The sequence below is a fragment of the Oncorhynchus masou genome, chromosome 1 (genome assembly GCF_036934945.1).
Source record: "Oncorhynchus masou masou isolate Uvic2021 chromosome 1, UVic_Omas_1.1, whole genome shotgun sequence".
NCBI lineage: Eukaryota > Metazoa > Chordata > Actinopteri > Salmoniformes > Salmonidae > Oncorhynchus > Oncorhynchus masou.
Window position 1 is genome coordinate 4,597,082 of NC_088212.1, and position 63,678 is coordinate 4,660,759.

General features: G+C 41.7%; 2 protein-coding genes across 2 annotated transcripts in view; one reads left to right on the forward strand and one right to left on the reverse strand.

Annotated features, from left to right (window-relative positions):
- LOC135509384 (chondroitin sulfate proteoglycan 4-like) overlaps positions 1–3,135 on the reverse strand; it is a 75,554-nt gene extending 72,419 nt beyond the window's left edge. Inside the window, exon 1 of the mRNA XM_064930048.1 lies at positions 2,919–3,135. Coding sequence (XP_064786120.1) covers positions 2,919–3,012 — 94 coding nt within the window. The 5' untranslated portion in view covers positions 3,013–3,135. The remainder of the gene's footprint in view (positions 1–2,918) is intronic.
- A 6,788-nt stretch (positions 3,136–9,923) lies between these two features.
- Positions 9,924–46,356, forward strand: LOC135509458 (uncharacterized). The gene is made up of 9 exons (XM_064930174.1): positions 9,924–10,256; positions 18,872–18,971; positions 24,272–24,421; positions 25,511–25,631; positions 36,587–36,799; positions 36,927–37,010; positions 37,465–37,606; positions 40,410–40,572; positions 42,918–46,356. Coding segments are annotated over exons 2-9 (1,119 nt in total). The 5' UTR covers positions 9,924–10,256; positions 18,872–18,969; the 3' UTR covers positions 43,162–46,356.
- Positions 46,357–63,678: the final 17,322 nt, after the last annotated feature.

The window sequence follows — 63,678 nt, forward strand, 5'->3', positions numbered from 1 at the left end:
CCTAGGTCATAATATGTTTTCCCTGTTAATATAATAGTCAAAAATAACCCCCCCCCCCCACCCCATGCTGTTTAATCAGATTCTTGATATGACACACCTATCGGGTGGTTGGATTATCTTGTCAAAGAACAAGATGCCTCACTCTCAGAGAAATCAGTAGTTCTGCTAGATGCTCACTAACAGGGAAGTAAACAAATTTGTACAAACATTTTATGAGAAATATGCCTTTCGTGTGTATGGAAACATTTCGGGATTATTTTATTTCAGCACATGAAACATGGTAACCATATGCTTTAAATGTTGCGTTGTGCACTATATTTTTGTGCAGTATAGTTATTTTCAATATTTTATTATTGAGCCTAAAACCAATGTTTGAGCTAAGTGCTAAGAGGGATGTCACAGAGCATCTCATCAGGAAAAGAAGCCAGTAGGCAGTCTAGCAGCCTCAAATACAAGAGTTTTAGTGGTAATTTGAGGCTAAAAGAGCCTGGTGTTTTTTTTTTTTAGTTCATATTTATGTTAATTTGTGCCTTGGCTGATCTAATGAGTATCATCATAGATTTACATGCTTTTTAGTCCAGGAGTACGCTTAAAGGAGACAACATTCAATGTTGGTTTCCTTACCTTGTAAGCAGTCTACTGTACACTCATAGAAGAACCAAAATGGGTTCTTTGGCTGTCCCCATAGGAGAACCCTTTGAAGAACCCTTTTTGCTTCCAGGTTGATCCCTTTTGGGTTCGATATAGAACCCATAAAGAACCCTTTCCCGCAGAGGGACAGCCGAAGAACCCTTTTAGAACCCTTTTTAGAACCATTTTTAGAATCTTTTTTTCTAACAGTGCATTGAAAAGTTATAACAGCAATCCCATGCTTTTGTTCACTTGGCCACTGTTTCAAACACTAACTTTTTAGCATTTTTTTGTGTGTGTGCTTTATTTCCAACTATCACTGTGTCTGGGAAACTGGCCCCTTGGAATGTTCCTTTCTGATGTTGTTTTTCTATATTATATATTTATATTTATATATATATTATATATTTATATTTTATACACAGACTCTCCATATAATATAGAGCTGGAACGATCTCTTTAGAATATGATGCCACGCTAATGAATCATCATTTGAGCCAGGCTAAAGATGTGCTAAACATCTCATTAAAAATACAAAAAATACAAATGACCATTATGCTCCAAAATGATGCCGACAATTACTGATGTTCATTCAGATTGTATTAATCATTAAACTGCAAATAAATACATCTATATATGAAGTGTCTTTCCAAAATGTTATATATCCATTTTCAGAATTTGAAAAGTTGATAAAATGAGCTTTTAATGTTTAAAGAAAGTATGAAAAAGATTGGTGTGTTTTTTCATGATCTAATAATCGTGACTTGGGATTGTTCAATGACAGACATGTATTTGTTTAAAATCTATCACTTAATGGTTTCATTTCAGAGAGATAAATAATCATGTTTTTCTGCTAAATGCTAAATATCCACCTCACTCTCAGAGAAATCAGTAGTACTGCTAGGTTTTACTTAATGTAACTAATAACTACATTTTTTCTCAAGACATTTTTTAAATTGTACATTTGTGACATCAATACTTTATAAAATATTCTAAACAGTAATATGAAATCTGTATTTAAAAAAAACATGTACATTAAACATTTGAGTAATTTAGCATATGCTCTTATCCAGAGTGATTTACAGTAAGTGCATTAATCTTAAACTAGTTTAGTGAGACAACCACATATCACAGTCAAATATACAGGGTACGAACATTCCATCCGAGTTAAATAATGGATAATATAGCATTTAGCAAAACAAAAACACATTTTAAATACAGATCTAAAATCTATGAATTAAACATCTGAGAACAGTACTATTTTACACACACACACACACACACACACACACACGCACGATGGTACTCATAAGCAATCATTTTTTATTAAAAAAAAAACAAATGTGAAAAAAACTCTTCATCTAGATTACTCCCATTCCATTTACTAAATAAATGATACAGCTGCCTAAAGAATGTTTGCTTTAACTAGAAAAAGCTTTTATGTATTAGAGTATGTGTAATCATAGGGAACTAAATCAAAGATGGCACTAATTACTTTCCATGGGCCCTTTATTCCAGTCAGACCAGGGTGTACCTCCCAAATGGCACCCTATTCCCTATGCAGTGCACTACCCATAGGGCTATAGTCAAAAGTAGTGCACTACAGTATAGGGAATATGGTGATTCACCTTTGGGATGCACTGCCCCTACTATCTATTTCTGTCTACTTCTCTGGGTTCATTTAATTTTCAGTAATGTAATTTTGGGATGTTTTCAGTTCAAGAGATTCATTCTGATGATTCTGTGTTATACAATGTGTCTTCGCTGTGCAGTACAGTATATAAAATGCGGACAATGTTTCCTTTATAAAATCATTAATTCGTGTGTAGCCATGGACAACCCCCAGGGCAGTTTTCTATTCTGAAAGTGATACCTTTGGTTTTTTACTTAAGTAATAATTGAATTGTTGAAATGCTGGATATAATCGATTTCTTCATCACGCGTATAACTTATGCTATTATATCTGCATAACTCAATATTGAGCTGTCATTGGAAGACACATAGCATCAAGTCTGGTATCGCCATTATCAAACTGTAATTATAAATCTTAATTTGAATTAGATTTTATTCGAAGTATCAAGTGAGCTCAGGACCAAAGCCCAATTGTGTTCTTTTCTCGCACTTAGCCAAAACACGGTCAAAGTTGAACGTGATAACGCTTAAACATACATTCGTGAATTACAGTGTCAAACACATATATACACACCACCTAAAACACAATGCATACAGATTGCAATCCATCTCTGATCCTCGGTGTGGGGGGGGAATCGAATTATCAGAGATCTTACCTCCCATTGCCAGGTCGCTCGTAAGCGACACCAACAACGCCGCGTAAAAACACAGCTTCTTTGTGCTTCTTATAGGGAATTTCATGTTTTCCATTCGGAAATATTATCCAAGGTTTAGTCCGGCCGTTACATATTTGCAAATTGGGTGGTCTTGTTGAGATTTCGGTCACGTATTCGACCACTTAATTTACAAGTTAACCTACCCTCCCCACTTCTTTTCAACTAAGCAGAGAGAGAGAGAGAGAGAGACCGTGCAGACACTTGGTGAATTCTGTAACTCCGCCTTGTGTGTGTGTGTGTTTGTGCCCCCTCCTTATACCACCCTGCGATATACCTTCGCAGTGGGCTACTTTGAACATGGGGGAAATATATATATTTTAGATTAGCATGAGCCCATTTACGAGGTCAAACTAATAGAGAGTAGGGTTTAACAACTCTTGATTTTGAAGGGCTTGGAGAGACTGTCCCTCATAGACCCCACCAGACGGATATTTTTGTACCAACTGTCACAGCCGTTCCATTACACAGTTTCACATAGATTAATAGGCTCGAGGCTTCATTTCCAACTATTGATCAATAGGTTCATGTTTTCCTATTTATGTTTCCATTAATATTTTTTTCTGCAACATTAGACAGAAGAAAATTAAATTAAAAAAATATGATTATGCTTTAAACTATAACCTAAAACGCACATATAAGTCGATTTAAAATCTAACCTCAATCCTTTTCGTAATTATATTGTATAGTATATTTTATTCAAAATAGGCAATGTGTCAAAAAATCAGGAGCACGTGTAAGTTTTTCTAAGTATGCTTGTCTAGGCTATAGACCAAATCAGAATGTTTGTAAGCGGCAGGTAGCCTAGTGGTTAGAGGCAGGTAGCCTAGTGGTTAGAGGCAGGTAGCCTAGTGGTTAGAGACAGGCAGCCAAGTGGTTAGAGGCAGGCAGCCAAGAGGTTAGAGGCAGGTAGCCTAGTGGTTAGAGGCAGGTAGCCTAGTGGTTAGAGGCAGGCAGCCTAGTGGTTAGAGGGGGAAGCAGGTAGCCTGGTGGTTAGAGGGGTAGGCAGGTAGCCTAGTGGTTAGAGGCAGGTAGCCTAGTGGTTAGAGTGGGAAGCAGGTAGCCTGGTCGTTTGAGGGGTAGGCAGGTAGCCTAGTGGTTGGAGGGGGAGGCAGGTAGCCTAGTGGTTAGGGGGAGAGCCAGGTAGCCTGTTGGTTAGGGGGAGAGGCAGGTAGCCTAGAGGTTAGGGGGAGAGGCAGGTAGCCTAGTGGTTAGAGGCAGGTAGCCTAGCGGTTGGAGGGGGAGGCAGGTAGCCTAGTGGTTAGAGGGAGGTAGCCTGGTGGTTAGAGGGGTAGGCAGGTAGCCTAGTGGTTAGAGGCAGGTAGCCTAGTGGTTAGAGGCAGGTAGCCTGGTGGTTAGAGGCAGGTAGCCTAGTAGTTAGAGGCAGGTAGCCTAGTGGTTAGAGGCAGGTAGCCTAGTGGTTAGAGGCAGGTAGCTTAGTGGTTAGAGGGGTAGGCAGGTAGCCTAGTGGTTAGAGGGGGAGGCAGGTAGCCTGGTGGTTAGAGGGGGAGGCAGGTAGCCTGTTGGTTAGAGGGGGAGGCCGGTAGCCTAGTGGTTGGAGGGGGAGGCAGGTAGCCTAGTGGTTAGAGGGGGAGGCAGGTAGCCTAGTGGTTAGAGGGGGAGGCAGGTAGCCTAGTGGTTAGAGGCAGGTAGCCTAGTGGTTAGGGGGAGAGCCAGGTAGCCTAGTGGTTGGAGGGGGAGGCAGGTAGCCTAGTGGTTAGGGGGAGAGGCAGGTAGCCTAGTGGTTAGGGGGAGAGGCAGGTAGCCTAGTGGTTGGAGGGGGAGGCAGGTAGCCTAGTGGTTAGAGGGGGAGGCAGGTAGCCTAGTGGTTAGAGGCAGGTAGCCTAGTGGTTAGAGGGGGAGGCAGGTAGCCTGGTCTGCGGTTGTGAAGCTGGTTGGACCGACGTTGGAGGCGGTTTATAGTTGAGAAATGAACATTACATTATCTGGCAACAGCTCTGGTGGACATTCCTGCAGTCAGCATGCCAATTGCACGCTCCCTCCAAACTTGAGACATATGTGTCATTGTGTTGTGTGACAAAACTACACATTTTAGAGTGACCTTTTATTGTCCCCCAGCACAAGGTGCACCTGTGTAATGATTATGCCGTATACTCAGATGCTTGATATGCCACACCTGTCAATTGGCAAAGGAGAAACGCTCACAAACGTGTGCACAAAATTTGAGAGAAATACGTTGTTTTTTTGTGTGCGTCTGGAACATTTCTGGGATCTTTTATTTCAGCTCATGAAATATGGGACCAACACTCTACATGCTGCGTTTATAATGTTGTACAGTATATGAATGAGGGAACAACAGGCACGGGCTTTCATATTCATTGCTCGTTGTTTATTGCGAACTAGCTAACAGGTTTGGACATGGCTCACTAAATCACACAGCCAGGTAATAGTACTGCCATCTGCTGGACAATTTCGAGATAACATAAAATAGCATTGTGACATGTAAAATGGTTAATGTTAGCAGGAAATTTGCATTTTGCCGGTTCCTTACAGTACTGTCAACGACATTATGATTACTGATTTGTAAACACAGCCATAAAGAGAAACATGGCACGGAAAACAACTTTCTCCAAACGCGGAACTAAATGTACTTGGTATAATCTAGCGGTCAAACAGGGAAATGCTCCTAGCGTTTTTCCACCATTGTTCCCCCCCGTAGGGGACTTTAGAAACACAATAATGGCTGTGTATTGTGTAGGCTTACCCTGGGGTGACGTATTGAAAACCTTGTAAATCTCTCTTAAAGACAAGGAGACTTTTATCAATATATTTTCCTGTATTTTTATGCTAATTAGCTGCTAATGTGGCTATCATAGAGAACTACAAATGTCATGATGATCTGGAAGATACTGCCAAATCGAGGCAAAGGTAAAAACAAATCTCTGGGTCACAGGGGGGTTGCTGAGGGGAGGACCGCAAACAATAAGGGCTGGAAGGGAGTGAATGGAATCAAACACAGTCAAAACATTCCATTTATTCTTTCCAACCAACTATAAAACCCATCCTCCACCAATTGAAGTTCCACCAGCCACCTGTGCTCTGGATTATCTATGTAATTGTAACGGATGTGAAATGGCTAGCTAGTTAGCGGTGGTGCGCGCTAAATAGTGTTTCAATCGGTGACGTCACACGCTCTGAGACCTTGAAGTAGTGGTTCCCCCTTTGCTCTGCTTTTGTGGAGCGATGGGTAACGATGCTTCGTGGTTGTCAGTTGTTGATGTGTGCAGAGGGTCCCTGGTTCGGGCGGGGGGATGGACTAAAGTTATACTGTTACGTAATGTTAGCTAAATGTAGTAATGAATAAAACGGCAACATTTCTTTAAATGGACAATTCTGCAAACTGTCTATTACGAGTTTTAAATTGGTACAATACCTGTTAGCAAAGGTGTCAGCTAGAGATGAGGTGCAGTCGCTTGCAGGGATTTGTAGTTTTGCATGATGTCTACACTGATGCTAATTAGCATTTTTTCGAATCTGAGTGTAAATACAACCAAATGATAAAAGTCACCTTGTGACTGGTTATCGAAATGTCACTCCAGGATAAGCCTACACAAAACACAACGTTTCTAATATTGTACAATCAAGGTGTGCAAATTTCTTACAGATTTACCCAGAATGACTTACAGCTCTAATTGCTGCCAAAGTTGTTTCTAACATGTATTGACTCAGGGGTGTGAATACTTATGAAAATCAAACATTTCTGTATTTAATTTTCAATAACCTTGCTAAAGTTTCTAAAAAACATGTTTTCACTTTGTCATTATAGTAGCTATACTAATGATCTGTAGTCCAGAGGGTAACGGCAAACAGATCAATGTCTTCCTGCAGTAGAGTAAGCATACTGCTGACTCGAGATGCTAATCAGTCCATCTCTCAAATATCTCAAAAATCCAGGTAGCCTTAGTGGTTAGATCGTTGGACCAGTAACTGAAAGGTTGCTAGATCAAATCCCCGAGCTAAGAATGTAAAAAATCTGCCGTTCTACCCCTACCTCTGCCGTTCTACCACTATTCCTCGGCCGTCATTGTAAATAAGAATTTGTTCTTAACTGGCTTGCCGAGTTAAATATACAAAATAATACAGATAGCTACAAGTCAAGTAGTAGATGTAGCGATATTGATGTTACACAGGAAGCCCTGTTATTACTTAGTTTATTAATGTGCTGGTTGACAACCTAGTGAAGTTTGCTTAAGTATATATCTTTGACTGTCGTGACAACAATACAAAGCATATTGAAACAGTACACTGCCCACTCTTCAGACACAAACATTATCAAGAACGCCTAGCTTCACCATATACGTTAGCTAGCTAGCCAGTTAAGGTAGCAAGCTAGTTAAGTTAGCTAGCTAGTTAAGTTAGTTAGCTAGTTAAGTTAGCAAGCTAGTTAAGTTAAGTTAGCAAGCTAGTTAAGTTAGCAAGCTAGTTAAGTCAGCAAGCTAGTTAAGTTAAGTTAGCAAGCTAGTTAAGTTAAGTTAGCTAGCTAGTTAAGTTAGCAAGCTAGTTAAGTTAAGTTAGCAAGCTAGTTAAGCTAGCTAGCTAGACTGTTGGTTTAGGAAAGCTAAACTCGTTTTTATGAATTTCTCATGCATTTAAATGACCAGACAAATGTCGAGCCATGCTAATGCTGCTAACTAGTTAACCATGAGTTAGTTAGCTAGATAACAGGGATTGTGTAAAATTGGCCAAGATAGTTCACAGAATTGTATATCATTTTTTTTATTTTTCACCCCCTTTTTCATGGTATCCAATTGGTAGTAGTTATAGTTTTGTCTCATCACTGCAACTCCCGTACGGACTCAGGAGAGGCGAAGATCAAGAGCCATGCGTCCTCCGAAACTCAATCCAACCAAGCCAAGCCGCATTGATTCTTGACACAAAGCACATCCAATCTGGAAGCATCAATGTGTCGGAGGAAACACTGTACTACAGTGTCAGCGTGCACTGCGCCCGGCCCGCCACAGTCACTAGTGCGCGATGAGACAAGGACATCCCTGCTGGCCAAACCCTCCCTAACCCGGACGACGCTGGGCCAATTGTGCGCTGCCCCATGGGCCTCCCGGTTGCGGGCGGCTGCGACAGAGCCTTGGCTTGAACCCAGAATCTCTAGTGCCTTAGACCACTGCGCCACTCGGGAGGCCCCAGAATTGTAAATTTAAACAAATTGACAAATTTTGCCAATTTAATAATTACTAAATGTAGCAAACATTAAATAGTTAATGCAGAGATTCTCATCATGACCCTGGTGAGCATTATGAAGCTTGAGACATTTGTAGTTCTACATGATAGCCACATTAGCAGCTGATTAGCATTTCATTTAAAAAAAAAATGTTTTGAGCAGGGAATATAAGTAAATATATTGACAAAGGTCACCTTGTCCGAGAGAAATTTACACGATTATCAAAACGTCACGCCAGGGTAAGCCTATAAGAAACACAGCCTATATGATGTGTTTCTTAAATCCCCTATGGGAAAAATGAATGGTAGAAAAACGATTGGAACCATTTCTGTATTTGACCGCTAGGTTTTATGGGTATTATGGGGCATACTGTGGTTCACACACTAGTCGGATTAGGAAACTCGCTAATTCATTGAACGAGACATGTGATTAACTACAACCATTTACCAAGTCGAAAATGTCCCAGTTTCCTAGTTCCGACTTGTACTTATTAAACGCGGCATCTACAGTGCTCGCCAGCTTGTAGTCCTAAAACCCAGAAATTACCTCTGGTTCGTTCAGCCTTATGGGGGAAATTAATGGAGAAAAAAATCAGATAATTTCAGTCAGTTAACATGACCTTTATGAATTATGAGGCCTTTATGTGATTTATGTGTTTATATGGTTTTTTTAAATTACATAAATGCTTCAAAATTCACAAAAAGTTAAATTAGCTGAACAGTATCTCAAAAGAACAAAATGTTTAAGATATCCTAAACCTGTGTTTTCTCCAGACCTTGTTTTCAGCATTTAACTCAAAAACATTAATTTCCCCATAGGCTTTGTCCTTGGAGCAATGGCAGAGTTAGTGCACTAAGCTATGATTTAGGGCCTGCTATAGGGCTGGAGGGAGACTCCTAGAACATGTCTCTTCCACCGAGCCTCGCCACACGGGTGAGTTATCGAGTAGGGTATTTTCCCTGGGGGAATCACAGGGGGCCTTGGTAAAGGCTTGAAAGTCAAACAGCTCATAATAATGCAGTTCAATGTTTGTCTCGTGTTCTTATTTCTCGTGTGTTTTTTGTTCCACGTTACTTTTTTGCATACTTGCTACTACTGACATTGAATGCTGCATTGTTAGAAAGAGTGTAACAGTATAACTTCGGACAATTCCCTCGCCGGGCGCGAACCAGGGACCCTCTGCAAACATCAACAACAGTCACCCACGAAGCATCGTTACCCATCGCTCCATAAAAGCCGCGGCCCCTTGCAGAGCAAAGGGGGAACTACTACTTCAAGGTCTCAGAGCAAGTGACGTCACCGATTGAAACACTATTCAGCGCGCACCACTGCTAACTAAGCTAGCGTTTCACATCCGTTACAAGAGCATGCAAGAAAGGCAGTTTACTGTACTTGTGCACATAACAATACAACTTGAAAGTCCAGTCCCAATGTCCATCCCCCCAAAAAACGTATATTCTGCTTGTTTTCATTGTCTGAATATCAGCTGTTCTGTAAACATATTTTATTCATATTCTTCATATTTTTTATAATTATTCAAGACCTATCCAAATATTAATAAATCGATTATGTCTTGTAGATGAGAATATTGACCTATAAATATATATATATATTTTAAAGAAAAAAACAAAACAGTGTGCAGAATGATAACTCACATAGCCAATCAAACATCAATGTACATTAACCAGTAGTCCCGCCTTCTAAGAAATAAACCAATGGAAAAGAAGAATGTGGTGTACAGTAGACCCGGTTCGATGTTCCTACTTTAGGGCAGCCTCGGATATCTCAATACCGCCATCCTGTTGTTGTAAAATCGGCATTTTTTTATGTTCGAACAAGACGTACCTTTTCCAAAACCTGGAACGACAAGATAATACTTAAGATCACGAAATAGCAAGTATAGGAATAAGACTTTAATTGCGACATATTTGGGACCATTTTTTCGGGGCCTGGATGCTTTCAGAGCTGACATTTCATCCGAAAATATTTTCTTATCTTTGAACATTTTACATACAACCACCAAACCTTTAATTCCTGCAGCAATAGGTTTACGAAGAAACATTGTAGCCTACCCCGTCTAAACGGTAAGTCGTTTCTAGAGATGCAAAACAATCCGATATAACAGGTGCTTCTGTATGTTTTACATCTCCTGTAGATCATCTTTAAAATTGTAGATAGATTGTAGCTTCCATCAAAGTAATTGTCTGCATCATTTCCAATCCTCCATATATTTTTTTTGTATATATATATATATATATATATATATATACAAAACATTACACATTCATACATACGTACACACATATACATGTAAAATACATATTTATATATATGTATATGTATGTGTCACACACATCTTTTTGAAATATATTTTCCTTTTATTATTTTCCACAAACCCTACCATCCCTAATTGGAGTAAACTAGTGAACAACAACACTTAGCTTTCTACTTCCAGCGTATACATACTGTATACATTTTACGGACACAATCTATTTTACATTAGTTATCTTTTGTTTGTTTTTACTCCCATCATTCAGCTACCCTCAACCCCCCCTCCCATCTATTTCAAATCAAATCAAACCTCGTGTCACAACACACTCCGAATACAACAGGTGTAGTTAGACCTGACTGTGAAATGCTTACTTACAAACCCTTAATCATGCTTTTCGAACTGTCCCCAAATTGTCATTGGTTCAGTTTGTTTTGATATTTTAACCTTTCGTGATTGCGTTTGTTGTAGGGGGTGAAAATAAATGTATACACAATGGCGCAGGCGCGCAGCCGGTTTGGGTTCCGTGTTAGGTTGGAGTCATTAAAACTAATTTTTCAAGCACTCCACAAATTTCTTGTTAACAAACTATAGTTTTGGCAAGTCGGTTACGACATCTACTTTGTGCATGACACAAGTAATGTTTCCAACAATTGTTTACAGACAGATTGTTTCATTTATAATTCACTGTATCACAATTCCAGTGGGTCAGAAGTTAACATACACTAAATTGACTGTGCCTTTAAACAGCTTGTAAAATTCTAGAAAAGGATGTCATGGCTTTAGAAGCCTCTGATAGGCTAATTGACATGATTTGAGTCAATTGGAGGTGTACGTGTGGATGTATTTCAAGAACCACCTTCAAACTCAGTGCCTTTTTGCTTGACATCATGGGGAATTCAAAAGAAATCAGCCAAGACCTCAGAAAATAAATTGTAGACCTCCACAAGTCTGGTTCATCCTTGGAAGCAATTTCCAAATGTCTGAAGGTACCACGTTCATCTGTACAAACAATAGTACACAAGTATAAACACAATGGGACCACGCAGCTGTCATACCGCTCAGGAAGGAGACGCATTCTGTCTCCTAGAGATGAATGTACTTTGGTGCGAAAAGTGCAATTCAATCCCAGAACAACAGCAAAGCACCTTGTGAAGATGCTGGAGGAAACAGGTACAAAAGTATCTATATCCACAGTAAAACGAGTCCTATATCGACATAACCTGAAAGGCCACTCAGCAAGGAAGAAGCCACTGCTCCAAAACCGCCATAAAAAAAGCCAGACTACGCTTTGCAACTGCACATGGTGACAAAGATTGTACTTTTTGGAGAAATATCCTCTGGTCTGATGAAACAAAAATTTAACTGTTTGGCAATAATGACCATCGTCATGTTTGGAGGAAAAAGGGAGAGGCTTGCAAGCCGATGAACATCATCCCAACCGTGAAGCACGAGGGTGGCAGCATCATGTTGTGGGGGTGCTTTGCTGCAGGAGGGACTGGTATATAAAATAGATGGCATCATGAGGGAGGAAAATTATGTGGATATATTGAAGCAACATCACAAGACATCAGTCAGGAAGTTAAAGCTTGGTCGCAAATGGGTCTTCCAAATGGACAATGACCCCAAGCAAACTTCCAAAGTTGTGGCAAAATGGCTTAAGGACAACAGTCAAAAGTCAAGGTATTGGAGTGGCCATCACAAAGCCCTGACCTCAATCCCATAGAAAATTTGTGGGCAGAACTGAAAAAGTGTGTGCGAGCAAGGAGGCCTACAAACCTGACTCAGTTACACCAGCTCTGTCAGGAGGAATGGGCCAAAATTCACCCAACTTATTGTGGAAAGCTTGTGGAAGGTTACCCGAAACATTTGACCCAAGTTAAACAATTTAAAGGCAATGCTACCAAATACTAATTGAGTGTATGTAAACTCCTGACCCACTGGGGATGTAATGAAAGAAATAAAAGCTTAAATTAAATTAAATGTCAGGATTAAATGTCAGGAATTGTGAAAAACTGAGTTTAAATGTATTTGGCTAAGGTGTACGTAAATTCTGACTTCAACTGTATATACAGGGGGAACCGGTACCGAGTTAATGTGCGGGGTTACAGGTCATTCGAGGTCATTTGTACATGTAGGTAGGAGTAAAGTGACTATGCACAGATAATAAACAGCGAGTAGCAGCAGTGTAAAAACAAAGGGGGGGGGTAGAAGCTGTTAAGCAGCCTTTTGGACCTAGATTTGGCGCTCCGGTACCGCTTGTTGTGTGGTATAAGAGAGAAAAGTGGATGATTGGAGTCTTGGTCAATTTTTTGGGCCTTCCTCTGACACCGCCTAGTATATAGGTTGTGGAAGGAAGGAAGCTTGGCCCCAGTGATATACTGGGCCGTACACACTACCCTCTGTAGCGATATTTTAGAGATTATTTCCTTTCCAAATAACCGAAAGTGAGAGGTTGTAATCTGAATAAAGGGAAAAAGGCCTTTCTTGAACATGGAATGAGACATTTTTACTAATCTGTTGGAGAACCAGTTCGGATTTAAGTATAACTTTTGTATGACTGATTACTTTAGTGAGAGGTCTAATGCTTTAATATTCAATAATTTCTGCCCTATGGATTCATATTCATTATATAAATGCGCCCCTTTAATTTTGTCTGTCTTGCCGTTCGAAATAAAATGGAATATTATTTGCTCATATCATTTAAAAAAAACAGGTCGCTAGGTGTAGGCAAAACCATAAGACAATAGGTAAACTGGGATATGACTAAAGAGTTAATCATGGTAAACTGGGATATGACTAAAGAGTTAATCAGGGTAAACTGGGATATGACTAAAGAGTTAATCAGGGTAAACTGGGATATGACTAAAGAGTTAATCAGGGTAAACTGGGATATGACTAAAGAGTTAATCAGGGTAAACTGGGATATGACTAGAGTTAATCAGGGTAAACTGGGATATGACTAAAGAGTTAATCAGGGTAAACTGGGATATGACTAAAGAGTTAATCAGGGTCAACTGGGATATGACTAAAGAGTTAATCAGGGTAAACTGGGATATGACTAAAGAGTTAATCAGGGTAAACTGGGATATGACTAGAGTTAATCAGGGTAAACTGGGATATGACTATAGAGTTAATCAGGGTAAACTGGGATATGACTAGAGTTAATCAGGGTAAACTGGGATATGACTATAGAGTTAATCAGGGTAAACTGGGATATGACTAAAGAGTTAATCAGGGTAAACTGGGATATGACTAGAGTTAATCAGGGTAAACTGGGATATGACTAAAGAGTTAATCAGGGTCAACTGGGATATGACTAAAGAGTTAATCAGGGTAAACTGGGATATGACTAAAGAGTTAATCAGGGTAAACTGGGATATAACTAAAGAGTTAATCAGGGTGATTTCTCAACAACTAGACAGGTATTTCCCTTTCCATGGAAGCAAAATCTTATCTATATTTGCTAACTTTATATAAAAATGTATTGTAGTGAAAAATCATTTGTTTATTTTTGGGATATGTATACTGAGCATGTCCACATCACCGGCAGACTATTTTATTGGTTGACCACACGGTAATGTAAAAGTTGTAGATTTTAGTAATAATAAGTAATAAATAAGTAATAAGTAAATAAATAAATAAGTCATTATTAAGTAAGAATAATCCAATAAGTAATTTGGATATAATCCAGAGGTTAGAAAAAGTGTCTAGATTATTGTCATTATTATTATTGTTATTATTGTTATTATTATTATTGTCATTATTATTACTATTATTATTGTTATTATTATCATTGTTATTATTATTATTGTTATTATTATCATTATTATTATTATTATTATTGTTATTATTGTTATTATTATTACTATCATTATTATATTATTATTGTTGTTGTTGTTATTATTATTACTGTTGTTATTATTATTATTATTATTATTATTACTATCATTATTACTATCATTATTATTTTTATTATTTTTATTACTATCATTATTATAGTAATAACAATAATAATAATAGTAATAATAATAACAATAATAATAACAATAATTATTATTACTATCATTATTGTTATTATTATTATTACTATTAGTATTGTAATTATTATTGTTATTGTTATTATTACTATTATTATTATTATTATTACTATCATTATTACTATCATTATTATTATTATCGTTATTATTATTGTTATTATTACTATTATTATTACTATCATTATTACTATCATTATTATTATTATCGTTATTATTATTGTTATTATTACTATTATATTATTATTACTATCATTATTACTATCATTATTATTATTATCGTTATTATTATTGTTATTATTACTATTATTATTACTATCATTATTGTTATTAGTATTATTACTACTATTATTATTGTAATTATTATTATCATTATTATTGTTATTATTACTATTCTTATTATTATTGCTATTATTATTATTCTTTATTTTAATTTTATTTTTTATTATTATTACTATTATTATTATTATACATTTTATTTTATTTTTTATTATTATTTTTATTACTAGTTTACAGAACATGAATCATCAATGTACAATGACACCTTTGTTTTTAAGACCTGGATTTCTAAACCCTTAATATTATTGTTGGATCTGATTTTAACAACTAACATTTCAATGGCCATAATAAATAGATATGCCGATAGTGGACAACCTTGTTTTACGCCTCTTGACAGTTTAATACTTTCGGAAAAGTAGCCGTTATTTACTATTTTACACAAAGGGTTACTATAGATAACTACAAACAATTTTATAAGAGATTCTCCAAAATTGAAATATTCCAGGCATTTATATATATATATTCTGGTCGTACTTTACAAAAGCCTTTTCAAAGTAAGGTATGAATACCAGGCCTGGTTTCCCCGATATTTCATAGTGTTCTATTGTTTCCAGTACTTGTCTTATATTATCTTCAATGTATCGTTCATGTAAAAAAAACTTGTCTGATTTGAATGAATAATATCCAACAATACCTTTTTAATTCTGTGCGCTATTTTATTTGTTATGTTATTTCAGCCTTTATTTAACCAGGTAGGCCAGTTGAGAACAAGTTCTCATTTTCAACTGCAACCTGGCCAAGATAAAGCAAAGCAGTGCGACAAAAACAACAACACAGAGTTACACATGGGATAAACAAACATACAGTCACAATAGAATAATCGATGTACAGTGTGCATGCATTTTGCTAGAATTTTTGCATCACAACACTGAAGTGTAAGGGGACTCCATTTTTTTAATGGACTGGATCTTTATATTTACCACTTGGATCCTGTTTCAGTAAAAATGAAATCAGTCCTTCTTGTTGATATCGGATAATCTACCATTTATATAGGAGTGGTTAAAACATGCTAATAATGGTCCTTTGAGTACAGCAAAAATGGTTTGGTATACTTCCACTGGTATACCATCCAGCCCTGGAGTTTGGTATACTTCCACTGGTATACCATCCAGCCCTGGAGTTTGGTATACTTCCACTGGTATGCCATCCAGCCCTGGAGTTTGGTATACCTACACCGGTATGCCATCCAGCCCTGGAGTTTGGTATACTTCCACTGGTATACCATCCAGCCCTGGAGTTTGGTATACTTCCACTGGTATACCGTCCAGCCCTGGAGTTTGTATACTACCACTGGTATACCATCCAGCCCGGGAGTTTGGTATACCTCCACCAATATGCCATCCAGCCCTGGAGTTTGGTATACTTCCAAAGGTATGCCATGCAGCCCTGGAGTTTGGTATACCTACACCGGTATGCCATCCAGCCCTGGAGTTTGGTATACTTCCACTGGTATACCATCCAGCCCTGGAGTTTGGTATACTTCCACTGGTATACCGTCCAGCCCTGGAGTTTGGTATACCTCCACTGGTATGCTATCAGGCCCTGGAGTTTGGTATACCTCCACCGGTATGCCATCCAGCCCTGGAGTTTGGTATACTTCCACTGGTATGCCATCCAGCCCTGGAGTTTGGTATACCTCCACCGGTATGCCATCCAGCCCTGGAGTTTGGTATACTTCCACTGGTATGCCATCCAGCCCTGGAGTTTGTATACTACCACTGGTATACCATCCAGCCCTGGAGTTTTCCCAGACTTAAAGGCCACAATTCCATCAAGAAGATCCTCCTCTGTAATTTAGCTTCACATGAGTCTTTCTGTTCAGATGTTCATTTGACATTATTAACAGATAAAACATCCATGCAATTACCTTCTGTTAGAAGAGATGGAGGAGACTGGAACCAAAACATGCTTAAAGTACTTTACTTCCTCTTTCTAAATATCATCCAGTGAATCATGAGTGACTTCGCAATTTGTAACAAGTTCCAGTAAATTATTTTTGGTAGCATTTCTATGTCGAAGATTAAAAAATAATTTGGTGCATTCATTGGTAGTCCTTCCATTTCATTTGATAATATGGACTCTTTTGACCTAAATTGCTTTTGGTTTAGAGTACTGAATTTTATGGCCTCTAAAAGCACATTTTAAAAGTGTCCCATTCAATAACGGGCTCTGCTGTACCTATGTTATGTTGGAAAAAGTCAGTCAATTCTTCTGTCCTAGTTAAAAACAAGTTGTCATCCAATAGGCTTTGATTAAATTGCCAATATCCTCGCCCACTTGGAAATTCTGTAGTAATGCCTCTTCGTCAACCTTCCAGTAGAAGTTGCAGCAATAGCAGTTGAGCATGGAGCTCATTTCCGTAGGCCTGCTCTCGCGTCAGTACTCAGCACCTGGTAATGCCTGGTCCAGTGTCAGTACTCAGCACCTGGTAATGCCTGCACTAGCTTCAGTACTCAGCACCTGGTAATGCCTACTCTAGCATCAGTCGTCAGCACTTTGTGATGTCTGGTCCAGCGTCAGTACTCAGCACCTGGTAATGCCTGATCCAGTGTCAGTACTCAGCACCTGGTAATGCCTGCTCTCGCTTCAGCACCTGGTAATGTCTGCTCCAGCTTCAGCACTCGGCACCTGGTAATGCCTGGTCTAGCTTCAGTACTCAGCACATGGTAATGCCTGGTCTAGCTTCAGCACCTGGTAATGCCTGCTCTAGCTTCAGCACCTGGTAATGCCTGGTCTAGCGTCAGTAGTCAGCACTTTGTGATGTCTGGTCCAGCGTCAGTACTCAGCACCTGGTAATGCCTGCTCTAGCTTCAGTACTCAGCACCTGGTAATGTCTGGTCTAGCTTCAGTACTCAGCACATGGTAATGCCTGGTCTAGCTTCAGTACTCAGCACATGGTAATGCCTGGTCTAGCTTCAGCACTCAGCACCTGGTAATGCCTGGTCTAGCTTCAGCACACAGCACCTGGTAATGCCTGGTTTAGCTTCAGCACTCAGCACCTGGTAATGCCTGCTCTAGCTTCAGCACCTGGTAATGCCTGGTCTAGCGTCAGTAGTCAGCACTTTGTGATGTCTGGTCCAGCGTCAGTACTCAGCACCTGGTAATGCCTGCTCTAGCTTCAGTACTCAGCACCTGGTAATGTCTGGTCTAGCTTCAGTACTCAGCACATGGTAATGCCTGGTCTAGCTTCAGTACTCAGCACATGGTAATGCCTGGTCTAGCTTCAGCACTCAGCACCTGGTAATGCCTGGTCTAGCTTCAGCACACAGCACCTGGTAATGCCTGGTTTAGCTTCAGCACTCAGCACCTGGTAATGCCTGCTCTATCGTCAGTACTCAGCACCTGGTAATGCCTGGTCTAGCTTCAGTACTCAGCACCTGGTAATGCCTACTCTATCGTCAGTACTCAGCACCTGGTAATGCCTGGTCTAGCTTCAGTACTCAGCACATGGTAATGCCTGGTCTAGCTTCAGTATTCAGCACCTAGTCAGCACTATGGTATTATGTTGCATTAAAATAACGTATTTAGCATAAAAACTTCATTGGCTTGAATGGATGGTTGCCATGGTTGCTAAAGTAATGTGTAGGAAGTATTACAAAAATGAACAATATATTTAAGCAACTGTCAATGCAACAACAAATACATCACAGCGTGGACCTTTTCTTTCTTTGTATTTAGTTGCTATGACAATCTGAAGATAGACAAGCTCTGGTCCAGGGCGCCTTGACCCAGATCTAGCCTACAGATAACCTATCATAGGGGAATGGAACATGGAACTTTGCACTGTCAGAACTCATTTGCATGGTAGAATGTTGGAACAGGAAACTTTCCAGTCTGCCTCAGCTGATTGGAGCAGCCAGGGGTCTTCAACTTCAGTCCTGGAGAGCTTGAGGTGCACGTTTATGTTCCACCTGGGGTACCAACACACCTGCTTCAAATAATTAACTAGTTATGATCCTAGATCTGGACCTTTTGTTGTTTTGATCAGCTACGGATGATTTAGGTCTAATGGTGTAACTAACATGTTCTGTCCACCTTCCATTTTCTCATCTAGGCACCAGTTCTAGAACCAGAACCAGTTCCAGAACCAGTTCCAGAGCCAGTTCCAGAACCAGTTCCAGAGATACATCTCTTCAATTTGGATCAGTAAACATGTGAGTAGCATACTCAGAAATAACATTGAAGAGTTTATTTCCAAACCCTATGTTTCACATTTAAAAAAACAAACATTTTATTTTGCTTATGGGTACCTTTGTGTGTGTAACATATTACTGCTCTCAGATTTTTTTATTCATAGATTTTATTTGTGTTTGAAAATGTTTTTGTTGTTGTTGTTGTTGTGCAAAACGCTATATATCCATTGTTTAGCTGGAATGAAATGTCCCTCATCTTCAGATGAATACACTGTGATATGTGGTTGTCTCAGCTAGCTATCTTCAGATGAATACACTGTGATATGTGGTTGTCTCAGCTAGCTATCTTCAGATGAATACACTGTGATATGTGGTTGTCTCAGCTAGCTATCTTCAGATGAATACACTGTGATATGTGGTTGTCTCAGCTAGCTATCTTCAGATGAATACACTGTGATATGTGGTTGTCTCAGCTAGCTATCTTCAGATGAATACACTGTGATATGTGGTTGTCTCAGCTAGCTATCTTCAGATGAATACACTGTGATATATGGTTGTCTCAGCTAGCTATCTTCAGATGAATACACTGTGATATGTGGTTGTCTCAGCTAGCTATCTTCAGATGAATACACTGTGATGTGTGGTTGTCTCAGCTAGCTATCTTCAGATGAATACACTGTGATATGTGGTTGTCTCAGCTAGCTATCTTCAGATGAATACACTGTGATATGTGGTTGTCTCAGCTAGCTATCTTCAGATGAATACACTGTGATATATGGTTGTCTCAGCTAGCTATCTTCAGATGAATACACTGTGATATGTGGTTGTCTCAGCTAGCTATCTTCAGATGAATACACTGTGATATGTGGTTGTCTCAGCTAGCTATCCTCAGATGAATACACTGTGATATGTGGTTGTCTCAGCTAGCTATCTTCAGATGAATACACTGTGATATATGGTTGTCTCAGCTAGCTATCTTCAGATGAATACACTGTGATATGTGGTTGTCTCAGCTAGCTATCTTCAGATGAATACACTGTAATATGTGGTTGTCTCAGCTAGCTATCTTCAGATGAATACACTGTGATATATGGTTGTCTCAGCTAGCTATCTTCAGATGAATACACTGTGATATATGGTTGTCTCAGCTAGCTATCTTCAGATGAATACACTGTGATATATGGTTGTCTCAGCTAGCTATCTTCAGATGAATACACTGTGATATGTGGTTGTCTCAGCTAGCTATCTTCAGATGAATACACTGTGATATGTGGTTGTCTCAGCTAGCTATCTTCAGATGAATACACTGTGATATATGGTTGTCTCAGCTAGCTATCTTCAGATGAATACACTGTGATATATGGTTGTCTCAGCTAGCTATCGTCAGATGAATACACTGTGATATGTGGTTGTCTCAGCTAGCTATCTTCAGATGAATACACTGTGATATGTGGTTGTCTCAGCTAGCTATCTTCAGATGAATACACTGTGATATATGGTTGTCTCAGCTAGCTATCTTCAGATGAATACACTGTGATATGTGGTTGTCTCAGCTAGCTATCTTCAGATGAATGCACTGTGATATATGGTTGTCTCAGCTAGCTATCTTCAGATGAATACACTGTGATATGTGGTTGTCTCCGCTAGCTATCTTCAGATGAATACACTGTGATATGTGGTTGTCTCAGCTAGCTATCTTCAGATGAATACACTGTGATATGTGGTTGTCTCAGCTAGCTATCTTCAGATGAATACACTGTGATATGTGGTTGTCTCAGCTAGCTATCTTCAGATGAATACACTGTGATATGTGGTTGTCTCAGCTAGCTATCTTCAGATGAATACACTGTGATATATGGTTGTCTCAGCTAGCTATCTTCAGATGAATACACTGTGATATGTGGTTGTCTCAGCTAGCTATCTTCAGATGAATACACTGTGATATGTGGTTGTCTCAGCTAGCTATCCTCAGATGAATACACTGTGATATGTGGTTGTCTCAGCTAGCTATCTTCAGATGAATACACTGTGATATATGGTTGTCTCAGCTAGCTATCTTCAGATGAATACACTGTGATATGTGGTTGTCTCAGCTAGCTATCTTCAGATGAATACACTGTGATATGTGGTTGTCTCAGCTAGCTATCTTCAGATGAATACACTGTAATATGTGGTTGTCTCAGCTAGCTAGCTTCAGATGAATACACTGTGATATATGGTTGTCTCAGCTAGCTATCTTCAGATGAATACACTGTGATATATGGTTGTCTCAGCTAGCTATCTTCAGATGAATACACTGTGATATATGGTTGTCTCAGCTAGCTATCTTCAGATGAATACACTGTGATATGTGGTTGTCTCAGCTAGCTATCTTCAGATGAATACACTGTGATATATGGTTGTCTCAGCTAGCTATCTTCAGATGAATACACTGTGATATGTGGTTGTCTCAGCTAGCTATCTTCAGATGAATACACTGTGATATGTGGTTGTCTCAGCTAGCTATCTTCAGATGAATACACTGTGATATGTGGTTGTCTCAGCTAGCTATCTTCAGATGAATACACTGTGATATGTGGTTGTCTCAGCTAGCTATCTTCAGATGAATACACTGTGATATGTGGTTGTCTCAGCTAGCTATCTTCAGATGAATACACTGTGATATGTGGTTGTCTCAGCTAGCTATCTTCAGATGAATACACTGTGATATGTGGTTGTCTCAGCTAGCTATCTTCAGATGAATACACTGTGATATATGGTTGTCTCAGCTAGCTATCTTCAGATGAATACACTGTGATATGTGGTTGTCTCAGCTAGCTATCTTCAGATGAATACACTGTGATATGTGGTTGTCTCAGCTAGCTATCTTCAGATGAATACACTGTGATATGTGGTTGTCTCAGCTAGCTATCTTCAGATGAATACACTGTGATATGTGGTTGTCTCAGCTAGCTATCTTCAGATGAATACACTGTGATATATGGTTGTCTCAGCTAGCTATCTTCAGATGAATACACTGTGATATGTGGTTGTCTCAGCTAGCTATCTTCAGATGAATACACTGTGATATGTGGTTGTCTCAGCTAGCTATCCTCAGATGAATACACTGTGATATGTGGTTGTCTCAGCTAGCTATCTTCAGATGAATACACTGTGATATATGGTTGTCTCAGCTAGCTATCTTCAGATGAATACACTGTGATATGTGGTTGTCTCAGCTAGCTATCTTCAGATGAATACACTGTAATATGTGGTTGTCTCAGCTAGCTATCTTCAGATGAATACACTGTGATATATGGTTGTCTCAGCTAGCTATCTTCAGATGAATACACTGTGATATATGGTTGTCTCAGCTAGCTATCTTCAGATGAATACACTGTGATATGTGGTTGTCTCAGCTAGCTATCTTCAGATGAATACACTGTGATATGTGGTTGTCTCAGCTAGCTATCTTCAGATGAATACACTGTGATATATGGTTGTCTCAGCTAGCTATCTTCAGATGAATGCACTGTGATATATGGTTGTCTCAGCTATCTATCGTCAGATGAATACACTGTGATATGTGGTTGTCTCAGCTAGCTATCTTCAGATGAATACACTGTGATATGTGGTTGTCTCAGCTAGCTATCTTCAGATGAATACACTGTGATATATGGTTGTCTCAGCTAGCTATCTTCAGATGAATACACTGTGATATGTGGTTGTCTCAGCTAGCTATCTTCAGATGAATGCACTGTGATATATGGTTGTCTCAGCTAGCTATCTTCAGATGAATACACTGTGATATGTGGTTGTCTCCGCTAGCTATCTTCAGATGAATACACTGTGATATGTGGTTGTCTCAGCTAGCTATCTTCAGATGAATACACTGTGATATGTGGTTGTCTCAGCTAGCTATCTTCAGATGAATACACTGTGATATGTGGTTGTCTCAGCTAGCTATCTTCAGATGAATACACTGTGATATGTGGTTGTCTCAGCTAGCTATCTTCAGATGAATACACTGTGATATATGGTTGTCTCAGCTAGCTATCTTAAGATGAATACACTGTGATATGTGGTTGTCTCAGCTAGCTATCTTAAGATGAAGGTACTGTGATATGTGGTTGTCTCAGCTAGCTATCTTAAGATGAACGCACTGTGATATGTGGTTGTCTCAGCTAGCTATCTTAAGATGAACGCACTGTGATATGTGGTTGTCTCAGCTAGCTATCTTAAGATGAACGCACTGTGATATGTGGTTGTCTCAGCTAGCTATCTTAAGATGAACGCACTGTGATATGTGGTTGTCTCAGCTAGCTATCTTAAGATGAAGGCACTAACTGTAAGTCACTCTGGATAAGAGCATCTGCTAAATGACTGAACATGTACATGCTATTTATTTATTTTTATTTAACTAAGCAAGTCAGTTAAGAACAAATTCTTATTCATTATGTGTTACATTTGACTGTGTAAAAACCTAGCTGTACTACTGATTTCTCTGAGAGTGGGGCAGATATATATTATTACTGTGTAAAACCTAGCAGTACTACTGATTTCTCTGAGAGTGAGGTGGATATTTAGCAGAAAAACATTATTATTTATCTCTCTGAAATGAAACCATCAAGTGATATATTTTAACAACCTCATACCATGATTATTAGATAATGAAAAAACACCAATCTCTCCCATAAGTTCTTTAAACATTTAAAGCTCATTTATCAACACTTCTTAATAAAATGGATATATAGCGTTTTGTAAAGAAACTCTTCGTTTGCATGCTTGAATACAAGTGTCCTACTATTTTACTATTTTTCAGCAGATTGCAAATTCTTCCATAATATGAAAATCATACAAAGCATTTAATTTGCATATCTACAATACCAGTGCTATGTAACTATTCTCAACTGTGACCTGCTGATTTCGCTCGCTCTCTCTCTCTCTCTCTCTCTCTCTCTCTCTCTCTCTCTCTCTCTCTCTCTCTCTCCCTCTCTCTCGCTCTCTCTGTCTCTTTCTCTCTCTCCCTCTCTCTCACTCTCACTTTCCCTCTCTCTCTCTCTGTCTCTCTCTTTCTCTCTCTTTCTCTCGCTCTCGTTCTCTCTCTTTCTCTCGCTCTCGTTCTCTCTCTTTCTCTCGCTCTCTCTCTCTCGCTCCCTCTCTCGCTCCCTCTCCTGCATTCTCTCTTTCTCTCTCTCGTTCTCTCTCTCACTCTCTCTCTCGTTCTCTCTCACTCTCTCATTCTCTCTCTCTCTCTTTGTCTCTCATTCTCTCTCGCTCTATCGTTCTTGCTCTCTCTCTCTCTCTTTCTCTCTCTCTCGCTCTCTCTCTCTTTCCTCTAGGATTGGACTGAAGTACAATGTGTCTCTACCCATGGCTGCAGGGGCCCTGTTAGTGGGCATCCCCTACTCCATCTCTCTCGTGGCCCAGTGGATGTATGGCTGGCCGAACAAGCCTGGCTATAAAAAGTACATTGAGGCGCTGAAGCCAAGGTAACACAACGTTCCATCTCTAATCTTGTCTAGGCTAATATATTGGGTGCTTTCCAAATGCCACCCTATTTTCTATATAGTGCACTACTCTCCCAAATGGCAACCTATTCCCTACAGGCCCTGGTCTACAGTAGCGCACCCTATTCCCTACAGGCCCTGGTCTAAAGTAGCACAACCTATTCCCTACAGGCCCTGGTCTAAAGTAGTGCACCCTATTCCCTACAGGCCCTGGTCTAAAGTAGTGCACCCTATTCCCTACAGGCCCTGGTCTAAAGTAGCGCACCCTATTCCCTATAGGCCCTGGTCTAAAGTAGCACACCCTATTCCCTACAGGCCCTGGTCTAAAGTAGTGCACCCTATTCTCTACAGGCCCTGGTCTAAAGTAGTGCACCCTATTCCCTACAGGCCCTGGTCTAAAGTTGTGCACCCTATTCCCTACAGGCCCTGGTCTAAAGTAGTGCACCCTATTCCCTACGGGCCCTGGTCTAAAGTAGTGCACCCTATTCTCTTTGGGCCCTAGTCTAAAGTAGTGCACTATGTAGGGAATAGGGTGCCATTTGGTCAGATTTGTTCTGAGGTTCTGATATTTATAGTCTCCATGAGTCTGGAAAGCGGGACTAATATTTATTCTAGGTTCTGAGAGGAACTCTTCTCATAAAACATTTTGTCTGTCTGTCTGTCTGTCTGTCTGTCTGTCTGTCTGTCTGTCTGTCTGTCTGTCTGTCTGTCTGTCTGTCTGTGTGTGTGTGTGTGTGTGTGTGTGTGTGTGTGTGTGTGTGTGTGTGTGTGTGTGTGTGTGTGTGTGTGCGTGCGTGCGTGCGTGCGTGCGTGCGTCTGTGTGTGTGTGTGTGTGTGTGTGTGTGTGTGTGTGTCTGTGTCTGTGTCTGTGTGTGTGTGTGTGTGTGTGTGTGTGTGTGTGCGTGCGTGCGTGCGTGCGTGCGTGCGTGCGTGCGTGCGTGCGTCTGTGTGTGTGTGTGTGTGTGTGTGTCTGTGTGTGTGTGTGTGTGTGTGTGTGTGTGTGTGTGTGTGTGTGTGTGTGTGTGTGTGTGTGTGTGTGTGTGTGTGTGTGTGTGTGTGTGTTCTCCCCAGGAGGATATACTGTCTGACTAGAGCTGTGCTGGAGATGCTGAAATACTTCCAGTACGGAAAACTCTACTTTCAGTGGAAGTCCTGGTACAAGAATGTAGAAAACCACAAGCATTATGAAAAGGTAATGTAGAAAAAGCACAAGCATTATGAAAAGGTAATGTAGAAAAAACCACAAGCATTATGAAAAGGTAATGTAGAAAACCACAAGCATTATGAAAAGGTAATGTAGCAAACCACAAGCATTATGAAAAGGTAATGTAGAAAAAACACAAGCATTATGAAAAGGTAATGTAGAAAAACCACAAGCATTATGAAAAGGTAATGTAGAAAACCACAATCATTATGAAAATGTCATGTAGAAAACTAGCATTATGAAAAGGTAATGTAGAAAACAACAATCATTATGAAAAGGCAATGTAGAAAACCACAAGCATTATGAAAAGGTAATGTAGAAAACCACAAGCATTATGAAAAGGTCATGTAGAAAACCACAAGCATTATGAAAAGGTAATGTAGCAAACCACAAGCATTATGAAAAGGTAATGTAGAAAACCACAAGCATTATGAAAAGGTAATGTAGAAAAACCACAAGCATTATGAAAAGGTCATGTAGAAAACCACAAGCATTATGAAAAGGTAATGTAGAAAACCACAAGCATTATGAAAAGGTAATGTAGAAAAACCACAAGCATTATGAAAAGGTCATGTAGAAAACCACAAGCATTATGAAAAGGTCATGTAGAAAACCACAAGCATTATGAAAAGGTCATGTAGAAAACCACAAGCATTATGAAAAGGTAATGTAGAAAAACCACAAGCATTATGAAAAGGTCATGTAGAAAACCACAAGCATTATGAAAAGGTCATGTAGAAAACCACAAGCATTATGAAAAGGTCATGTAGAAAACCACAAACATTATAAAAAGGTCATGTAGAAAACCACAAGCATTATGAAAAGGTAATGTAGAAAAAACCACAAGCATTATGAAAAGGTCATGTAAATCAAATCAAATCAAATTTTATTTGTCACATACACATGGTTAGCAGATGTTAATGCGAGTGTAGCGAAATGCTTGTGCTTCTAGTTCCGACAATGCAGTAATAACCAACAAGTAATCTAACTAACAATTCCTAATCTACTGTCTTATACACAGTGTAAGGGGATAAAGAATATGTACATAAGGATATATGAATGAGTGATGGTACAGAGCAGCATAGGCAAGATACCGTAGATGGTATCGAGTACAGTATATACATGTGAGATGAGTATGTAAACAAAGTGGCATAGTTAAAGTGGCTAGTGATATATGTATTACATAGGGATGCAGTCGATGATATAGAGTACAGTATATAGGTATGCATATGAGATGAATAATGTAGGGTAAGTAACATTATATAAGGTAGCATTGTTTAAAGTGGCTAGTGATATATTTACAACATTTCCCATCAATTCCCATTATTAAAGTGGCTGGAGTTGAGTCAGTGTCAGTGTGTAGGCAGCAGCCACTCAATGTTAGTGGTGGCTGTTTAACAGTCTGATGGCCTTGAGATAGAAGCTGTTTTTCAGTCTCTCGGTCCCCGCTTTGATGCACCTGTACTTACCTCGCCTTCTGGATGATAGCGGGGTGAACAGGCAGTGGCTCGGGTGGTAGATGTCCTTGATGATCTTTATGGCCTTCCTGTAACATCGGGTGGTGTAGGTGTCCTGGAGGGCAGGTAGTTTGCCCCCGATGATGCGTTGTGCAGACCTCACTACCCTCTGGAGAGCCTTACGGTTGAGGGCGGAGCAGTTGCCGTACCAGGCGGTGATACAGCCCGCCAGGATGCTCTCGATTGTGCCTCTGTAGAAGTTTGTGAGTGCTTTTGGTGACAAGCCGAATTTCTTCAGCCTCCTGAGGTTGAAGAGGCGCTGCTGCGCCTTCTTCACGATGCTGTCTGTGTGAGTGGACCAATTCAGTTTGTCTGTGATGTGTATGCCGAGGAACTTAAACCTTGCTACCCTCTCCACTACTGTTCCATCGATGTGGATAGGGGGGTGTTCCCTCTGCTGTTTCCTGAAGTCCACAATCATCTCCTTAGTTTTGTTGACGTTGAGTGTGAGGTTATTTTCCTGACACCACACTCCGAGGGCCCTCACCTCCTCCCTGTAGGCCGTCTCGTCGTTGTTGGTAATCAAGCCTACCACTGTTGTGTCGTCCGCAAACTTGATGATTGAGTTGGAGGCGTGCGTGGCCACGCAGTCGTGGGTGAACAGGGAGTACAGGAGAGGGCTCAGAAAACCACAAGCATTATGAAAAGGTAATGTAGAAAACCACAAGCATTATGAAAAGGTAATGTAGAAAACCACAAGCATTATGAAAAGGTAATGTAGAAAACCACAATCATTATGAAAAGGTAATGTATAAACCACAAGCATTGGGTTTATACATTGGGTCTCCGTGACCGGGAGACCCTTGAGGCGGTGCACAATTGGCCCAGCGTCGTCCGGGTTAGGGGAGGGTTTGGCACAGCGTTGTCCGGGTTAGGGGAGGGTTTGGCCCAGCATCGTCCGGGTTAGCGGAGGGTTTGGCCCAGCGTCGTCCGGGTTAGCGGAGGGTTTGGCCCAGCGTCGTCCGGGTTAGCGGAGGGTTTGGCCCAGCGTCATCCAGGTTAGCGGAGGGTTTGGCCCAGCGTCGTCCGGGTTAGCGGAGGGTTTGGCCCAGCGTCATCCGGGTTAGCGGAGGGTTTGTCCAGTCGTGTTTCCTTGTGGCGGGACGGGCACCAGCTGGACGGTGTTTCACACATTGGTGCGGCTGGCTTCCGGGTTAAGCGAGCATTGTGTCGAGAAGCAGTACGGCTTGGCAGGGTCATGTTTCGGAGGACGCATGGCTCTCGACCTTTGCCTCTCCCGAGTCCGTAGGGGAGTTGCAGCGATAGGACAAGACTGTACATACTAATTGGATGCCACAAAATTGGGGAGAAAAAGGGGTAAAAGTTCAAATAAAAGATTCACTGGTATCATAAACTCAGCAAAAAAAGAAACGTCCTCTCACTGTCAAATGCGTTTATTTTCAGCAAACTTAACATGTGTAAATATTTGTATGAACATAACAAGATTCAACAACTGAGACATAAACTGAACAAGTTCCACAGACATGTGACTAACAGAAATTGAATAATATGACCCTGAACAAAGGGGGGGGTTCAAAATCAAAAGTAACAGTCAGTATCTGGTGTGGCCACCAGCTGCATTAAGTACTGCAGTGCATCTCCTCCTCATGGACTGCACCAGATTTGCCAGGTCTTGTTGGGAGATGTTACCCCACTCTTCCACCAAGGCACCTGCAAGTTCCGAGACATTTCTGGGGGGAATGGCCCTAGCGTGCTTAATGTGATTGAGATCTGGGCTCTTCGTTGGCCATGGCAGAACACTGACATTCCTGTCTTGCAGGAAATCACGCACAGAATGAGCAGTATGGCTGGTGGCATTGTCATGTCAGGATGAGCCTGCAGGAAGGGTACCACATGACGGAGGAGGATGTCTTCCCTGTAACGCACAGCGTTGAGATTGAGTTCAGACCTCGGTGTAACGCTCATTCCTTCGACGATAAACGTGAATCTGACCATCATCCCTGGTGAGATAAAACCGCAACTCATCAGTGAAGAGCACTTTTTGCCAGTTCTGTCTGGTCCACCGATGGTCGGTTTGTGCCCATAGGTGACGTTGTTGTCGGTGATGTCTGGTGAGGATCTGCCTTACAACAGGCCTACAAGCCCTCAGTCCAGCCTCTCTCAGCCTATTGCGGACAGTCTTAGCACTGATGGAGGGATTGTGCGTTCCTGGTGTAACTCGGGCAGTTGTTGTTGCTGTACCTGTCCCGCAGGTGTGATGTTTGGATGTACCGATCCTGTGCAGGTGTTGTTACACGTGATCTGCAGTCCTCATGCCTCCTTGCACATTCACACAGATGAGCAGGGACCCTGGGCATCTTTCTTTTGGTGTTTTTCAGAGTCAGTAGAAAGTCCTCTTTAGTGTCCTAAGTTTTCATAACTGTGACCTTAATTTCCTACCGTCTGTAAGCTGTTGGTGTCTTAATTTATTTATTTCAACTTTATTTAACCAGGTCGGCAAGTTGAGAACAAGTTCTCATTTACAATTGCGACCTGGCCAAGATAAAGCAAAGCAGTTCGACACATACAACGACACAGAGTTACACATGGAGCAAAACAAACATACAGTCTATAATACAGTATAAACAAGTCTATATACGATGTGAGCAAATGAGGTGAGATAAGGGAGGTAAAGGCAAAAAAAGGCCATGGTGGCAAAGTAAATACAATATAGCAAGTAAAACACTGGAATGGTAGATTTGCAATGGAAGAATGTGCAAAGTAGAAATAAAAATAATGGGGTGCAAAGGAGCAAAATAAATTAATTAATTAAATACAGTAGGGAAAGAGGTAGTTGTTTGGGCTAAAATATAGGTGGGCTATGTACAGGTGCAGTAATCTGTGAGTTGCTGATTATAGTCGTTTCTTTTCTGATTATGCAGAGCTGACTGTGGTGATAATAGGAGCTGACTGTGGTGATAATAGGAGCTGACTGTGGTGATAATAGGAGCTGACTGTGGTGATAATAGGAGCTGACTGTGGTGATAATAGGAGCTGACTGTGGTGATAATAGGAGCTGACTGTAGTGATAATAGGAGCTGACTGTGGTGATAATAGGAGCTGACTGTGGTGATAATAGGAGCTGACTGTGGTGATAATAGGAGCTGACTGTAGTGATAATAGGAGCTGACTGGTGATAATAGGAGCTGACTGTGGTGATAATAGGGGGTGGTGATAATAGGAGCTGACTGTGGTGATAATAGGGGGTGGTGATAATAGGAGCTGACTGTGGTGATAATAGGAGCTGACTGTGGTGATAATAGGAGCTGACTGTGGTGATAATAGGGGGTGGTGATAATAGGAGCAGACTGTGGTGATAATAGGAGCTGACTGTGGTGATAATAGGAGCTGACTGTGGTGATAATAGGAGCTGACTGTGGTGATAATAGGAGCTGACTGTGGTGATAATAGGAGCTGACTGTGGTGATAATAGGAGCTGACTGTGGTGATAATAGGAGCTGACTGTGGTGATAATAGGAGCTGACTGTGGTGATAATAGGAGCTGACTGTGGTGATAATAGGGGGTGGTGATAATAGGAGCTGACTGTGGTGATAATAGGGGGTGGTGATAATAGGAGCTGACTGTGGTGATAATAGGGGCTGACTGTGGTGATAATAGGGGGTGGTGATAATAGGAGCTGACTGTGGTGATAATAGGAGCTGACTGTGGTGATAATAGGAGCTGACTGTGGTGATAATAGGAGCTGACTGTGGTGATAATAGGAGCTGACTGTGGTGATAATAGGAGCTGACTGTGGTGATAATAGGAGCTGACTGTGGTGATAATAGGGGTGGTGATAATAGGAGCTGACTGTGGTGATAATAGGGGGTGGTGATAATAGGAGCTGACTGTGGTGATAATAGGAGCTGACTGTGGTGATAATAGGAGCTGACTGTGGTGATAATAGGAGCTGACTGTAGTGATAATAGGAGCTGACTGTGGTGATAATAGGGGCTGACTGTGGTGATAATAGGAGCTGACTGTGGTGATAATAGGAGCTGACTGTGGTGATAATAGGAGCTGACTGTGGTGATAATAGGAGCTGACTGTGGTGATAATAGGAGCTGACTGTGGTGATAATAGGAGCTGACTGTGGTGATAATAGGGGGTGGTGATAATAGGAGCTGACTGTGGTGATAATAGGAGCTGACTGTGGTGATAATAGAAGCTGACTGTGGTGATAATAGGAGCTGACTGTGGTGATAATAGGAGCTGACTGTGGTGATAATAGGGGCTGACTGTGGTGATAATAGGAGCTGACTGTGGTGATAATAGGAGCTGACTGTGGTGATAATAGGAGCTGACTGTGGTGATAATAGGAGCTGACTGTGGTGATAATAGGAGCTGACTGTGGTGATAATAGGAGCTGACTGTGGTGATAATAGGAGCTGACTGTGGTGATAATAGGAGCTGACTGTGGTGATAATAGGAGCTGACTGTGGTGATAATAAGAGCTGACTGTGGTGATAATAGGAGCTGACTGTGGTGATAATAGGAGCTGACTGTGGTGATAATAGGAGCTGACTGTGGTGATAATAGGAGCTGACTGTGGTGATAATAGGAGCTGACTGTAGTGATAATAGGAGCTGACTGTGGTGATAATAGGAGCTGACTGTGGTGATAATAGGAGCTGACTGTGGTGATAATAGGAGCTGACTGTGGTGATAATAGGGGGTGGTGATAATAGGAGCTGACTGTGGTGATAATAGGAGCTGACTGGTGATAATAGGGGGTGGTGATAATAGGAGCTGACTGTAGTGATAATAGGAGCTGACTGTGGTGATAATAGGGGCTGACTGTGGTGATAATAGGGGGTGGTGATAATAGGAGCTGACTGTAGTGATAATAGGAGCCGACTGTGGTGATAATAGAAGCTGACTGTGGTGATAATAGGGGCTGACTGTGGTGATAATAGGAGCTGACTGTAGTGATAATAGGAGCTGACTGTGGTGATAATAGGAGCTGACTGTGGTGATAATAGGAGCTGACTGTGGTGATAATAGAAGCTGACTGGTGATAATAGGAGCTGACTGTGGTGATAATAGGAGCTGACTGGTGATAATAGGAGCTGACTGTGGTGATAATAGGAGCTGACTGTAGTGATAATAGGAGCTGACTGTGGTGATAATAGGGGGTGGTGATAATAGGAGCTGACTGTAGTGATAATAGGGGCTGACTGTGGTGATAATAGGGGGTGGTGATAATAGGAGCTGACTGTGGTGATAATAGGAGCTGACTGTGGTGATAATAGGAGCTGACTGTGGTGATAATAGGAGCTGACTGTGGTGATAATAGGAGCTGACTGTGGTGATAATAGGAGCTGACTGTGGTGATAATAGGAGCTGACTGTGGTGATAATAGGGGGTGGTGATAATAGGAGCTGACTGTGGTGATAATAGGGGCTGACTGTGGTGATAATAGGAGCTGACTGTGGTGATAATAGGGGGTGGTGATAATAGGAGCTGACTGTGGTGATAATAGGGGCTGACTGTGGTGATAATAGGGGGTGACTGTGGTGATAATAGGGGCTGACTGTGGTGATAATAGGAGCTGACTGTGGTGATAATAGAAGCTGACTGTGGTGATAATAGGAGCTGACTGTGGTGATAATAGGAGCTGACTGTAGTGATAATAGGAGCTGACTGTAGTGATAATAGGGGCTGACTGTGGTGATAATAGGGGGTGGTGATAATAGGAGCTGACTGTGGTGATACTAGGAGCTGACTGTGGTGATAATAGGAGCTGACTGTAGTGATAATAGGAGCCGACTGTGGTGATAATAGGAGCTGACTGTGGTGATAATAGGAGCTGACTGTGGTGATAATAGGAGCTGACTGTGGTGATAATAGGAGCTGACTGTAGTGATAATAGGGGCTGACTGTGGTGATAATAGGAGCTGACTGTGGTGATAATAGGAGCTGACTGTGGTGATAATAGGGGGTGGTGATAATAGGGGCTGACTGTGGTGATAATAGGAGCTGACTGTGGTGATAATAGGGGCTGACTGTGGTGATAATAGGGGCTGACTGTGGTGATAATAGGAGCTGACTGTGGTGATAATAGAAGCTGACTGTGGTGATAATAGGAGCTGACTGTGGTGATAATAGGAGCTGACTGTAGTGATAATAGGAGCTGACTGTGGTGATAATAGGAGCTGACTGTGGTGATAATAGGAGCTGACTGTAGTGATAATAGGGGCTGACTGTGGTGATAATAGGGGGTGGTGATAATAGGAGCTGACTGTGGTGATAATAGGAGCTGACTGTGGTGATAATAGGAGCTGACTGTGGTGATAATAGGAGCTGACTGTGGTGATAATAGGGGGTGGTGATAATAGGGGCTGACTGTGGTGATAATAGGAGCTGACTGTAGTGATAATAGGAGCCGACTGTGGTGATAATAGGAGCTGACTGTGGTGATAATAGGAGCTGACTGTGGTGATAATAGGAGCTGACTGTGGTGATAATAGGAGCTGACTGTAGTGATAATAGGGGCTGACTGTGGTGATAATAGGAGCTGACTGTGGTGATAATAGGAGCTGACTGTGGTGATAATAGGGGGTGGTGATAATAGGGGCTGACTGTGGTGATAATAGGAGCTGACTGTGGTGATAATAGGGGCTGACTGTGGTGATAATAGGGGCTGACTGTGGTGATAATAGGAGCTGACTGTGGTGATAATAGAAGCTGACTGTGGTGATAATAGGAGCTGACTGTGGTGATAATAGGAGCTGACTGTAGTGATAATAGGAGCTGACTGTAGTGATAATAGGGGCTGACTGTGGTGATAATACGGGGTGGTGATAATAGGAGCTGACTGTGGTGATACTAGGAGCTGACTGTGGTGATAATAGGAGCTGACTGTGGTGATAATAGGAGCTGACTGTGGTGATAATAGGAGCTGACTGTGGTGATAATAGGAGCTGACTGTGGTGATAATAGGAGCTGACTGTGGTGATAATAGGAGCTGACTTTGGTGATAATAGGAGCTGACTGGTGATAATAGGAGCTGACTGTGGTGATAATAGGAGCTGACTGTGGTGATAATAGGAGCTGACTGTGGTGATAATAGGAGCTGACTGTGGTGATAATAGGAGCTGACTGTGGTGATAATAGGAGCTGACTGTGGTGATAATAGGGGCTGACTGTGGTGATAATAGGAGCTGACTGTGGTTATAATAGGAGCTGACTGTGGTGATAATAGGAGCTGACTGTGGTGATAATAGGAGCTGACTGTAGTGATAATAGGAGCTGACTGTGGTTATAATAGGGGGTGGTGATAATAGGAGCTGACTGTGGTGATAATAGGAGCTGACTGTGGTGATAATAGGAGCTGACTGTAGTGATAATAGGAGCTGACTGTGGTGATAATAGGAGCTGACTGTAGTGATAATAGGAGCTGACTGTGGTGATAATAGGGGGTGGTGATAATAGGAGCTGACTGTGGTGATAATAGGAGCTGACTGTGGTGATAATAGGAGCTGACTGTGGTGATAATAGGAGCTGACTGTGGTGATAATAGGAGCTGACTGTGGTGATAATAGGAGCTGACTGGTGATAATAGGAGCTGACTGTGGTGATAATAGGGGGTGGTGATAATAGGAGCTGACTGTGGTGATAATAGGGGGTGGTGATAATAGGAGCTGACTGTGGTGATAATAGGAGCTGACTGTGGTGATAATAGGGGGTGGTGATAATAGGAGCTGACTGTGGTGATAATAGGAGCTGACTGTGGTGATAATAGGAGCTGACTGTAGTGATAATAGGAGCTGACTGTAGTGATAATAGGGGCTGACTGTGGTGATAATAGGAGCTGACTGTGGTGATAATAGGAGCTGACTGTGGTGATAATAGGAGCTGACTGTGGTGATAATAGGGGGTGGTGATAATAGGGGGTGGTGATAATAGGAGCTGACTGTGGTGATAATAGGGGGTGGTGATAATAGGGGGTGGTGATAATAGGAGCTGACTGTGGTGATAATAGGAGCTGACTGGTGATAATAGGAGCTGACTGTGGTGATAATAGGAGCTGACTGTGGTGATAATAGGAGCTGACTGTGGTGATAATAGGAGCTGACTGTGGTGATAATAGGGGGTGGTGATAATAGGAGCTGACTGTGGTGATAATAGGGGGTGGTGATAATAGGGGGTGGTGATAATAGGAGCTGACTGTGGTGATAATAGGAGCTGACTGTAGTGATAATAGGAGCTGACTGTGGTGATAATAGGAGCTGACTGTGGTGATAATAGGAGCTGACTGTGGTGATAATAGGAGCTGACTGTGGTGATAATAGGAGCTGACTGTAGTGATAATAGGAGCTGACTGTGGTGATAATAGGAGCTGACTGTGGTGATAATAGGAGCTGACTGGTGATAATAGGAGCTGACTGTGGTGATAATAGGAGCTGACTGTAGTGATAATAGGAGCTGACTGTAGTGATAATAGGGGGTGGTGATAATAGGGGGTGGTGATAATAGGAGCTGACTGTGGTGATAATAGGAGCTGACTGGTGATAATAGGGGGTGGTGATAATAGGAGCTGACTGTGGTGATAATAGGAGCTGACTGGTGATAATAGGGGGTGGTGATAATAGGAGCTGACTGGTGATAATAGGAGCTGACTGTGGTGATAATAGGAGCTGACTGTAGTGATAATAGGAGCTGACTGTAGTGATAATAGGGGGTGGTGATAATAGGAGCTGACTGGTGATAATAGGAGCTGACTGTGGTGATAATAGGAGCTGACTGTGGTGATAATAGGAGCTGACTGTGGTGATAATAGGAGCTGACTGTGGTGATAATAGGTGGTGATAATAGGAGCTGACTGTGGTGATAATAGGGGTGGTGATAATAGGAGCTGACTGTGGTGATAATAGGAGCTGACTGGTGATAATAGGAGCTGACTGTGGTGATAATAGTAGCTGACTGTGGTGATAATAGGGGGTGGTGATAATAGGAGCTGACTGTGGTGATAATAGGAGCTGACTGTGGTGATAATAGGAGCTGACTGTGGTGATAATAGGGGGTGGTGATAATAGGAGCTGACTGTGGCGATAATAGGAGCTGACTGTGGTGATAATAGGGGGTGGTGATAATAGGAGCTGACTGTGGTGATAATAGGAGCTGACTGTGGCGATAATAGGGGGTGGTGATAATAGAAGCTGACTGTGGTGATAATAGGGGGTGGTGATAATAGAAGCTGACTGTGGTGATAATAGGAGCTGACTGTGGTGATAATAGGAGCTGACTGTGGTGATAATAGGAGCTGACTGTGGTGATAATAGGAGCTGACTGTGGTGATAATAGGAGCTGACTGGTGATAATAGGAGCTGACTGTGGTGATAATAGGAGCTATGTACCTCATTATAACTGAATGTGAACGCGTCACTGCTTCTTCTTCTTCTCCGTCCTCTCGTCTTTCTTAAGGGCATCACGTTTGGTCGTCGTAGCAACCGGCTGGACTTGTACTATTCCCCCACGGTGGCCCAGCCAGGCAGTGGACCGGTGCCCGTGGTAGTGTTTATATACGGGGGAGGCTGGGGTTCAGGGGAGAGGTCCATATACTGTCTACTGGCCATGCAGATGGCTAAGGAGCTCAGCGCAACGGTGATCTGCCCGGACTATTGCACCTACCCGAAGGTAAGACTCCCTCCACGACCATAACAGTAGAGCTGAAACAAAACAAAACAAAATTAAAGGACACAGTCGCTGGCATATTCAGTGAGCGAGCGTACACATTGAATTTGAACTTTAATCTTCTTTCCAGGGTAATGTTTTGTGTATGGTTCAAGATATCGCTGACTGTCTCGTTTGGGCGAGGGAGAACGGCCATAAGTTCAACTTCGACAAAGTAAGCGATGCAAACAGTAGATGAATTCAAGTTTCACAATGCCAGTGTAACACGTTGGTGTGTATCACAGAGGCCTATTCAAACCTGTTTATTCGGCATTCTCACTTTAATGCATTGATGTCAATGGGATGTTACGTTTATATAAGGCCCTTAACTGAAGATTATTCATAAATGCAATGTTTATATACACCCTCCTGTGTCTGTTGTCTATTCACAGGACAATATAGTGTTAAAATACCCTTTATAAGGGTAATAAACACTAACCTGTAAGTTAATATATAGTTTATAAAGGTGTAATAAGCTGTTATAACACATTGGTTCATTATTCCCTTCACTATGTTGTCTGTGTGCAGGATAACATGGTGTTAGTCGTTCATAAACTGTTAATTTTTAGTTTGTAAAGTGGGTAATAAACAGTTAACAGGTATTGATATCCACTGTGTTGTCTGTGCAGGATAACATGGTGTTAGTCGGACACTCCGCTGGGGCTCACCTAGCAGCGCTGACCGTGCTGTTCATGGTCGAGGGACGAGACGAGCTCTTTATAGAAGCCAAGAAGCAGACAGAGATCACCATGGCAATCAGAGGAGTTACAGGTCAATGTGTGGTTTATACTGTAGTTACAGGTCAATATGTGGTTTATAGATACAGGTCAATGTGTGGTTTATAGTGTAGTTACAGGTCAATATGTGGTTTATAGTTACAGGACAATATGTGGTTTATACTGTAGTTACAGGTCAATGTGTGGTTTATACTGTAGTTACAGGTCAATATGTGGTTTATAGTTACAGGTCAATATCTGGTTTATACTGTAGTTACAGGTCAATGTGTGGTAACAGGTCAATATGTGGTTTATAGATACAGGTGAATGTGTGGTTTATAGATACAGGTCAATGTGTGGTAACAGGTCAATATGTGGTTTATAGATACAGGTCAATGTGTGGTTTATACTGTAGTTACAGGTCAATATGTGGTTTATAGTTACAGGACAATATGTGGTTTATACTGTAGTTACATGTCAATATGTGGTAACAGGTCAATATGTGGTTTATAGATACAGGTCAATATGTGGTTTATAGATACAGGTCATTATGTGGTTTATAGATACAGGTCAATATGTGGTTTATAGATACAGGTCATTATGTGGTTTATAGATACAGGTCAATATGTGGTTTATAGATACAGGTCAATATGTGGTTTATAGATACAGGTCAATATGTGGTTTATAGTTACAGGTCAATATGTGGTTTATAGATACAGGTCAATATGTGGTTTATAGATACAGGTCAATATGTGGTTTATAGATACAGGTCAATATGTGGTTTATAGTTACAGGTCAATATGTGGTTTATAGATACAGGTCAATATGTGGTTTATAGATACAGGTCAATATGTGGTTTATAGATACAGGTCAATATGTGGTTTATAGTTACAGGTCAATATGTGGTTTATAGTTACAGGTCAATATGTGGTTTATAGATACAGGTCAATATGTGGTAACAGGTCAATATGTGGTTTATAGATACAGGTCAATATGTGGTTTATAGATACAGGTCAATATGTGGTTTATAGATACAGGTCAATATGTGGTTTATAGATACAGGTCAATATGTGGTTTATAGATACAGGTCAATATGTGGTTTATAGATACAGGTCAATATGTGGTTTATAGATTTTTATTACATAGCTTATATGTCTATAACATGTTTATAGATCTTTATAAACATACAATATAATCACTCAATTGACCTAATTGGATGTATAAAGTTATATATATATATATATTTAATACACACACAGTACCAGTCATAAGTTTGGACACACCGACTCATTCCAGGGTTTTTCTTTATATTGACTATTTTCTACATTATAGAATAATATTGAAGACATCAAAACTATTAAATAACACCTATGGAATCATGTAGTAAACAAAAATGTGTTAAGCCATTCAAAATATATTTTAGATTTTAGATTCTTCAAAGTAGCCACCCTTTGCCTTGATGACAGTTTTGTACACTCTTGGCATTTCTCTCAACCAGCTTCACCTTGGTAATCAAGCCCACTACTGTTGTGTCTTCTGCAAACTTGATGATTGAGTTGGAGGCGTGGATGGCCACGCAGCCGTGGGTGAACAGGGAGTACAGGAGGGGGTAGAGCACGCACCCTTGTGTGGCCCCAGTGTTGAGGGTCAGCAAAGTGGAGATGTTGTTTCCTACCTTCACCACCTGAGGACGGCCCATCAGAAAGTCCAGGACCCAATTTCACATGGCGAGGTTGAGACCCAGAGCCTCCAGCTTGATGTTGAGCTTGGAGTGTTCTATGGTGTTGAATGCTGAGCTGTAGTCAATGAACAGCACTCTTACATAGGTATTCCTCTTGTCCAGATGGAACAGGGCAGTGTGCAGTATGATGGCTATTGCATCGTCTGTGAACCTGTTGGGGCGGTACGCAAACTAGGGTGGCCAGTAAGGTGGAGGTGATATGATCCTTGACTAGTCTCTCAAAGCACTTCAAGATGACAGAAGTGAGTGCTATTCGGCATTCTCTGAGGACGCAGCTAGGGATGCTGTCTGGGCCGGCAGCCTTACGAGGGTTAACACGTTTAAATGTCTTACTCACGTCTGCCATGGAGAAGGAGAGGGGGGGGGGGGCGCAGTCCTAGTTAGCGGGCCGCGACGGTGGCACTGTATTATCCTGAAAGCGGGCAAAGAAGGTATTTAGTTTGTCTGGAAGCAAGACGTCGGTGTCCGTGACGTGGCTGGTTTTGTTTTTGTCGTCCTTGATTTCCTGTACGCCCTGCCACATACATCTCGTGTCTGAGCCGTTGAATTGCGACTCCACCTTGTTCCTTTTACCGGTATTTTGCTTGTAACTACACTGTTTAGTTATATTCAGCCATATTCCCATTTTCCGTGGTTAAATGTTTCGGCCTTTCAGTTTGTCGTGAAAGCCGCCATCCATCCACGGTTTCTGTCCTTTGTGTTATGTTTATTTATTAAAACACTCACTCCCTGAACTTGATCCCGACTCGGCGCACATCGTTACACCTTGTCACAGCACGATTGTTTGGCTCAAACGCATCAAGGGAAGAAAAAAAATCCACAAATTAACTTCTAACATACCTCATGAAGCTGGTTGAGAGAATGCCAAGAGTGTTCAAAGCTGTCATCAAGGCAAAGGATGGCTACTTAGAAGAATCTCAAATATAAAATATATATTGATTTGTTTAACACTTTTTTGGTTACTACATGATTCCATATGTGTTATTTAATACTTTTGATGTCTTCACTATTATTCTATAGCGTTGAAAACTAAATGAAGATATATATATAAATAAATGAAGAAAAATGAAAGTTCCGTGACTTTTGTTTCTGACATGGTGTTTCGTATTCTGTACAGGTTTGAGTGGAGTGTACAACATAATGGACCACTACGAGCATGAACAGATGAGAGCTGTGGAGTATGTCTCTACGATGCACAAAGCCATGAACGGACTAGAGAACTTCCCTTATTATTCACCCACACACCGACTGAAGGAATTCAGCGAGGAGCAACTGAAAAGGTATGCGGGTGTTGCAGTGTTGTACTAAAATTGACGATAAAGTTGATACGATCTCGTCTGGGTTCTGATGATACTTTGATGTGTTTAAATACACAGTGGAAGAACAAATTGGGGAACGGAAATATTACCTATTAGGGGTACGGACAGAGGAAATGTGACTAATTAGGGGAGCGGAAGGAGGAAATATGACTAATTAGGGGAACGGAAGGAGGAGGAAATGTGACTAATTAGGGGAACAGAAAGAGGAGGAAATGTGACAAATTAGGGGAACAGCAAGAGGAAATATGACTAATTAGCATTTAGTCTACCTTTATTTGTTTTTTAGAAATCATTATTTTCGTTCTTCCCCCCATTCTGCAGAGTGGCCTTATATACAGTGCATTCAGAAAGTATTCAGACCCCTTGAGTTTTTTACACATTTTGTTACAGACTTGTTCTAAAATTGATTAAATTGTTAATTTTTTTCTCATCAGTGTACACACAATACACCATAATGACAAAGCAAAAACAGTTTTTTTAATTTATTAAAAACAAAAAACTGAAATATTACATTTACATAAGTATTCAGACCCTTTACTCAGTACGTTGTTGAAGCACGTTTGCAGCGATGACAGCCTCCAGTCTTCTTGGGTATGACGCTACAAGCTTGGCACACCTGTATTTGGAGAGTTTCTCCATTCTCTCAAGCTCTGTCAGGTTGGATGGGGAGCATTGCTGCATAGCGATTTTCAGATCTCTACCAGAGATGTTTGATCGGGTTCAAGATGGGCCACTCAAGGACATTCAGTGACTTGTCCCGAAGCCACTCGTGCATTGTCTTGGCTGTGTGCTTGGGGTCGTTGTGCTGTTGGAAGGTGAACCTTCACCCCCAGCCTGAGGTTCTGAGTGCTCTGGAGCAATTTTTCATCAAGGATCTCTCTGTACTTTGCTCCATTCATCTTTCCCTCGATCCTGACTAGTCTCCCAGTCCCTGCCACTGAAAAACATCCCCACAGCATGATGCTGCTACCACCATGCTTCACCATAGGGATGGTGCCAGGTTTCCTCCAGACGTGACGCTTGGCATTCAGGCCAAAGAGTTCATTCTTGGTTTCATGAGACCAGAGAATTTTGTTTCCCATGGTCTGAGAATCCTTTAGGTGCCTTTTGATAAACTCCAAGCAGGCTGTGCCTTTTACTGAGGAGTGGCTTCCCTCTGGCCACTCTACCATAAAGGCCTGATTGGTGGAGTGCTGCAGAGATGGTTGTCCTTCTGGAAGGTTCTCCCATCTCCACAGAGGAGATCTGTCAGAGTGACCATCGGGTTCTTGGTCACCTCCCTGACCAAGGCTCTTCTTCCTCGATTGCTCAGTTTGGCCGGGCGACCAGCTCTAGGAAGAGTGTTGGTGGTTCCAAACTTCTTCCATGTAAGAATGATGGAGGCCACTGTGTTCTTGGGGACCTTCAGTGCTGCAGACATTTTTTGGGTGCCCTTCCCCAGATCTGTGCCTCGACACAATCCTGTTTCAGAACTCCAAGGACAATTCCTTCGACCTCATAGCTTGGTTTTTGCTCTGACATGCACTGCCAACTGTGGGGCCTTTCCAAATCATGTCCAATCAATTGAATTTACCACAGGTGGACTCCAATCAAGTTGTTGAAACAACTCAAGGATGATCAATGGAACCAGGGTATACCTGAGCTCAATTTCGAGTCCCATGGTGGTCTGAATACTTAATTAAATAAGGTATTTGCAAAAATACACACGGGATACTGTTGAGTGTGAAAAACCAAACAGTGTTGAAGTTGTTGACACAAACTGCTGCGCCTGGCACCTACTACCACAACCCCGTTCAAAGGCACTTAAATATTTTGTCTTGCCCATTCACCCTTTGAATGGCACACATACACAATCCATGTCTCAATTGTCTCAAGGCTTAAAAAATCCTTATTTAACCTGTCTCCTCCCCTTCATCTACTTTTTTTTTGCCTTTACCTCCCTTATCTCACCTCATTTGCTCACATCGTATATAGACTCATTTTTCTACTGTAATATTGACTGTATGTTTTGTTTTGCTCCATGTGTAACTCTGCGTCGTTGTATGTGTCGAACTGCTTTGCTTTATCTTGGCCAGGTCGCAATTGTAAATGAGAACTTGTTCTCAACTTGCCTACCTGGTTAAATAAAGGTGAAATAAATAAATAAATCTACACTGATTTGAAGTGGATTTAACAAGTGATTTCAATAAGGGATCATAGCTTTCACCTGGTCAGTCTATGTCATGGAAAGAGCAGGTGTTCTTAATGTTTTGTCCACTCAGTGTAATATCTCAACTTTTTTTGATTTCTTTCCCCTGTTCTAACAGAGTGCCACCTTTCTGCTTGCTGCACGGAACGAGTGACATCATAGTTCCGGTGGCATCTTCCCAGAGGTTCTCTGAGCTGCTCACCTCCCTTTCGATCAAGGTGTCCCTGTACCTCATGCCTAAAATGGACCACACCGAGATTGTCACCGATCTCATGGCGACAGACAGGCACTTCTACAACACGGTGTACAGCTGCATCAAACAGGAGTACAGCAAGTTCATAGGTCAGGTCTGTCACTGCTGAGCGTTCTTCTAGACCGGTCTTCTACACAACAAGGAAACTAACTTAACTTCCATACATTATCCATTCATTCATTCATGATGTGCCGCAATTCTTCGTTTACATCTTTTTCAGTGCATTATTATGATACCTTGAACTTACAGGATTGAACCTTTTTTGACTTAAAAACATTTAGCAGTTTTATCGCTCTGTTTTAATCTCAGTAATGATTCCTCTTCTCCCTCTGGTGTTTTACTGTGTGATTGATGATAGTTCCTGCTATCGTAAACAGACTGAATGATTTTTCTGATAGTACCCTGATCGTAAACAGACTAAATGATTTTTCTGATAGTTCCCTGATCGTAAACAGACTAAATGATTTTTCTGATAGTTCCCTGATCGTAAACAGACTAAATGATATTTTAATATAATAGCTGCTGGATCTGATGAAGGAGAGATATCAGGCAAACTAAACATGCATTTGACATATTTGACCTACAGTAAGTCTGGTGTATGAGAATATTGGTTTATCTAGGATGCCTGTGAGCTATCCTAGAGGGCCCAGTATACAGTATATCCAGACTCAGCCTTTATAGAAATATCGTTATTTGACGTAGCCATGATTTCCAATGGGAGTCGTACCGTCAACGTCCACCGTCAACGTCCCATCCATTTTCATGGACAGAAAAGTTTCAGATGAGTTTTGATGAACTTTTTGATTGGTCGATGGAGACGTTGGCCAATCAGACACACTCTGCACGGACCAAAATGAATCCCTTCTAATTCTGTTTCCGTTCTCCACGGATCAGTTAGGCCACGCCCTTATATAGCCAGTATTATGTGTACCATGTGGAACCCTAAATGGCACCCTATTCCCTACATGGTCCACTACATTTGACCAGAGTCCTATGGGCAGTGCACTACATAGGGAACAGGGTACGGTTGGGACAGAGACTGATAGCAGTTCTATTGTATATTGTCTACTGATAATCTGTTGCATTAATATGGTCAACCCAGGGCACATTACCTTGTTTATGGTCAACCCAGGGCACATTACCTTGTTTATGGTCAACCCAGGGCACATTACCTTGTTTATGGTCAACCCAGGGCACATTACCTTGTTTATGGTCAACCCAGGGCACATTACCTTGTTTATGGTCAACCCAGGGCACATTACCTTGTTTATGGTCAACCCAGGGCACATTACCTGGTTTATGGTCAACCCTGGGCACATTACCTTGTTTATGGTCAACCCAGGGCACATTACCTTGTTTATGGTCAACCCAGGGCACATTACCTGGTTTATGGTCAACCCTGGGCACATTACCTTGTTTATGGTCTACCCAGGGCACATTACCTTGTTTATGGTCAACCCAGGGCACATTACCTTGTTTATGGTCAACCCAGGGCACATTACCTTGTTTATGGTCAACCAATAGAACATTACATTATTGTAAGGGATTTCCTTCTTCCGAAGAGGAGAGGCGAAAAGGATCAGAGGACCAATATGCGGCGTGGTAAGTGTCCATGGTTCCTTTTAATACGTAAATGAACACATGAACAACTGAATACAAAAACAAGAAACATGAAAACCCCAAACAGTCCTATCTGGTGCAGGTACAGAGACAGGAACAATCACCCACAAACACACAGTGAAACCCAGGCTACCTAAGTATGATTCTCAATCAGAGACAACTAATGACACCTGCCTCTGATTGAGAACCATACTAGGCCGAAACATAGAAATACCCAAATCATAGAAAAACAAACATAGACTGCCCACCCCAACTCACGCCCTGACCATACTAAATAAAGACAAAACAAACATAGACTGCCCACCCTACCTCACGCCCTGACCATACTAAATAAAGACAAAACAAACAGACTGCCCACCCAACTCACGCCCTGACCATACTAAATAAAGACAAAACAAACATAGACTGCCCACCCTACCTCACGCCCTGACCATACTAAATAATGACAAAACAAACAGACTGCCCACCCAACTCACGCCCTGACCATACTAAATAATGACAAAACAAACAGACTGCCCACCCAACTCACGCCCTGACCATACTAAATAAAGACAAAACAAACAGACTGCCCACCCCAACTCATGCCCTGACCATACTAAATAATGACAAAACAAACAGACTGCCCACCCAACTCACGCCCTGACCATACTAAATAATGACAAAACAAACAGACTGCCCACCCAACTCACGCCCTGACCATACTAAATAATGACAAAACAAACAGACTGCCCACCCCAACTCACGCCCTGACCATACTAAATAAAGACAAAACAAACGGACTGCCCACCCAACTCACGCCCTGACCACACTACATAAAGACAAAACAAACAGACTGCCCACCCAACTCACGCCCTGACCACACTACATAAAGACAAAACAAACAGACTGCCCACCCAACTCACGCCCTGATCACACTACATAAAGACAAAACAAACAGACTGCCCACCCAACTCACGCCCTGACCATACTAAATAATGACAAAACAAACAGACTGCCCACCCAACTCATGCCCTGACCATACTAAATAATGACAAAACAAACAGACTGCCCACCCAACTCACGCCCTGACCATACTAAATAAAGACAAAACAAACAGACTGCCCACCCAACTCACGCCCTGACCATACTAAATAATGACAAAACAAACAGACTGCCCACCCAACTCACGCCCTGACCATACTAAATAATGACAAAACAAACAGACTGCCCACCCAACTCACGCCCTGACCATACTAAATAAAGACAAAACAAACAGACTGCCCACCCCAACTCACGCCCTGACCATACTAAATAATGACAAAACAAACAGACTGCCCACCCAACTCACGCCCTGACCATACTACATAAAGACAAAACAAAGGAAATAAAGGTCAGAACGTGACAATTATCTTGTTTATGGTCAACCCAGGAGAAACAGTACATTATCTTGTTTAATTAAATGTTAGGACATCAACTATATAGTACATCTGATTAAATGCATTCGGTACATTGTTCTACAGCATTGGGGTCAACTTCATTTCAATTCAGGAAGTAAACCATTCAAAAGGATTGATGGAGGAAATTGGAATTTCAGGGTTTCACTTCCTGGATTGACCCAAAACCTTGTTACTGTATTTAACATGTTCAATATCTGCTGTTAATAGTTATGCATTTTGGTTCAATAAAATTATTAACAAGTGTAAAATACATTGTAAGGATTTTTTTTTTTTTTTTTTTAATAACTGCAAAATGATTTGTTCGTTGGCAATAGGTTCTCATAGTTTTATAGTAGAATAAAGGGTGTGCCAATATGCTGCTATACTGTAGTCACTCTGTGTTAGCCATGTAAATCACAGTTATAGTAGTCACTGTAGTCACTGTGTTAGCCATGTAAATTACAGTTATAGGGACACTATACTGTAGTCACTCTGTGTTAGCTATGTAAATTACAGTTATAGGGACACTATACTGTAGTCACTCTGTGTTAGCCATGTAAATTACACAGTTATAGGGACACTATACTGTAGTCACTGTGTTAGCCATGTAAATTACAGTTATAGGGACACTATACTGTAGTCACTCTGTGTTAGCTATGTAAATTACAGTTATAGGGACACTATACTGTAGTCACTGTGTTAGCTATGTAAATTACAGTTATAGGGACACTATACTGTAGTCACTGTGTTAGCTATGTAAATTACAGTTATAGGGACACTATACTGTAGTCACTGTGTTAGCTATGTAAATTACAGTTATAGGGACACTATACTGTAGTCACTGTGTTAGCTATGTAAATTACAGTTATCGGGACACTTAGTAGTGGGGTCATTATTTTATTGTTTTAATACGTTTATTTAAAACGAGGACAATGTAACAACAAAACATCTCAGAAGTCGTATGTTGCACCAGATCTAGCGAACAGCTCATTACCATCTGCAGTCTCAACTTGACTGGAGTCCACCTGGGGTAAATGTAATTGATTGGACATGATTCGGGAAGGCACACACCTGTCTATATAAGGTCCCACAGTTGGCAGTGCATGTCAGAGCAAAAACCAAGTAATGAGGTCGAAGATATTGTCCTTAGAGCTCAGAGGCAGGATTGTGTCGAAGCACAGATCTGGGGAAGGCCACCAAAAAATGTCTGCAGCACTGAAGGTCACAAGAACACAGTGGCCTCCATCATTCTAACATGGAAGAAGTTTGGAACCACCAAGACTCCTCCTAGAGCTGGCTGCCCGGACAAACTGAGCAATCGGAGGAGAAGGGCCTTAGTCAGGGAGGTGACCATGAACCTGATGGTCACTCTGACAGAGCTCCAGAGTTCCTCTGTGGAGATGGGAGAAACCTTCCAGAAGGACAACCATCTCTGCAGCACTCCATCAATCAGGCCTTTATGATAAAGTGGCCTGATGGAAGCCACTCCTCAGTAAAAGACACATGACAGCCCACTCTGGTCTGATGAAACCAAGACTAAACTCTTTGGCCTGAATGCGAAGTGTCACGTCTAGAGGAAACCTGACACCATCCCTACAGTGGAGCATGGCGGTGGCAGCATCATGCGGTGGGGATGTTTATCAGCGGCAGGGACTGGGAGACTAGTCAGGATCAAAGGAAAGATGAACAGAGCAAAGTACAGAGAGATCCTTGATGAAAACCTGCTCCAGAGCACTCAGGACCTCAGACTGGGGCGAATGACCCCAAGCACCCAGCCAAAACATCTCAGGAGTGGCTTCGGGACAAGTCTCTCAATGTCCTTGAGTGGCTCAGCCAGAGACCGAACTTGAACCTGATCGAACATCTCTGGAGAGACTTGAAAATAGCTGTGCATCAACGCTCCCCATCCAACCTGACAGAGCTTGAGAGGATCTGCAGAGAAGAATGAGAGAAACTCCCCAAATAGAGGCGTGGCAAGCTTGTAATGTCATACCCAAGAAGACTCGAGGCTGTAATCGCTGCCATAGGTGCTTCATCAAAGTACTGAGTAAAAGGTCTGAATACTTATTGAAATGTTATATTTCTATGAATCTGTTTTTTCTTTGTCATTATGGGGTATTGTGATGTCATTATGGGGTATTGTGATGTCATTATGGGGTATTGTGTGTAGATTGATGAGGGGAAAGAAACGATTTATCAATTTTAGAATTAGGCTGTAACGTAACAAAATGTGGAAAAAGTTAAGGGGTCTGAATACTTTCCCGAAGACGCTGTATCCACACAGTTAGACCCATTTTAATTGTCCAGATGTACAAAACCTAAGTGAGAGTGTTGGACCTTGTTGAGTATGAAATTACTGAACCAAATTAACTTAAACGATGAACCACAAGACCCTTTGGTGTCTTTGTTTACCAAGACTAAGACCAAAAGCCTCACCAAAGTTGAAGATGGAAATCCTAGCACAGCACTGTGCGTGAGCCTCATTTCCAGGATGTTAAGCAATAGCTCATTAAAAATAATGAGAAAATATGCTTACAGTGTTAACGTTAGCTATGCAGGTACACACACACACACACACAGACTAATTACATCTAACTAGCCACCCTTCTGTGGAGTTAGTTTGGCATATGCAGCACAGGGAATTGAATTGGTCCACTGACCATCCACAGCTTATTAGGCATTAGGGCTCACGGCTCACGTGAGAAAGAGATGTCAATCTCATTATGACTTCTCTAATTAAATAACAGATCAATTGATACAAATAAATCTGAGTTGTCAGGTTATATGTACTTTAGCCCTGTTGTCAGGCTTTAGCCCTGTTGTCAGGCTTTAGCCCTGTTGTCAGGTTATGTACTTTAGCCCTGTTGTCAGGCTTTAGCCCTGTTGTCAGGTTATGTACTTTAGCCCTGTTGTCAGGCTTTAGCCCTGTTGTCAGGCTTTAGCCCTGTTGTCAGGCTTTAGCCCTGTTGTCAGGTTATGTACTTTAGCCTGTTGTCAGGCTTTAGCCCTGTTGTCAGGCTTTAGCCTGTTGTCAGGCTTTAGCCCTGTTGTCAGGTTATGTACTTTAGCCCTGTTGTCAGGCTTTAGCCCTGTTGTCAGGTTATGTACTTTAGCCTGTTGTCAGGCTTTAGCCCTGTTGTCAGGTTATGTACTTTAGCCTGTTGTCAGGCTTTAGCCCTGTTGTCAGGTTATGTACTTTAGCCTGTTGTCAGGCTTTAGCCCTGTTGTCAGGTTATGTACTTTAGCCTGTTGTCAGGCTTTAGCCCTGTTGTCAGGCTTTAGCCCTGTTGTCAGGCTTTAGCCCTGTTGTCAGGCTTTAGCCCTGTTGTCAGGTGATGTACTTTAGCCCTGTTGTCAGGCTTTAGCCCTGTTGTCAGGTGATGTACTTTAGCCCTGTTGTCAGGCTTTAGCCCTGTTGTCAGGTGATGTACTTTAGCCCTGTTGTCAGGCTTTAGCCCTGTTGTCAGGCTTTAGCCCTGTTGTCAGGTTATGTACTTTAGCCCTGTTGTCAGGCTTTAGCCCTGTTGTCAGGCTTTAGCCCTGTTGTCAGGCTTTAGCCCTGTTGTCAGGTTATGTACTTTAGCCTGTTGTCAGGCTTTAGCCCTGTTGTCAGGTTATGTACTTTAGCCTGTTGTCAGGCTTTAGCCCTGTTGTCAGGTTATGTGCTTTAGCCCTGTTGTCAGGTTATGTGCTTTAGCCCTGTTGTCAGGTTATGTGCTTTAGCCCTGTTGTCAGGTTATGTGCTTTAGCCCTGTTGTCAGGTTATGTACTTTAGCCCTGTTGTCAGGCTTTAGCCCTGTTATCAGGCTTTAGCCCTGTTGTCAGGTTATGTGCTTTAGCCCTGTTGTCAGGTGATGTACTTTAGCCCTGTTGTCAGGTGATGTACTTTAGCCCTGTTGTCAGGTGATGTACTTTAGCCCTGTTGTCAGGTTATGTGCTTTAGCCCTGTTGTCAGGTGATGTACTTTAGCCCTGTTGTCAGGTGATGTACTTTAGCCTGTTGTCAGGCTTTAGCCCTTTTGTCAGGTGATGTACTTTAGCCCTGTTGTCAGGTGATGTACTTTAGCCCTGTTGTCAGGTTATGTACTTTAGCCCTGTTGTCAGGTTATGTACTTTAGCCCTGTTGTCAGGTGATGTACTTTAGCCTTGTTGTCAGGTTATGTACTTTAGCCCTGTTGTCAGGTGATGTACTTTAGCCCTGTTGTCAGGTGATGTACTTTAGCCCTGTTGTCAGGTGATGTACTTTAGCCTTGTTGTCAGGTTATGTACTTTAGCCCTGTTGTCAGGTGATGTACTTTAGCCCTGTTGTCAGGTGATGTACTTTAGCCCTGTTGTCAGGTGATGTACTTTAGCCCTGTTGTCAGGTGATGTACTTTAGCCCTGTTGTCAGGTGATGTACTTTAGCCCTGTTGTCAGGCTTTAGCCCTGTTGTCAGGTGATGTACTTTAGCCCTGTTGTCAGGTGATGTACTTTAGCCCTGTTGTCAGGTGATGTACTTTAGCCCTGTTGTCAGGTGATGTACTTTAGCCCTGTTGTCAGGTGATGTACTTTAGCCCTGTTGTCAGGTGATGTACTTTAGCCCTGTTGTCAGGTGATGTACTTTAGCCCTGTTGTCAGGTTATGTACTTTAGCCCTGTTGTCAGGTGATGTACTTTAGCCCTGTTGTCAGGTGATGTACTTTAGCCCTGTTGTCAGGTGATGTACTTTAGCCCTGTTGTCAGGTGATGTACTTTAGCCCTGTTGTCAGGTTATTGACTTTGTAGTTGTTCCGGGCACATAGCCCAAAGCTTCACGGTTTGGTTTTTGTTCTTCGTTTTGTCGGCGTCATTTTTAAATAAAGTTCAAATGTACGCTTACCATGCTGCACCTTGGTCCAGTCCTTCAGCCAGCCGTGACAGCTAATGAAAGTCTATTTCTGTTGTCACATCTTGATGTTACTCAAATGATGTATGTGGTGATGACATACTGGTATAATCTGATCTAAATCAAATCAAATCAAATTTTATTTGTCACATACACATGGTTAGCAGATGTTAATGCGAGTGTAGCGAAATGCTTGTGCTTCTAGTTCCGACAATGCAGTAATAACCAACGAGTAATCTAACTAACAATTCCAAAACTACTGTCTTATACACAGTGTAAGGGGATAAAGAATATGTACATAAAAATATATGAATGAGTGATGGTACAGAACGGCATAGGCAAGATGCAGTAGATGATATAGAGTACAGTATATACATATGAGATGAGTAATGTAGGGTATGGAAACAATGTGGCATAGTTTAAAGTGGCTAGTGATACATGTATTACATAAAGATGCAGTAGATGGTAGAGAGTACAGTATATACATATGAGATGAGTAATGTAGGGTATGTAAACATATTAAGTAGCATTGTTTAAAGTGGCTAGTGATATATTTTTACATCAATTTCCAGTATTAAAGTGGCTGGAGTTGAGTCAGTATGTTGGCAGCAGCCACTCAATGTTAGTGGTGGATGTTTAACAGTCTGATGGCTTTGAGATAGAAGCTGTTTTTCAGTCTCTCTCTGTCCCTGCTTTGATGCACCTGTACTGACCTCGCCTTCTGGATGATAGCGGGGTGAACAGGCAGTGGCTCGGGTGGTTGTCCTTGATGATCTTTATCTAACATATTTCCTACAGTTGTTGTTGTTGTTGTTGTCTTTTCATTTGATATAGCTAATGATGCTGCTAAAAAAAGGTAACACTTCCCTGTTTGTGTTTGTCAAGACGGCTGTGCCACGTTTTTTTCTTGGTCAGATTTAAAGAGATATAGAGATGTAGGCCAAGTCCCAGACACTGTGTATTCACTATATTGGTGTCAGATGCCATTCCATTTGCACAGAGACCCATCGCTATGAACCAGTTCTGCTAATATCATCTGATAACGCTCACATATTATGCAACACACATTAGGATGTTGAAAATAACAAAACTACTCTGTACATTTTGTGTGAAAGAGGTGGAAAAATGAATGAATGATTGAAGAAACCAACTGGTATTGACGACCGAGATGGAAAGCTACTGAGGACGAGAGCGAACTATAGTCCCTCTCCTGTTTGTCTTTATTCTGAGTCTGGAGAAAAGTGTTTGTCCTCAGACCTGCAGGGAGGAAAAAGTCATTCCGCTACCCAATAATATTAAAGAACCCTTTACTGGTTCGAACAGCCGACCAATCAGCTTGCTAACCGACTCTTAGCCAAGTTCAGGGGAAAAAAATGTGTTTGACCAGACACAAAGCTATTTCTCTGTAAAGAAATTAACAACAGACTTTCAGCATGTTTATAGAGAAGGGCTGCAATGACAATGTACTGTACTGACAAAACATGACTGACGATTGGCTGAAAGATAATTGATAATAAGAAGATTGTGGGATTGTTAGATGTCAGTGCAGCCGTTGATATTATTGACCATAATCTGTTATTATCACGCCTCAGGATATGACCCAGATGCAAACACAGGAGATGGATGGTTCAGTTCTCAGATCAGTTATAATGGGGGGGGGAGGAAGAGGGCAGGTTGAGGACAAGCAGAGGTTCGTAACCAGGTCAGAGTCCGACAGCTACAGGACAAGCAGAGGTTCGTAACCAGGTTAGAGTCCGACAGGTACAGGACAAGCAGAAGTCAACAGCTCTGGTGGACATTCCTGAAGTCAACAGCTCTGGTGGACATTCCTGAAGTCAACAGCTCTGGTGGACATTCCTGAAGTCAACAGCTCTGGTGGACATTCCTGAAGTCAACAGCTCTGGTGGACAATTTGCACGTTCCCTCAACTTGAGACATCTGTGGCATTGTGTTGTGACAAAAAAATGAACATGAAGTTCTCTGGCAACAGCTCTGGTGGACATTCCTGAAGTCAGCACGCCAATTTGCTCACTCCCTCAACTTGAGACATCTGTGGCATTGTGTTGTGACAAAACTACACATTTTAGAGTAGCCTATTATTGTCCCCAGCACAAGGTGCACCTGTGTAATGATCATGCTGTTTAATCAGCTTCTTGATATGCCACACCTGTCTGGTGGAAGGATTATCTTGTCAAAAGAGAAATGCTCACTAACAGCGATGTAAACAAATGTGTGCCCAAAATCTTTGAGAAATAAGCTTTTTGTATGTATATAAAAATGTATGGGATCTTTTATTTCAGCTCATGAAACGTGGGACCAACTCTACGTGTTTGCGTTTATATTTTTGTTCTTACTATTATATTATACTGACAAAGGATCATCTCTGTAGTTTTTTCTAGCATGAAAACCATTGGTCACAAGAAAAGCGGTTTATTTATTTTTTTGCTTGTTTTTGCTGGTCACATTTCACTCTTTACGCCGTCAGCTAGCTACGTAGCGTATGTTAGAAAAATATTAGGCGCGACAGGTTTCTCTGTGTACGTGTGGAGACCGCGAAGTGAGAACGTAGTTTATTGTCGTCAACCCTCTTCGTTTATTCGGTCTTGTATCCTTCCCAACGTCGGTGATGCAGTGGCCAACAGTGCATTGATGTGCTGCTTTGTTTACTAGATATAACGTTGTAATTTGACATTTTTCTTTCAAACTTTTTTGGAGTCTCTTTTGACAAGTTAAAACAAGTTTTTTTAAAGAGCTGTTGCACAAGTGCGGTCAATGATCGTTCACGGTCTGACTTTTCCTCCTATTACTAATGGTAAATCACTCGAGTGGTGTGTACTGTATCTAGCGATCAATCATCATGAGTTGGCTGTTACTAAGCAACTTCAAACCAGATGGATGATTATTATTATTATTATTATTATATTAATCCGAGTTCATTATTTATACCTTCTCATGTACAGAAAAAAAGTTTAGATGAATAGGAATCGTGATTTTTATCGAATGCAATTTTATTGTTGTTGGGCTATCATTTTAAAGAAAGGGTGCATTTGTCCTCCAGAGTGATATGAACCGTTCAATGTATTTGTGCAATTATTACTGGGTTTTAAACATTTGTATTATTGTTTTGTTGTTGGTTATTTTTTTATGATTATTGTAATTTTCAGCAAGTTTAGTTACTTGTTGAGTGTCATATTAACACAACTGACTTTCTGTGTCGGTTCATTGTACATGTTTTTTTTGGAGGGGGAGGCATTATTATTGTTTGTTGTGTTTTTCTTATATATTTTCAAGGCATTGTCAGTCATGAGTTGTTATAAGATGTTATAAGCCCCGAGCGACAGGTCTGTGTACAGAGTGGTGGAGATGTGCTCCAACTCTGGGTGGACTTTTGGACTCTTTAAGGACCGATCAAAATGAAATCCTGGATTATTTTGGTGGTCTTGTATTAGACTGCATTACTACAGTATAATAGTGTGCAATATGTGATGATGATGACTGAATGTTCATTATATATTTGTGTTCAGTACAACAGTGGGGAAAACATGTGTGAATAACTCTTACATAAACTGTTACAAAAATGCAATAAAGCTGGTACTTATTCTCTTAATTTAAATTAAATACTCGCTGTTTACCACCAATTAGGTCTGTGTATGTGTGTTTTATTTGTAATTTGTGACCGATCAACTCAATTCGGTCTTATGTAGCAAAATTTGAAATTGTGTTTTTTTAAATATTTTTTTACATTGGATTAAAGTAGAAACTCAGAACTAGAAAATTGTATATCATACACTTCAGTTGAGGAACAATGGGAAAGTAATTCTGAATTGAAAGCTGATAAACTTGTAACCCCATTTTTGAGAAAATGGCCCTTGAATGTTTTGGTACAGTACACCTACTGGAGAGCTATTCTTTGTCTACACCCATTGAGCATTGTTCACACCCTCTTAAGCTTTAGCCCCGGCCATTTATTTCAGGGTTGATTCGAGCGGTCTATACTAACAACAGCAGTCAAGCACCCCTGTAAAGACCTTTTTTAATACACCGATTCTAAATAGCTATTGATAACAAATTGTGTATTCTGTGGTCGTGACCCAGAGACTCTTGATCATTTATTTTGCGACTGTTCTTATGTCAGAAGATTTTGGAGTGAGTTAGATTCTATTTGAAAATAAACTACTACTTTCGTTGTTCATTTGAAAAGACTGATATTTTGTTAAATGGACCCTGATTTAACTCGAATTGTTAATTTGTTTATTTTTCATGGCAGATAATTTATCTATAAAATGAAGTGGGCGGAGAACAAACCCCTCTTCACATGAATATTGTTACCACACATCATTACAACACTGTATATATCCATAATATGACATTTTAAATGTCTCTATTCCTTTGGAACTTTTGTGAGGTGTATGTTTTATGGGGTGTGTGTCTTGTCAATAACAGCTGGTGCACAATGTCTAACATGAAAGAAGTCTCGAGGTATTGCTCGCCTGAGGTAGAGTACCTTATGATAAGCTGTAGACCACACTATCTACCGAGACAGTTCTCATCTATATTATTCGTAGCCGTCTATTTACCACCACAAACTGATGCTTGCACTAAGATCGCACTCAATGAGCTGTTTAAGGCCAGAAGCAAACAATAAAATGTTCATCCAGAATTGGGGCTCCTAGTGTCCGGGGACTTTAATCCATTTTACTTCGTTTCTACCAGCGAGTCACATTTGCAACTAGAGGGAAAAAACGCACACAGACTGGAATAGGTTTCCGTGTTCATCCAATGGCATTGAGGTGTATACCACCTCGGCCATATGCCTCATCAATAAGTGCATCGACGACGACGTCCCCACAGTCACCGTACGTATGCCAACTTGAAGCCATGGTTAAAAGGCAACATGCGCATCAAGCTTAAGGCTAGAGTTGCCGCTTTCAAGGAGCGGGACACTAATCCATACGCTTATAAGAAATCCAGTTACGCCCTCAGATGAAGCATCAAACAGGCAAAGCGTCAATACAGAATTAAGATTAAGCTCTAACGCTCATCGGATGTGGCAGGGCTTGAAAACCTATTACGGACTACAAAGGGAGAACCAGCCGCAAGCTGCCCAGTGACGTGAGCCTACCAGACAAGCTAAATGCCTTTTATGCTCCCTTCAAGGCAAGCAACACTGGAACATGCATGAGAGCACCAGCTGTTTCGGACGAGTGAGATAACGCTCTCGGTAGCCAATATGAGCAAGACTTTTAAACGGGTCAACATTCACATACCGCAGGGCCAGACGGATTACCAGGACGTGTACTCAAAGCATGCACAGACCAACTGGCAAGTATCTTCACTGACATTTTCAACCTCTCCCTGACCGAGTCTGTAATACCTACATGTTTCAAGCAGACCACCATAGTTCCTGTGCCCAAGGATGCGAAGGTAATCTGCCTAAATGATTACCGCCCCATAGGACACACATCAGTAGCCATGAAGTGCTTTGAAAGGCTCGTCCTGGCTCACATAAACAGCATCATTATGGATACCCTAGACCTACTGCAATTTGCATACCGCCCCAAGAGATCCACAGATGACGCAATCTCAATCACACTCCACACTGCCCTTTCCCACATGGACAAAAGGAACACCTATGTGAGAATGCTGTTCATTGACTACAGCTCAGCGTTCAACGCCATAGTGCCCACAGCTCATCACTAAGCTAAAGGACCCTGGGACTAAACACCTCCCTCTGCAACTGGATCCTGGACTTCCTGACAGGCTGCTTCCAGGTGGTAAGGGTAGGCAACATCATGCCTGCCACGCTGATCATAAACACTGGGGCCCCTCAGGGGTACGTGCTTAGTCCCCTCCTGTACTCGCTGTCCACCCACAACTGCGTGGCCAAACATGACTCCAACACCATCATTAAGTTTGCTGACAACAATGAGACCTGGCAGTGTGGTGCCAGAACAACAACATCTCCCTCAATGTGAGCAAGACAAAGGAGCTGATCGTGGATTAACATTGACGGGGCTGTAGTGGAGCGGGTTGAGAGTTTCAAGTTCCTTGGTGTCCACATCACCAGCCAACTATCATGGTCCAAACACACCAAGACAGTTGTGAAGAAAGAACGACAACACCTTTTCGCAGGAGACTGAAAAGGTTTGGCATGGGGGATCCCCAGATCCTCAAAAAGTTCTACAGCTGCACCATCGAGAGCCTCGTGACCGGTTGCATCACCTCCTGGTATGGCAACTGCTCGGCATCTGACCGTATAGTGCTACAGACGGCAGTGCGTACGGGGCCAAGCCTCCTGCTATCCAGGAATTATATACTAGGCTGTGTCAGAGGAAATCCCAAAAAATTGTCAAGTACTCCAGTCACCCAAGTCATAGACTGTTCTCTCTGCTACCGCACGGCGAGCGCCAAGTCTAGGACCAAAAAGCTCCTTTACTGCTTCTACCCCCAAGCCATAAGACTGCTGAACAATTAATCAAGTGGCCACTCGCACTATTTGCATTGACACCCCCCCACCCCCTTTTTTTACACTGCTGCTACTCGCTGTTTATTATCTATGCATAGTCACTTTACCCCTACCTACATGTACAAATTACCTCGACTAATCTGTACCCCTGCACATTGACTCTGTACCGGTTCCCCCTGTATATAGCCTCGTAATTTTGTGTATCTTTTCATTATTATTTACTTAAGAAAACATTTACCAAATAATCTAAACTCTTTCTTGAACAGCATTGTTGGTTAAGGGCTTGTAAGTAAGCATTTCACGGTAAGGTTGTATTTAGTGCATGTGACAAATAAAGTTTGATTTGATTTGAGTGTAATGTTCAATGTTCATTTTTTTTGTTTTTCTCAATTTTGTTTATTATCTATTAAACTTGCTTTGGCAACGTAAACATATGTTTCCCATGCTAATAAAGCCCCTTTAATTGAAATTGAAGTGTGAGCTAGCTAGCTAGCTAGCGAGCTGATAGGACTAATATTTCTGTAACACCGAAGATAGACCGCAGTCTGTTGTTTCCAATGGGAGAACATTTATCATAGTGGGCAGAACAAGCAAGGTGGGCAGAGCCGAGTTAGCTAGCGAGATCCTATTGTTAGCTAGCGAGATCCTATTTGCATGTTCTAGCGTATATTTGTATATTTCCGTTAGGAAACGCCTACTCTGTTAAGTGGGCGCACTCCTTCTAAACAACACCATTTTTTGAAACTTTGGTAAAAGGTAAAGTCGACAAAACTTAGTCCACTCTGTAACAGATTCAAGTTTTGGGAAGAGAGTCCGGTATTGAGGTCAAATCAAATCAAATCATCAAATCAAATCAAATTTTATTTGTCACATACACATGGTTAGCAGATGTTAATGCGAGTGTAGAGAAATGCTTGTGCTTCCAGTTCCGACAATGCAGTAATAACCAACAAGTAATCTAACTAACAATTCCAAAACTAATATCTTATACACAGTGTAAGGGGATAAAGAATATGTACATAAAGATATGAATGAGTGATGGTGCAGAGCAGCATAGGCAAGATACAGTAGATGGTATCGAGTACAGTATATACATATGAGATGAGTATGTAAACAAAGTGGCATAGTTAAAGTGACTAGTGATACATGTATTACATAAGGATCCAGTAGATGATAGAGTACAGTATATACGTATACATATGAGATGAATAGTGTAGGGTATTTAAACATTATATAAGGTAGCATTGTTTAAAGTCGCTAGTGATATATTTTACATCCTTTCCCATCAATTCCCATTATTGAAGTGGCTGGAGTTGAGTCAGTGTGTTGGCAGCAGCCACTCAATGTTAGTGGTTGCTGTTTAACAGTCTGATGGCCTTGAGATAGAAGCTGTTTTTCAGTCTCTCGGTCCCAGCTTTGATGCACCTGTACTGACCTCGCCTTCTGGATGATAGCGGGGTGAACAGGCAGTGGCTCGGGTGGGTGTTGTCCTTGATGATCTTTATGGCCTTCCTGTAACATCGGGTGGTGTAGGTGTCCTGGAGGGCAGGTAGTTTGCCCCCGGTGATACGTTGTGCAGACCTCACTACCCTCTGGAGAGCCTTACGGTTGTGGGCGGAGCAGTTGCCGTACCAGGCGGTGATACTCCCGCCAGGATGCTCTCGATTGTGCATCTGTAGAAGTTTGTGAGTGTTTTTGGTGACAAGCCGAATTTCTTCAGCCTCCTGAGGTTGAAGAGGCGCTGCTGCGCCTTCTTCACGATGCTGTCTGTGTGATTGGACCAATTTAGTTTGTCTGTGATGTGTATGCCGAGGAACTTAAAACTTACTACCCTCTCCACTACTGTTCCATCGATGTGGATAGGGGGGTGTTCCCTCTGCTGTTTCCTGAAGTCCACAATCATCTCCTTAGTTTTGTTGACGTTGAGTGTGAGGTTATTGTCCTGACACCACACTCCGAGGGCCCTCACCTCCTCCCTGAAGGCTGTCTCGTCGTTGTTGGTAATCAAGCCTACCACTGTTGTGTCGTCCGCAAAAAAGTTATTTAGTCTGCCTGGGAGCAAGACATCCTGGTCCGTGACTGAGCTGGATTTCATCTTGTAGTCCGTGATTGACTGTAGACCTTGCCACATGCCTCTTGTGTCTGAGCCGTTGAATTGAGATTCTACTTTGTCTCTATACTGACGCTTAGCTTGTTTGATAGCCTTACGGAGGGAATAGCTGCACTGTTTGTATTCGGTCATTTTACCAGTCAGCTTGCTCTGATTAAAAGCAGTGGTTCGCGCTTTCAGTTTCACGCGAATGCTGCCATCAATCCACGGTTTCTGGTTAGGGAACGTTTTAATCATTGCTATGGGAACGACATCTTCAACGCAAGTTCTAATGAACTTGCACACCGAATCAGCGTATTCGTCAATGTTGTTGCCTGACGCAATACGAAACATGTTCCAGTCCACGTGATGGAAGCAGTCTTGGAGTGTGGAATCCGCTTGGTCGGACCAGCGTTGGACAGACCTCAGCGTGGGAGCTTCTTGTTTTAGTTTCTGTCTGTAGGCAGGGATAAGCAAAATGGAGTCGTGGTCAGCTTCGCGGAAGTTAGCGTCGCGGAAGTTAGAATAACAGTGATCCAAGGTTTTGCCAGCCCTGGTGGCGCAGTCGATATGCTGATACATTTTAGGGAGTCTTGTTTTCAGATTAGCCTTGTTAAAATCCCAGCAACAATGAATGCAGCCTCAGGATGTATGGATTCCAGTTTGCAAAGAGTCAAATAAAGTTTGTTCAGAGCCATCGATGTGTCTGCTTGGGGGGGGAATATATACGGCTGTGATTATAATCGAAGAGAATTCTGTTGGTAGATAATGCGGTCTACATTTGATTGTGAGGAATTCTAAATCAGTTGAACAGAAGGATTTGAGTTCCTGTATGTTTCTGTGATCACACCACGTCTCGTTAGCCATAAGGCATACACCCCCGCCCCTCTTCTTACCAGAAAGGTGTTTGTTTGTGTCGGCGCGATGTGTGGAGAAACCCGCTGGCTGCACCGCATCCCAGAGCGTCTCTCCAGCGTCTCTCCGTCTCTCTCTCTCGACCCCGCCCTGTGCAACTGGGTCCTGGACTTCCTGACCAGCCGCCCCCAGGTGGTGAGGGTAGGTAACAACATCTCCACCCCGCTGATCCTCAACACTGGGTCCCCACAAGGGTGCGTTCTGAGCCATCTCCTGTACTCCCTGTTCACCCACGACTGCGTGGCCATGCACGCCTCCAACTCAATCATCAAGTTTGCAGACGACACTACAGTAGTAGGCTTGATTACCAACAACGACGAGACAGCCTACAGGGTGGAGGTGAGGACCCTCGGGGTGTGGTGTCAGGACAATAACCTCACACTCAACGTCGACAAAACAAAGGAGATGATTGTGGACTTCAGGAAACAGCAGAGAGAGCAGCCCCCTATCTACATTGACGGGACAGTGGTGGAGAGGGTGGAAAGTTTTAAGTTCCTTGGCGTACACATCACGGACAAACTGAAATGGTCCACCCACACAGACAGCGTACTGAAGAAGGCGCAGCAGCGCCTCTTCAACCTCAGGAGGCTGAAGAAATTCAGCTTGTCACCAAACTCATTCAAAAACTTTTACAGATGCACAATCAAGAGCATCCTGTCGGGCTGCACGGTACGGCAGCTGCTCCTCCCATAACCGGAAGGCTCTCCAGAGGGTAGTGAGGTCTGCACAACGCATCACCGGGTGCAAACTACCTGCCCTCCAGGACACCTACACCACCCGATGTCACACGAAGACCAAAAAGATCATTAAGGACAACAACCTTGATCAACTTATCACCAGCCACTTTAAACAATGCCACTTTATGTAATGTTTACATACCCTACATTACTCATCTCATATGTATATACTGTACTCTGTACCATCAACTGAATCTTGCCGTAGCCTAGTGGTTAGAGCGTTGGACTAGTAACCGGAAAGTTGCAAAGCTCAAATCCCAGAGCTGACAAGGTACAAATCTGTTGTTCTGCCCCTGAACAGGCAGTTGAAAATAAGAATTTGTTCTCAACTGACTTGCCTCGTAAAATAAAGGTAAAAATTAAATTCATATATTTTTGTCCATATTCGTATTCATTCCATTACACTGGTGTGTATAAGGTAGTTGTTGTGGAATTGTTAGGTTAGATTACTTGTTAGATATTACTGCATTGTTGGAACTAGAAACACAAGCATTTCGCTACACTCTCATTAACATCTGCTAACCATGTGTATGTGACAAATAAATTAGATTTGATCCTCCAGCATGACAATGCCACCAGCCATAATGTTCGTTCTGTGCGTAATTTCCTGCAAGACAGAAATGTCATTGTTCTAACATGGCCAGCGAAGAGCCCGGATCTCAATCCCATTGAGCACGTCTGGGACCTGTTGGATCGGGGGGTGAGGGCTTGGGCTATTTCCCCCAGAAATGTCCGGGAACTTGCAGGTGCCTTGTTGGAAGAGTGGGGTAACATCAAACAGCAAGATCTGGCAAGTCTGGTGCAGTCCAAGAGGAGGAGATGCACTGGAGTACTTAATGCACCAGATACTGACTGTTACTTTTGATTTTGACCCCCCCCCCCTTTGTTCAGGGACACATTATACCATTTATGTTCTTCACATTGGAGGGCAGGGTAGCCTAGTGGTTAGAGCATTGGACTAGTAACTGAAAGGTTGCAAGTTCATATCCCTGAGCTGACAAGGTACAAATGTGTCGTTCTGCTCCTGAACAGGCAGTTGACCCACTATTCCTAGGCCGTCATTGAAAATAAGAATTTGTACTTAACTGACTTGCCTAGTTAAAAAAATGTCTGTGGAACTTGGTCTGTTGTAGAATATTCCTACAAATATTTACACATGTTAAGTTTGCTGAAAATAAACGCATTTGACAGTGAGGGTGTTTTTTGTTGTTGTTGCTGAGTGAACATCAGGTGAAACATCTCACTCATCTGTGTAAAGGATGTGCATAACGGCAGCAACATTGGCAGCATTAAGACTACTGGTTTTCAGAATGTGCCTTCAAAATAAAAGTCTGCTCTACAAAATCGAGATTTTTTTTTCAGCTTTGCATACTCTTTTAAAATTATGACCACACGGGGACAAATCTAAACTAAAGAGAATTACTACTTTGTGTAAGATGACGAATATAAGGTGGAGCACATTGAGAAATAGTTGGATCTTAAGTAAATTGATTACAAATATTTTTTTTATTTAACCTTTATTTAACTAGGCAAGTTGGTTAAGAACAAATTCTTATTTACAATGAAGGCCTACACCGGCCAATCCTGGAAGCTGGGCCAATTGGGCCAATAATACTGTACTCTTTCTTGAATTTGTTCTGGATTTGGGGACTGTGAAAAGACCCCTGGTGGCATGTCTGGTGGGATAAGTGTGTGTGTCCGGTCTGTGTGTAAGTTGACTATGCAAACAATTTGGGATTTTAAACACATTAATGTTTCTTATAAAATAGTAGTGATGCAGTCAGTCTCTCCTCATCTCTTAGCCAAGAGAGACTGGGCATGCATAGTATTTATATCAGCCCTCTGAATTCAATGAAGAGCAAGACGTGCCGCTCTGTTCTGTGCAGCTTAACTAGGTCTTTCCCTTTCAGCACTGGACCACACGACTGGAACAATAATCAAGATTAGACAAAACTAGAGCCTGCAGGACTTGCATTTTTGGAGTGTGGTGTCAAAAAAGCAGAGCATCTCTATATTACGGACAGACCTCTCCCCATTTTTACAACCATTGAATCTATATATATTTTGACCATGACAGTTTACGATCTAAGGTAACGCCAAGTAATTTAGTCTCTTGTTAAATAGCCACACCATTCATTACCAGATTCAGCTGAGTTCTAGAACTTAAGAAATTATTTGTACCAAGTACAATGCTCTTAGTTTTAGAGATGTTCTGGACCAGTTTATTACTGGCTACCCATTCCAAAACAGATCGCACCTCTTTGTTTAGAGTTTCATTAGCTGTGGTTGCTGATGCGTATATCGTTGAATCTTCAGCATACATGGACACACATGCTTTGTTTAATGCCAGTGGCAGGTCATTGGTAAAAATAGAAAAGAGTAGAGGGCCTAGAGAGCTGCCCTGCGGTACACCACACTTTACATGTTTGACATTAGAAAAGCTTCCATTTTAAGAAAACCCTCTGTTCTATTACGTAGATAGCTCTGAATCCATGATATGGCAGAGGTTGAAAAGCCATAAA

Coding starts and splice junctions, on each gene's coding strand:
- LOC135509458 (XM_064930174.1), top strand. Junction 25,632..36,586: donor ACCACAAGCATTATGAAAAG/GTAATGTAGAAA, acceptor GTCTTTCTTAAG/GGCATCACGTTTGGTCGTCG. Junction 37,011..37,464: donor ATAAGTTCAACTTCGACAAA/GTAAGCGATGCA, acceptor TTGTCTGTGCAG/GATAACATGGTGTTAGTCGG.